Raw genomic sequence first — 65,093 nt, 5'->3', positions numbered from 1 at the left:
TTTCTGGTCAAAATGGTATCGTTCTTTATCTGGGAAATTTAGAGTAAAGACAAATTTGTAAAAATTACTGTTTTTAATAGTGTTATAAAAACGCAGAAACTACCATTCAGTGGATACGATTCGATAGCATAAAAGAATAATGTACCATAATAAGAGAAGCTAATTATAAAACTTAACACAGTAAGTGAATAGCGATTAAACAAACTGACTTTATTAAGTAGTCAATGGAAAGACAGTTTGTTTAATTTGTGTTATACATCTTTACAGTTTTAATGAATCTAAGTTGATTTAACTCACTGTGTTATACTGAGTTGTATAATATGTCAATTATCGTAAAGAAAATGTCTAGATTTTTCTTATATAGTCTGATCACGTGTGTTTGGAATGGAAAGTCAGTAGGTTTCGTGATATATCGTCTCACAATGTAAATATGTTGGAAAACCTAATTGATTTCCCGTTATATAACTATATAGTTGTTGTTATTACACAACTGTACTATTTGTCTACTAGTAAGGAGCTCAAATAATACAACAGGCGTCATTTTTCTTTGCTAATTATCTGTTTAACGTGTAAAGAAAAATGTATATATACAGTTGTCAAATTGTAAAGGTTGTTATCAATGTTTAATATGAAAATATATTATAAGTGTAAGAAATTTCATATTTATTCAATTGAAATTTTAATATGTTAATGAAGATTATTGTTGAACTTAAAGAATTATACACATTACTATTATTGTTAACTTACATTTGAAGTTTTATTTTTCTGTTTTACGTGACCGGTGGAGTACGTAAACTGATTTTAAATACGACTCTCTGTCTTAAGATCGAATTGAAGTGGTTTCGAAGGCTACGCTTCACTTGGCGTCAAAATTTACAGTTCCAAGATGTGCTTGGCGGACAGCACTCATTATGATGTGTCTTACTGCTTTGTGGTAAGTTACGACTGCAAGTTTTAACTGTGACGCATTATCCATAGCTTATTTAATTACAATATGTATTTTAATGGACTTGAAACACGTGATTCTTATTTATTTATTTTCTGTAATGATCATGCAGCGTTCTTTGTTTTTTCTACACCTGGAAATCTAAACCTCGGGAAGAACGGAATGTTTTGAAAAACCGTGTCGAACACAAACAGCTTGGTGATGTAAAGATAACCACTGATGAATTGGATATTTTGGAGGCTATGCCACTGATCCCTGAATGTGAGAAGAAGGTCTCTGCAAAGAATGTTAAGAAGACAAAACTAATATACTAAGAAAGCAAAAGTGACCAAACGAACAACCCTGGAGACGATATATGAAAATGACCTAGAAGAAAGGAATACTTTGGTTCGAAATTCAATTAAGTTCTTATTCATCTTACGTTATAATTAATATTTAATGCAAGTAAATTCACATTTTTATAGTTAAAAAAAAGATGCGTTCAGAGAATCTTTAATGTTCAGAGTCGTTTGAATGCGTGCATTTTTTTTTCTCCAAAATAGACTTATACATGTTTGATACCATTGAGGTCTAATAAGTCTATATGCTAGTTAAACTGATGAATCACCTCTTCTTCAATCTTAGTACATGTTGGAAGACAATTACCATCCATTAAACTGAACACAGAGCCAATCATAACAATATATGATTGTGTAAGAAGTTCGCATTACCTTTACTGATGTCCATAGCATTAATAACATCTGGAAAACATAAAGATCAAAATGCCCTTTCGTAATTTTTCATTCACATACATACTACCACTACTGATAATAAAAGCGAATTAGTTTGTACATTAGTGGCACCATAATATATCATTTCCGCTCATATTGCTCACTTTATTTCGTTTTTTAACTGTATGTACAATGAAATGACGTCATGTTGGAGCTTTGAACATCTGATTCAGATATTATCAGGTTACACATAATCGGTATATAACGGCAACTTGCTTTAAAGGTGGATTGGGACCTTCTTAGCCAAGTACCAGTGTATTTGTGCCATTTTGTTGCAAGTGGTTCAACTATATCTTGTTGATGACGCTTTCAGACATTTTACAACAGTTTTTTTTCTTCTTTTGACTGTCAGCCAACTTTCATTGGTCTGAAAGACATTTAGTGAAATATCCAGTTCTCTTCTTTTGGACTTTACTAAGATTATTGATTGTTTTAAAACGCTATAGGGTGCGTGATTTATTCCAAAGTTGCAAAAAAATAAGACAGTTTGAATACCATTTCTCTCTGTAACATAAAGTAAATAACCAGTTGTTTGAAGTTCAGATCACATAACTTTTCATGTTTAATTTATATAACAACAAATTGAGTAGAACACTTAACATTTAATTATAAACGTACTTTCATCTTGTCTAGTTATATAACAATAAATTGAGTAGAACACTTGGCATTTAATTGTTACCGTACTTTCATGTTGTCTAGACAATAATATAAACAATCTAGTTATCCTTTGTGAACGTGTAAAATATAAATGGAAAACAGTATTTTAGCTATTGTCTGCTGTATATCATTCTTTATTCACTGCGTTAAGCAATGTTTGAAATAGTTTTTCTAGTTTCTAGAAAACATTTATGAGATAACTGAAACCAATTTCATAATTTATTATTTTTATAGAAACATTTATTTGGTTTTATGCATGTTATAGTAAAATTATTGCTGAAATTTTGAGTGTTGCACCACTAAACATAACTATATTCTACATCTTCAGAGAGAAACACCAGCGTCAAAACAAGGAAAAGCTATTAAAGAATATATCCAGCGACCTCTGTTTCCTAGAAATGTGAACAATTACGATGAACTTATTATCGTTAAACCAAATAGTAAACAAGGACATCGAAAAAAAAAGGTTGTTATTCTCATTGAAAATTCTGACAGCCAAGATACGTTTATCATTGGAAAAGTTCGGAAACAAACCTGATTTTTCTTCAAAACTGAGAAATAGAATTAATAAACGAATTTATAAAACAGCCATTGTTAATATGTTCACTCTAGAGTTAAGAGAAATCAAGATGGCTTTTATCTCCACACTATACAATTACACTAATGGGATTGATACTCACAAAATTTTTAAATTCACCATCATTGATATAATTGGTTTAGCAGAAACTTACATAGTAATTTAACTATTTACATTTATGTACAAGCAAATTAAATATAAACTCTAAAAACTTAGTCTTAACATTTTATCGGAACATTCATAACTATTATTGAAATTTAAGAGACTGTGGCTTTAGTTCAACAATTCACAAGCGTTTTTTTCATGTTTTTTTTATTATTTCCTTTATTGCAGCATTTACTTATTACAATATATAATGTTAAACCTTGTGTGAAATATTAAATCAAAAGTAACGAAATGTTTGTATACATATTTTTCGTCCATTTAAATGTAACAGCTATTATACATTAAATGCTCATTTCGGTAATAATTGTGTGTTTGTTTATATTGTTTGTAATATAGCTCTAAGTATATTTACTGTCATAATATAGTCCAGCAATTCACAGTTGTTACACTGAGATTTACATGCGACATTTTTTACTGAAACGTATGATCTACATGAACTTCTTCAATTTCTACGTTTAATGTGTTTGACATAGTTGATTACTTCGCTTAAGCCACGTATTGATTCTTCAGTTATTACACATTGATAATTTTATTGTGCTTTGTCTACATGTTGGATTACGTATTAATTATACAACATTTTCAGTAGAATTGTTGTGATATGCCTATGACATATTCTGTTCTTATCTTACAGTTTATATTTATCGTTTTCAAATGGTACTCAGTGATTAACGTGTAACACTGTTAAGATATAATTTACATGCACCATTTTCGGTTATTAAAGTATTATTGACATGTGTCATCTTTTAGAGTGACGTGTAGCTGTTAGAGGTTCCGTCACACTGATTGTTACAGTTTACGCTTGAGATCAATAAACTAAAAGTTGAAATACATTTTTACTTTGTGTCTATCAGATGTGCTAGAACTCTAAATAAAGATAGCTTAACTGTCTGTCGACCATAGTTAACTAGTTCACGTGTTTCACGTGCATGTATAGCGTGTCCTCTGCGTAAGGAACAAGACTCTTTCCATCATCTGATAATGAATGAATGAATGTCGTCGGTGTTTGGGTACATACCCTGGAGGGTCAGGTTCTCTAAGACTTCTTCCTCCAACATCTAATAACATGGAGACATGTTTTGTTTTGAAAAGGACGCCAGTCTTCCATTAGAAGGTCGTGTTTTCAAAATCAAAGTTTCCGTTAGATTATTGTTGATTTGGCGCATCTTAAAAGTCGATCAAAATGTAAACAGGCAACTATGCTTTCAATCTGTTTTACAACTGAGCAACATTCTTGGAGTGTAAGTTAATAATCAACTAGAATTTTCTTATCATCAGTTTTACTATCATCAAATTCAATACACGTGCTCTGCCTGTAACTTTGTTGTTGCTCTAGTGGCCGGAGTCGAAGATATTTTAATTTCGTGGTTGTTTGATCTTAATTAATTCGTCCTGACAGAAAATGTCGGACAAAAACTTAATACAATTCATCACACGATAAAACGAATATTTTATTAGTTTAAGAAAGAAATGTTAAAACTAAACCGTCCTTTTAAATCCGATGCAGAATATCCACAATCAGGAAAACTTCAGATTTTTACTCTCTCATGAACTACATTTTCAGGAAAACAATTTTCAACTAATAGCAGTACTGATACATAGTGCAGAATAATTCTAATATTTTAACTACCAAAAACTGCTATCGTGCTATTAATCATAGGAGGATAGATTCAGAAAATCAGATGCTTCATTATAAAGTGGTTATTTCTAATAATTTTCATATTTGATTAAATATTAATTTCATTATTTTTAAGAGAATTGTCAGGAATATTGGACAAATCTAATAACTGCAAAAGAAGGAGCTTCTATTTTATTGATCAACTGCCTGATCAGAAAATGTCAGTTGATAAATAATTTTTTGTTTGAATTTCGCGCTAAGCTATACGAGGGCTATTTCCGCTAGCCGTCCTTAATATAGCAGTTAAAGACCCACCGACGATTGTAGGACTACTATTTTAAAAAATAAATAGTGGTAGTTAACATGACTTTATAACTTCCCCTACCGACGAAAGGGCGAGTATGGAACGAGCGTCCGAACCACCAAGCCAATTAATAAATTATGAAAATTTTGAAAAATATCGCCCAATTTGATAATACAAAAATATATTATTATATTTACAATAAAATTAAGTAATCCACTTTCGTAGAAACGTTTATCATTTATACTTAAATAATTAGGTTGCTCCCTTACCTTCAGTCAAAACATAATCATATTCAAATAATTGCGTATTCCACTTACCTTGAACAAAATTATCTTCCTATTATGCTTCAAAATTTGAATTGTATTTTATTTATTGTATTTTTGACTTGTACAGTTATCAAAATTAAATTCAATAAAGCTTCTTTGTTTTGTATTTCATATGATTATTTTTCTTTTATATTTTATTTTGCACGTCTAGTTATATCAAAGACTATTGACGAAGAATAACGTTAATAAGTTTCAGATATTTCAAGTACTAATTTATTCTAATACTCGAGTCATCATTCAAAAGTATCATCTAAACTATTAAGTACAGACTATAAATACATCTAGGTATTTATGTACACTATACAATATATTGTAGAAAAATATCATTTTTCATAATGAAAATAACAAATCAAACAAGAAAATCTTAGAAATGAAGTATTCTCCCATTTTATTTTCCTTTACCTTAGGTACTTTTCTCATTTCTCCACAACTGTATAATTCACAGTAGACAAACAAATCAAGCTTAACAGAATGTTCTCGCGCTTTCGTAAAGTACATTTTTTTAGTTCATTAACACAAAATCGGAGTTTGATTATTTAATTTATCGTTTCTTTATTCACTGAGAGAGCACGTCCTGGTGTTAGCGTACCTGGAGGGTTTATTATTCGCATCCCGCTGTTAAAAAATTTCTCTCACACTTTAGGAAAATGGATTCGCTACAAGAGGGACAGTAAAATTCCAATATTTGTAAAACAGTTGACAATGAATACCTTTTTGCAGCTGTCTTTTCTCTAGTTCAAAATACAAAACTGCTGAGCTCACAAAGTACTTGCTCAGCTTTACGCTAAAATTATGAAACAAACAAAATACCTTCACTTCGTTTTATGAGCCTAAAAACACACACCTAAGATTATTTATTATACTTTTCGTGATGACACCTTTGTATTTTATGTTTCATCAATCACTTCAAAAAGAAACATTCGAGGTTATTTCACCTGATTTATAAGAGAGCTTCTCTTTTCATTAAGGACATTTTTCATAAACTAAATTATGACGGTGTTATAATTTAGAGTGTCTTTGAGATCTTATGAACAAGATAATCCATGTTAAAAACTGTGTCTAACAATCGATTCTGCACATTAAGCTCTAATCTAACTGTAATTAATATACTCACAAACGTAAATAACAATAAATATCTATTTTCCTTAACTCCTTCAGCACCTTTATTTTGTACATTGTGTAAGCAAAGTTAATCGTTTTTCTATCATCTTAATGACGAGAAAAACCACATGTAGATAAAATATATACGCTGCTAGCCAAAATCTTAAGGCCAATGAACATAAAGAAAAAATATGCATTTTGCGTTGTTAGACTCAACCACTTATTTCAGTAGAGCTTCGAAAGATGGAAATAAGAAAAGGAAAAAAAAACAACATTTTTAGCATTTAATAGGGAAAATGTGAACACTATGAAATAAGCCTAAATACTAGCTGGTCAAATGTTTAAGACCATACCAAAAAGAAGTCCCAAACAGGATAGGAAATGCCCAACAAGAGGTCTCAGTAGTGAGTGTCACGGCTGTCATTGCGAATAACTTCAAACATTCGCTTTGGCATGATTGACAGAAACGTTTGCAGAAGGCTGACTGGAATGTTATTCCAAGTGGTGAAGATGACTTTACGAAAATCATGCACTGTTTGAAATTGACGTTCATTTCTATAGACTTCCTTTGCCATCCACCCCAAACATTTTCATTGGGGTTCAGTTTGGACGAACACGCTGAATGGTCCAAAAGAAACGCGTTATTCGCCATGAAAAAAGTCCTTTGTCCTGCGGGTATTGTGGATTTCAACGTTGTCCTGCTGAAAGATCCAGTCATTTTCACACAAGCAAGGGTATTCAGTCAATAATGATGACTGCCAATATCGCCAGCTGCTGTTTGACACCCCTGTATAACCTGAAGCCTCCATTGTTTCATGGAAGAAGAAAGCACCCCAGATCATGATGGAAGCTCCTTCACTGTGTTGTGTAGAAAATGTCTTCGGTGGGATATCCTTGTCGTGCCAATAACGTTTAAAGCCATCTGGACCACCTAGATTAAATTTTTTTCTCATTAGAGAACGAAACATTTGTCCACTTTTCTACGTCTTATGTTTGGTGCTTCTCAGCAAAGTTTAAAAGAGTTGCTTTGTGGTGTGGAAGGAGGCGTGGCCTTTTAACACGTTTACGTTTTCTAAAGCCTTTCTCTTGTAAGTGCCGTCTTATTGTTTTTGAGCTGCATTCTGCGTCCGATAGGGTCTTAATCTGGTTCTACGATTGGCTGGTGTTGTCTTGCCGGATAAACCGTCGAATCCCAGTGCTCAACGTAAGCGAATTTTTTTTTGGTCGAACACTTGAAATTCTCGTTCCGGTCAAGGTCTTTTAAGATATTTGCAACAGTAGTTTTACTACGTTCAATCACACCAGCAATGGCACGTTGAGAGAGACTTTGCTTTAGCAGCTTGACAATTCTGCCACTTTCACACTATGTCAAGTTTTCAGCCTTTGCCATATATTTTCCTCAATGTAACACAGGAGATGTCAGTGGGAGATGTTGAGAACGCTAATGCTTGAACACAAATAATTAAATTTCGTTACGAGTTTACCTATTAACGCTTCGTTTGAGTATGGTAATAAAGTTGTGTTTTTTATTTTCCCTTTTATTATTTTCATCTTTCGAAGCTCTTCTCAAATGAGTGGTTGAGTCTAAAAACAGAACACAAAAAATCACCTTCACACGTTTTCGAACACTTCAAATTAAATAAAAACAATATAACCATAAAAAACACTCAATTACTAAATAAAGAAACCAACATAAACAAACTCAAAATCAAAGAAGCATTACTTATACAGCAACTCAAGCCCAAAATAAACATCAAACATCTAAGCACGCCCTCTACATTCCTTCTCTCAATTACACAACTCTCTTCACACATGTGGTCAGCTATCAGTCACTTACCTCTTTCTTTCTTTGTGAACTTGACGACGATCGAAGAAGGTCGAAACGTTGTTCGCTTCTCTTCTTATAAGTTTTCTTAACACATACAAGCAGTTTTTAAATATATACATTTGTGTATCAGATCTCTGGATTCTATCAGAACATGACGTGTATAAAATTCAACTTGGTACGTATTATTCTTTATCCTTGACGAGTCTCCTCTTTATTACGTTACTTACTTTACGTATTACTGATTCAAATCAGTACAAATATGAATTTGAAAATAGAAGATAAATAAATGTTAATACGTATTAAATTTATGATATTTTGTAACAAGTTTGAAAGAAACAATGTTCTTTTTTAAGACAAATAAATTTTAATACAAAAATTATAACTTATGAAAACCGTTATCACTAAGAGTTATTACAAATGCTGGATTATATACAACAGTTTTATAAACTTGTAGACGTTAATAGTGCTACTCCTCGTTTAAGCTATTTAGTTTGATAGGCTGCACATCCTTACAAGCTGAATTTTTCCGCCGAATATATTTAACATTTTCGAAGTAATAATAATGTAAAGTTGATTAACTGAAGTTAAACTGTTTGTAATGTTAAAAATCTATAAATGCTGCTAGCCAAATTGTGTAGTTTTCCGATTAGTTAGGGCTAATCACAGTTCTAATATTGCATTCTGATGGTAAGTGACTAACAACATTCTTCACGTAATACTGTCTCTCGGTTTTTATATGAATCAAGCGCGTCGTTCGAAGTTTCAAGAATGTTCTAGTGCGATTTCGTAAAAGAAATTTTGTGTACTACTCTCAAGAAATTTCTACAAATTTCTGGGAAAGGCTGATTTAAAGAAAAATACAAATACCAATCAAATTAAAGTATTTTTGCTTTTAAATTTCTTCTTTCCCACTATTTTATGATTGGTTATGTTAAAATAGTTTTAAAATATAGATTAAGTTTCTATTTTTGCTACAATTACGACCAAAATAAATAAGATCATAGATGTTTTTTTTAAGAATGACTCCACTGACACAGTTTTATGAACATATAATTTTATGTGTATCTTTTTGTTCTATCTAATACAAAGTTAGTTTTCAGCTATAAGTGAAATGTGGGTGTACTGTTAGAATTCCATTACCATTTGACCTTCCTTCAAGCCTTCTTTTGTTAATCATTTCATCTGTGATTATTAAAAACTTTAGTAACAATTATTTGGTGCTTGTTAAAAACAAAACAGATCTGATTATCCGTTACACAGATATTTGTGTGTTCAACGTGTTTTATATGTTTTTACAGTAGTTTCTTAACTTTATATTTGTGATTAAGATTAGAAAAAAAGGATTGGTACAGTTTTCCATGATGATAATCGCTTCCTGTAGGCGAACTGTTGGTGTGACGTTTAAACTTAACAACATTTACGAGTTTAAAAACACCTGATAGCAACAAATATTTTTAAATCTTCCATATAAAAAAAAGTTGTATCCATCTTAATACAAAAAAACTGTTTTCCTTCCTTGTTATAACCACGGCAGCCTGAGTCACCTAGCAGGAAACATACAGAGCAATGGACTAATAAAATGGACAATTTTGTCAAAGAGTTGACATTGATGGTGTCTGTTTGCAATATAACACATTCACACAGCTGAACAGGGCAGATATCCATTGGCATCTAATGGGTTTATCTTTACTATTTTCGAAAGAGCTGGTATCCTACAAAGCTATGTGTAGCAAGAGATGTAAGACCTGTGGGCATCAAATAATATTACTGTTTCCGGAGGTGTTCAGATTCGTATGCTGGAGTCATGTATATATTTGTATGGCTCTTATAATTGTGGTAAACTTTATATCCACAACTCATAAAACCCCCACAGATAAAGTATTTATACATCTTTGTAAAACAGATACGATCCGTCAGACACCTAGAGATTTTTGGAAGAAAACAGTAGCGTATTTTGGAAAGCACTTAGTTTTCTATTGAATTTTTTTTTTAATTTCGCTCAAACTACTTAATTGTTATCTGCGATAGATGTCCCTAATTTTGCAGTGTAAGACTAGAAGGAAGGCAGCTAGTCATCACCACTCGCCGCCAACTCTTGGGTTACTCTTTTACCAACATTTTACCAAGATTGACCGTCATATTATAACGGTGGTACGGCTGAAAGGTTGAGCATGTTTGGTGTAACCGGGATTCGAACCTCAGATTACGAGTCGAACACCTTATCCCACCTGGCCATGCTGGACCTTTTCTATTGAAGACTAATGACTACTTTAAAAATTTAGTGGAGCTTTTACGTTACTTTGTGTTTTCAGCCTTTTACAGGTTTTCTTTCATTTTCTTCAATAGTGTGATTAAGTTTTCTCTTACATATCCTCTAATTAAATTTAAATCAGTTTTATCTTTACTAACTGTAATTGTCCTGTACTCTTTATTTTTATAATTTTAATCACCAAAGTATAAGTTTCTATAATTGTATCTCTTCTTGCTGTAGTGTACATTAGAATTTTGTCTCTATCATCTCACTGACAAGGACTCGAATACACTTTTATCTTTTCACCAAAAAACACTAACATCTGTACAGTTTATCAAAGTACATGTTTTGTCTTTATTGATGGTAAAAACATTGCATATATTCACTTCTTTATTGATGAATTACTGTTTCTTACTTCTCATCCGACTTATATTCCTGATGATAAAAAAATAATGGTAATTTAAATTACGATGATTTTCAAAACCAAGTGTAGATGTTTGTCGAGTCCGTTAATAGTGTAGTGTCACATATTTTACTGTACACATTATTAACAACACATTGACTATATATATAGTTTGAATCGAATTTTAGCATAAAAGACAACTGTATTTTTTATCTGCACATTTTGTTTTTCATATTTTAACTGTCTGAAAGAAGGCACATGCCAGTAGTTACATAGTAAGACTGAGCTTTGTTTGTAACTATTATTTACTAAAATTTTGTGTGAAGATTTATCAAGTATTTATCGTAAGTGAATAAAATGATAAAAAATACATTGCTTTAGATTTAATATACAAGAAACTGAAAGAAAAAAACACTTTTTTGTTTCTCATTTTATTGAACAGCAGTGTTATTTATAGTACTTACCTAAATGCTTCATTAAAGTTTGGTTTGTGTGCCCAAACTGCTGTTAGAAATATCTTTCTTCATGTGAGATACTATATTCATGTACCTTCTTTCATACGAGATATTATGTTGATACATCTGATTTCAGGCGAGGTATTAATTTAAGACCTTCGACTATTTATGAGGTACTATTTTGATACATCCGCCTTCATGTGAGATACTATATTTGATGGTGTGAAATAATGAAATATTATGACTGAATACACTTAGCTAAGGAATTGTGGCAATTATTTATTGCTTAAGCATGAGAGTACTGTTAAACTTATATCTGTAGGTAGATTCAGTTTAAATAAATAAAGGCGCAACCCAATATCTCTAACTTATGTAATAACGTCAGAGAAAGACCTCGACAGAGAATAAAGAGAGAAACTTATATTCTGTTAAAGGAAAAATGTTAGGCTCGGTGTGATTTAATGATTAGGATGTTATATTTTGTATCAGAGGGTCTATGTTGGTATCTGATGACAAACAAGCAAACAATTTGTTACACATCACATTTAAGAGCTACGAGTGTATTATTGTGTGTGATTCTTTTTTTCTTTCTTTTTAATTTCCCGTAAAAGTACATGGGGACTATCTGTGCTAGTCGTCCCAAATATAGTAGTATACCACTACAGGGAAGGCAGCTACTCATCACCTCCCACCGCCAACACTTGTGCCAACGAATAGTTGGCCACATATTATAACGCTTCAAGATTGAAAGGGTAAGCATGTTTGGTGGGACGGGGATTACGATTCGATCGCCTTAACCACCTAGTCAGGCCAGGACCACTTGAGATACCCCAATTGATAGTGGAGGAAGCTATATACTGACTGTCTGCCTTCCCTCGTGGAAAGTTTCAGTTTTAAGATAACGTAAATTAAACACTAATTCCTGCAATCTAATCTTTATTGATATATATATTTGACTCTTGAACTACTCTTGTTTGACTGTCACTCTTATAGCATGCCAACACAGCACCAAAGTGCAAGGCATTATTTCGTTTAGTAGTAACTGGACTTAACCAAGAACCCTCAGTCCCATAGTCTGGATTACTGGTAGTTCGCTTAAAGAAGTGAGCAATAGGCCGCAAATGCTTTTATTGTTTAAGCCCGTATTCCTCGCATTCGTGGGTTAAGTTTGTTTTTTTCTGCATGATTCTCACTGTTTTCGTATGAATGACACACAGGTTGGTTCTTCGAAGAGTCCCACCAAAATGGCCTCACTATCCTGTTGAAAGCTATGACGTGGAGCTCTGGAATCGCAGGTCAGTCTTGAAGTCCTGAGCTATGGGTACTTCACTCCCTAGGTTTTCTTGCATTTTGTTTTATACAGTATGACGTCTTCGGTATGAAGGGTCTGTAAGGAAGCGATATAATCCATATCGGGTAGTAAGACCTCAGAGATTGATTGGTTGTTTTTAATTTAGCGATGACTATCTGTGTCACCAGTCCCTGACTTTGAAGTGATAGATTAGAGGGAAAACAACTTATCAACACCAAACATCACCAACATTTGGGCTATTCGTAACGAACAAAATGTTAGATTCTCACGTTCTTATGATCATGTTCTTATTTAATTTGGGTCTTGTGTTTGAGAAGTGGTACTACTGACCATGCTTCGTTCTTTCAGCTGTATGTGCGTCATAATAGTAACAGCCAATCCCACTTTTTCTTTAAGAAAAACTCTTCAGACGGTAAATGGTGTGGACTGATTACCTTACCAATGTTTTTTGGTTCAAAATTACGGTCTGTTAAGCCTAAATCACTGGGTATCTCCGACATGGCAACTTATCGCATTATGCGCATAATGTATCAATTAATTGTACAAAGAAATTTATTCAAACTAAGAAGTTTGAAGTTTTGTTGTCTTCTTTATTTTAATAAAAGTTTTAATACCCACACTAGCAGTATTGAAATACATTGTTACATCAAGTAGATTTCTCGTGATCACGAAGTACATTATGTTGAAGACTCGAGAGAAAAAAACTTAAATTTACATAACAGTCTGATGGCAGTAGTAGTAGCTTGGCCAAATTGTTGCTTTATGAAGTTTGTAGTGATTAGAGGTGTTGGATATCTAACAACCAAACTCTCATTCGAAGTGATGCTTCTTTCCTCAAACAGATAATTAAAGTAAAACAATACATAAGTTATGTGGATGTCACTCTACGAACCCAAAACACATTTCAAAGACGAAGAGAAGTATCTATGATGATATTTATTAAATTAAACATTTATAGAAATATGAAAGAACGTTTCAAAAACTGAAATGTTACAGTAGCAAAAAGTACATTAACGAAAGCTGACATTACTTATATTACTAGTTTGTTAAATGATTTATGCTTAAGTTTTGGATGCTTTTGTTCTCGGTTCATTGGTAATTTAACTGAGAAATGGACATGTTAAGATGCTGGGTGCAAAAGTACCTTAACTTCAAATAAAGAGATAGACATGCGTAAAGTCGGAACATGTAGTCGGTTTAGGTTTGAATTTCCGTCACACCAAACATGCTAGCCCTTTCAGAGATGGTGGAGTTATAATGTGACGTGCAATATAACTATTCGTTAGCAAGTTGGTGCTGGGAGGTTATGACGAACTACCTTCCCTCCACTCTTATACTGTTGAAGAAAGGACGGCTATCGCAGGTAGCCCTTGTGTAACTTTACGAAAAGCTGAAAACAAAACAAACATATCACGATATACTTATCCAGTGTAACTTTTTTATATAATTTTTTATACTTTTTTATATAATTGTTTAATTATGCTGATGGTATGAGTATCCTAGCCCTCAAAGTATGAGGTGCTAAAGTCTTGGATAAAAAGATTTCTCTATGTTCTATATTGATATTAAGATCCACACTCATGTAATAACTACAGAGTAAATGTTGAAAATGTAACAATGCAGCGTATGACCGGACAAACAGAATTAGGAAACTAAAATAACTACACGTCTTTTTTTTATACAGATGTGTATTTTTTGTAATAAGGATTTAAAACGTGAATGACTATGATAACTAATTAATTTTTAACCATTATTTTTTACTTTGTAACATAGATTTCTGAGATAAGTACAATTCGATACAGTGGGCATTCAGCGCTATGCCCTTGGCGAGAATACAGTTGAGAACAGCTCTTTAGGTAATGAAATCCAGCTATTATTACATACTAACATATTAACAGTAAATAGTATCAGTAAGATTAAAACACTAGTGTGATTAACAGCAATAACAACTTTTTTTATATTAACAAATCGCATCAACTGCTATATACCAATAATAATAAGAGACAAAATATTTCCCAAAACGCCATTTGTATGTCCAGCCTGATACTATATGCAGTTTACGTGATTTTTATCATAAAATATATATAGCATGGGTATTAATGCAGAGGTTAGTGAAGCAAAGAAGGTTTTCCGATAATAAAAGAGTTGAAGAACCACTTCAAACGAAGATATCCTTTGCCCTTATTCCTCTCTAAATGATTTTACACTTCTCATGATTTAGTGTCTGAATTGGACTAAATACGACAAAAAAACCGGTAGTTAAAAGGTATTTGAATTAAAACTTTTAATTATAATCTCATTTATAAAAACAACACATGATCGACCATATCATTACAGACGAGGCCTATCGTTATCACCAGAGATCGTAAAGACAACAAGATTCGTAATGTTGTTTATGAATACAGATAACAGTACATAAAGCTATATATATATATATATACGAGAAATGGCCTGTCATGGCCAGGTGGGTTAAGGCGTTCGATTCATAATCCGAGGGTCGCGGGTTTGAATCCCCGTCGCACTAAACATGTTTGCCCTTTCAGCCGTGGGGTCGTTATAATATGACGGTCAATTCCACTATTCGTTGGTAAAAGAGTAGCCCAAAAGTTGGCGGTGGGTGGTGATGACTAGCTTCCTTCCCTCTAGTCTTACACTGCTAAATTAGGAACTGCTACCGAGCTGAAAGGGTTAGTATGTTTGGTGCTACATGGATTCGAACCCGCGAATTGCGGGTCGAACGTCTTAACCCACCTGGCCATTCCGGGCATACTAGCTTCTAATATTCATGATTTGGGATATATATTGTATAGAAATTATACATAGTATTGCATTCTTTCGCTGAATACAGTGGTAAGTCTACGGATTTACAACTCAAAAATCAGGGGCTCGATTCCTCTCCGTGTATTCAGCATATAACCCGACGCAGCTTTCCTATAAGAAAAAAACACACACACATGAGGTACAGTGAAGAAGTGGTCGATTTATTTGTTTAGAATTAAGCAGAAACCCACACAATGTGATATCTGTGTTATCCCTACCATGAGTATTGAAACGCGATTAATGATTTACATGTTATAATTTAAGAGTCCCATCTTCAAGTTGTAATACACACAACAATATTTAATAAAAGTTTTAAGTATAGATATAAAAGTGTTTTACTTTGCATAGGTTTAGAGTGGTTTTACTCTTGCATTAGAAGGAATTATTAGGTTTATTGTTTTATGATGTTGAATTTCCTCTTTTGTAAGTAAATGTTACGAATGATATACTTACCTGAGGTGCAATTTAAAAAAAAAAAATTTTTCAGAGTAATGGTGTTGCTTCCCCGACTTAAAATACATGAGACTTACTATCATGTAATTTATATACGACATTAGTATTGTGTTTGCTTTCTATTTTTTTACCAGAATGAAATTATTTTGTTGTTAATTCTTTTTTTGGATTAGGGTTATTCACAGGGTGATTATCGCGTTGTTGACTGAGGTTTCTCCCTTCACTAGTTACTTCAAATATCCTTCCCAGTCGCTCTATAACCTAAAAATGTTGAATATTATTTGAATCTCGTAATAAAAAATTTTAAGTAACTCATTTCAGAATGTTTCCTAAACTAATTATCTTCAAGTGCGTTTCTCAACAAAATAAACGCACGAAATAGACTGCTTACAATTGTGTTAAAAATACTCACAATATAAATCCACGTGAGCAGTATCATTTTTATATAACATTGAGGCTTCATTTCCAAATAATCTAAAGTGAACAATTTATTACTTTCGAAAGAACATGAAATCAGATTCTCATAATTTTTATGGGAGGACTTGTCCATGTGGAAATATGATTGGTAAACATATCTACCTCTAATTCCTATGAATATTACCATAAATCCCACGCATTCTAAAGACAAACCATTGGAACATTTGTACGTCTATACACTGATCCAATTAATCACGACTCCAGTCTTATAAGTGATATCGCCAAATTCAACATGCTAAGTAGATCGATACAATCATTGAATATGTTTATAGTAACACCAATAGGATACTCTTGGAACATTAATCTTATTTTATTAATTGATACTAAAGATCTGCTTTATCTGCTAGTATAAATGAGCTGCAAGGGATATTTCAGGGAAATGATGAAGAAGAACTCGTGATATTATTGGTATTGTATCAGTGCCAGGCTGCCTTTGAAATTTAGAGTTATCATACTCTTCAGTTTATAGGAATGAATAAACCACACCAAAACATTTTGAATATGCAAACTGGCAACTAATGTGACAATCAATGAGATATGAAGTCGAAGTACAACAGAATTTATCAGAACTTCTTTATGACATAGCTTAGCATTTCGTAGATATCTTGTTGTAACCAAAGATTGCTCGCTTTTGGAAAAGGTATATAATAGGCCTTTGTAATGTAAATGTTTATATGTTCAAATATTAATTTAAATTTTCTAAACAAACTTGGTTCGCTAGAACAATTCGGAAAAAGTTCTGCAACATTTCGAAGAAACACAAATGTCAGAGACGCTGAAGCAACGAAAAAATATCTGGAAACTAGGTCAACCGCGTATGGATTACTTATTTATTATTTATTTCTGACTTAGTAGTAGTTTAGGTTTTAAAGTCCTTAAAGGAGACCCTGAAGGCAAACCTGGGGCGCTCAGAAACTTTTGTTTCTCTTCAGCCCCACACGCGTATAAGGTAAGTTGTGTCGTGAGGAGAAAGGTAGAAAAAACGAATTGAATGATGTATTACAGAAAATAACGATAATATAGGAAAGTTGAGGAGCGGGAGAGCTGGACTGGTACACTTTGGACGGAAATCATCATGATCACGAGCAGGGAGACCAAGCTGCAGCAGGTCACAAATTCTAAAAGGAACCAGTGACATAAGGAGGGACAGAGAAAGGGAGAGAGAGAGAGAGAAAGAAAGAGAATAAAATATGGAGAGAGAGATAGGAAAGAGAATAGTGTGGAGAGTGAGAGGAAGAGAGACAGAAGGTCCTTTCAGAGCTAGGGTGCGGTGGATCTATAAATCAAATGGCAAGAAATTAAATGTGAGGGAAACCGGAAGTACCCGGAGAAAACCACTTTCACTGGGTGGGCGCGGAAAAACAATACCAACCCATTGCCCAACCTGGAATGTAAAACATTAATGACATATAAATGGGTAACACAGCATTGTCTGTTTTATCGGTAATGGTTAGTACTGGTCCCTGTGGTTAGTAGTCCAGTTTAATGGTGAAGTATACTTTGAGGTGTGTCTGCCAGTCGGAATAATTGGCGAGTTTGGGAGTTTCTGTCAGTAGCTTTAGTGTAGTATCGTTTCGTAAGTTTGATGAATCGATCCTGAATTGGTAATAGTTGAGTTAGGAAGTAGAGGTATGTTGCGGGAGTATAGTTGGGGAGGCGGTAAGCGGTTTTAATGGTGAGGTTTTGCAGGTTTTGTAACACTGAGTATTGTCCTTCAGTCATGTTACATGTGGCTGCACAACCATATTCGAAAAGGGGTCTAATGAATACTTTGTATATTGCGAGAATAATTTTGGGAGAACAGCCTTTGTTGGGGCCACTAATACGTTTAAGAAAGAAAATTCTATTACTTGCTCGGGTAGCGATTTTCTGAAAGTGTGGTGTCCAAGATAGGTTGTGAGTCATGGTAAGGCCTAGAAAAGTGATGGACTTTGTGAAGGTGATGTTAGTTTTATTGAGGTTAAGTTTAATGTTTTTGAACTTTTTTTCTGAAAAGTTATGTCATTAATATATATATTATAAAGTACTGGGCTGAGTACAAACCCTTGGTGCACGTCTGCATTTAAACTGAATGGGTGTGTGACCGAGGTATTTATCTTATCACTTGCCTTACGAATGGTAGGTGTATGGATGAAACAATATCAGACATTCATTTGTATCTTATACTCAGCAAGCAACTGATAAATTCCATGTAATTTTGAAAGACTAGACTGTTGCCTGCAGTAGTTTTTAAATATATGCTCTTGATAACTTTAATTAGTTTGTGATTTTTCGAGAAAATCAATTCTATAATTGTAAATTTTTATCCCATTTTCATGCCAAACCACTTTGTAAGTTTATACAGTATGTATTTCATTTGAACTATCAGTTTTTCTTAGAAAGGAAACATGAATTTGTAAAGACCACCTTTATAAATTTTTGTTAATTCTTCAATTTCTAACTTTTATTGTAGGAAGTATTAATTTAATTACATGGGATTTGGAAATCGTCAAAAAAACCAGGGTAATAAATGAATGAGACTTTCTGTTGGCTCATCAAACCGTAACTTTCTTGAATCAATACAAATAGGCTATGGAGGAATTATGGAGTTTATTGGTTAATGATAATAAGAAATATGACACTCACAGTCTGCCTGAAGATGGCGCTGGTTTATTCAAAAATGGCTCCTGTTTAGTAGACTTGATCGATTGTGATCAACGCATGCGTGATAAATAATAACTACCTGAGAAAATGAATTAGTCGCCTATTTAGCTAATGTTTCACTTAGATAAAAAAAGTCTATACTGAACATTTTTAGCAGATAACAACGAAAAAGGTTTAGAAGTTAGTGTTAACCATTGTGAGCTGTAAAGTGCAATGGTAGAGTCATCGTGGATCATTATAAAGTGTAAATACTAGCAATGTATTTCTCAGAGATGAAGTTATTGTTGACTAAGTTGAGGTGTGAATGTCAGTTGATGAAACTGTTACAGATTGTTTGTTTCTTTTTCTTATTCTTACCTTATATTTATTTTTCAATTCATTATTTTCTTCTTTACTTTGGAAATCAGTCACCTTCCCACAACTCCCTGCAGGCAGTGAAGGGTGATATGGATGTGGGACGTTGTGAGCTTGAGCACCCACATCTTGCTCGCCCAATTTCTATTTTCTATTTCTATATCTATTGCTATTCCTTTATTTTCTTTCTTTATGTGAGACTGGCTAATGGAGGTTAAGACGGTGTATCCCCACCATAGTGTGGGGCCTACTTCTTCAGTTACCTCCAAAATCTAGGGTAAATTTTATATCCCACATTATAGCTTGTAATCTGGGATCTTTTCATTTAGTGCAGCGTTTTTTATTTTGTTTGTTATTTTTATAATTTATTTTTGTTTTCGGCTTGTTTATAGGCTAAAACAAACTAATATAATTAGTCAAAGATTTGGATTTGCTGTTTTCAACGCAATCATTCCTTGTAATTTTGTTTACTTAACTTTATCAATATTAATTTTCTCTACATTGCACCAAACTAGGGTTACTAGCAAATGATAGGAATCATGCAAAATAAATTGTTAAGGCATTCACAATGCTTTTCATAAAGAAGATATGATTACTAAAAATGTTCACATAATTAGGATAAAATATCGTTAACTTTACAAACATAAACATATATTAATAAATTAAAGTGTTTTAACTCATATATGTATTGCCTTTTTTTTTGTTTTTCGAGGTGATAAAACTGTCCATAATTCTTTACTATATTTTCTTTTATTATTTTGTCCCTCTGGTGGGACGGCTTCAATCTTACTGACCTTCAACACTAAAATCCAAGGTTCGATTCCCGGTGGTAGATACAACAGATAGCCTAAATTGGCTTTGCTCTAAACATTACCAAGCAAACAAAACTTCCACACAAAGGTAAAAGGTTATTTCTGTCAGAATACCGTAAATAATTTGATGATTTAATGTACACGTCACACTGTCAGTCAAGATCGCCTGAGTAATATGATTATATAATGTTGAATATCAGATCATTCTATTACATTACTGCCACCATGGGCATATTATTCTGAAATAAAGTTATATCTTCTTTTATCTTAGCAATCACATGAGACAGTTTAGGTCTCATAATGCTTTCGATTACATTTCTCTAATATAATTTAGAAATACGAGTCAAACCTTCTTATATTATTTCTTTCATTCGCACCTTGGGAATCTCTTACCAGAATTAATTTGTTCTAAGACGATTCTTTATGTAATACACCTATTTCATTGCAATGATAACTTGTGAAACTGCACGGTGAATTTCGAATTGGATTGAAATTAACAAGTAAACCTTTAACATTATGGATTCGTGCCTACTGGTTGTGTGGAAATCCTAAAGGATAACATCTTAAGCCTCATAAATCTGTTCATAATCCAGTGTTGTAACCACATTCTACACTCCATCACCGAGCACTATGTGTTAACTTTATTCTACGCTCTCTTACCTAGTATTGTGTATTAACTTCATTCTACACCCTCTTATCTAGTATTGTGTACTAAGTTCATACTACACCCCCTTACCATACTTCGTTCTATACATCTTTTTACCTAGCATTGTGCATTAACTTTGTTCTATACATCTCTTTAACTAGTATTGTGTATTAACTTCGTTCTATACATCTCTTTACCTAGTATTGTGTATTAACTTCGTTCTATACATCTCTTTACCTAGTATTGTGTATTAACTTCATTCTATACATCTCTTTACCTAGTATTGTGTATTAACTTCGTTCTATACATCTAGTATTGTGTATTAACCTTTACCTAGTATTGTGTATTAACTTCGTTCTATACAACTATACATCTCTTTACCTAGTATTGTGTATTAACGTTCTATGCATCTCTTTACCTGGTATTGTGTATTAACTTCATTCTATACATCTCTTTAACTTGTATTGTGCAATTGCTTGCTTGAAACAAGACGTTGTAGATATTGGCCAAGAATAATGAAGTCATGATGTGCACATGGTTTTTCAAACAATACGTTTTTAAAGGTCCTGTTACTAAGGGCTTTCATGCTATGTTTTAAACAATATCACAAAGAATCGTGTATTTGTACTACTGAACAGTTCCCGGATGATAACACGTGAATATGTATAGGTAACATAGCTGAATCACAACATAACTCCCTATAGCGTAACTACATTTAACAGAATATTTACAATTCACATTAGATTTCACAACACTTGAACTATAAATATATGGCTATAATTTAGAATAAAATGAAATATATTTTGTGATTGGAATTCTTAAACCAATTGATGAATCGTCTCTACAAACAAACATCAATGATTTACTGTAACCAATGTAAATATTCAGTTAAGGTCTGCGAACATTTTATCATTTTGTTTCTCTTGCGTGTTACGAGAGGTTATAAACTCAAGGAATATTGTACACTATGTTTAAACAGTTTCTGTCTACTTATTAGAGATCAATCGATCGATTTAGAGGTTACACGTGGAAGAGCGAAATGTCTAAACTGGTATACGAGGTTCGATTCTCCGCATATAGCCCAACGTAGTTTTCTCTGAAAAAACAACATGAGTTACGGTTGAATGATTTTTATAACTCTAATTATAATGAAACATTTTAAATCGAATATTACACAACTGAAATAAAACGTATATAAAATATATATTCACTAAATCTTGTTTATTGTTATATTTTATCTGTTTCAGCGACATCTCAGAAAGTGTCTTAAAAAATTAGTGTTAAATTTCAGAACTAAATCGATTGAGAATGTTAACAAATTAAACTTTACTGGATGTTCAAGATTTGTGCACTCGTACTGCTAACTTTTATACCAGTTTTATCATTATGTATTTCATTTCTTCATCATGTGCTACTATATCTGTCTCAAACTTTAAACAGTATATTTTATACCAGTTTTACCATCATGTATTTCATTTCTTCATCATGTGCTACTATATCTGTCTCAAACTTTAAACAATATATTTTATACCAGTTTTATCATCATGTATTTCATTTCTTCATCATGTGTCACTATATCTGTCTCAAACTTTAAACAATATATTTTATACCAGTTTTATCATCATGTATTTCATTTCTTCATCATGTGTCACAATATCTTAATGATTATCTTAGCATCCAAACATCTTATATCTGTCAAGGTTTACTGTATTTACTCTTTCTCTGTGTATCGTCTTCAATATTTTCCCGTTAATTTCCATATTCTGTATTTTGAAAAACAGTTTTTTTTCTGCCTGTAATATCAAATGGTGGCTAACAGTAACAACTTGTTTTTCTAGGCATTAGAAACAAACATATTATTCCTTGTTTCATATATAATCTACATGATTGTCTGTAATGTTATATGATTGTCTGTAATGTTATGTGATTGTCTGTAATGTTACATGATTGTTTGTAATGTTACATGATTGTCTGTAATGTTATATAATTGTCTAATGTTATATGATTGTTTGTAATGATATATAATTGTCTGTAATGTTATGTGATTGTCTGTAATGTTACATGATTGTTTGTAATGTTACATGATTGTCTGTAATGTTATATAATTCTCTAATGTTATATGATTGTTTGTTATGATATATATTTGTCTGTAATGTTATATAATTGTTTGTAATGTTATATGATGGTTTGTAATGTTATATGATTGTCTGTAATGTTACATGATTGTCTGTAATGTTATATGATTGTCTAATGTTATATGATTGTCTAATGTTATATGATTGTTTGTAATGTTATATAATTGTTTGTAATGTTATATGATGGTTTGTAATGCTATATGATTGTCTGTAATGTTCTCTTATTTTTATAGCTATATTCTTAGAATTTCACCCCTCAGTGGAACTGCGGAATGTCTACGGACTTATAGCGCTAGAAACCGGATTTCGATACCCGTGGTGAACAGGTTGCAGAAAGCTTTATCTCAAACAAAGAAAGAAAGAAAGCTTAATTTTTCACCCATTATACGTCTTTCACTTCCATCCAATATGCTCACTACATTATTTATATATGTGATTTTAAATTTACATCCAATGTATTCACTACGTTATTTATTTATAATATTTTAAACATACATTCAATGTATTCACTACGTTATTTATATACAATATTGTAAACTTACATCCAATGTATTCACTACGTTATTTATATATAATATTTTGGACTTACATCCAACGAGTTCACTAAGGCTATTTATATATAATATTTTAGCCTTACGTCCAATGTGTCCACTAAGGCTGTTTATCTATATTATTTTGGACTTACATCCAATGAGTTCACTAATGCTATTTATATATAATATTTTACACTAACATCCAATATGTTCACTAGGGCTATTTATTTATATTAATTTAGACATACATCCATACCAGCATCATGTAGCATTGCGCGAAATTCCAAACAAACCAAAAATCCTTAGATGGCCATTTTTTGATAAATCCTATAATATATCGTAACATTTCAAAACAAAATTCTGCTTTTCATCAGCGACCATGTAGGACATTTTCTCTTAAATACATTAAACTTTCTATCCTTTCGTAGTTGTATAACAATAGGTGAACATTGCTTAAAATTCTTGTTGGTTTTCTACAGATAGAAATAACAGTTCTTGTTTTGCTTTAGCTGTAAACATGTCTAAATATATTGACAAGGTACTGGTTCACTTTTAAAGTTAATATAATACTATGCTTTACTAATCTTTTGAGAAGACATAAAAATTATTTCTGAATTCCAGTTGAATAAAATACATGAACGTGTCCAAACTTATTTCATATAAACATCTAGTTATATAGTAGAGACTTTAACTTCAGCCCCTCACTCGCTAGTACAACGGTAAGTCTACGGATTTACAACGCTTAAATCAGGAGTTCAATTCCTCTCAGATGGCTTAATAGATATCTCGATGTGACTTTGTTAAAAGAAAACAGGTATCCCGATGTGGCTTTGGTAAAAAAAAAACAGATATCCCGATGTGACTCTGTTAAAAGAAAACAGATATCCCGATGTGGCTTTGTTAAAACAAAACAGGTATCCTGATGTGACTCTGTTAAAACAAAACACACACACACTTTAACTTCACATTATTACTTAGTCTTGACTTTATTGTAATTTGTTCTTTTTGTATTCTGCCTCCATTTTATCAGTTTCAAAAACTAATTATTTTCGTTCGTCACTTTAAAAAAAAATATGTTTATAACTTCTTCTTGTAGCCGTGGCTACACTAAGTGTGACAGCCATATACATCAACGCCATACATTGGCGTTGATGTATATGACTGAGTGGCCACTCAAGAGTTGACGACGAGTTCTGTTAGCTTACTGCCTTTTCAATGTTCTTTAATGTTCTGAGCGAAATGAACTTTCTGAAAAGACAAGGGTTTTAAAAACAATGATTTTGTTTTTCATTGAGGTTCAACTTTATTTATAATTTATCAATAGTATATATGTATGTAAAACATTTAATAGATTCTGATATGGTTCCCACCGTCAGCCTTAGTTGTTATGTTATTACACTTGTTTACTTCACATATTGTTCATGTTTTGTATTGTTTCTTGATGTACTTCCTCAAGTTATTATAAATGAATTATTCTAAAAATAACACATATTTTGTATAGACACATGTACTTACCACATTTAACAATCAATGTGTTAGTTAATCCATCATATATCAGCATAATAGAGTTTGAGTAAAATGGTTGAGATACTTTTTAACTTACGGACGATCACAACATGTACGGTGTGAAGGTCTGTTAACTGTGTTAATATTTGGTGACATAACGGAAAGACAAATACTCTAAATTAATTTACTGAATTCATGCTATCGTAACTTAAAAATTCTAGCTTTTATCGGTCCGTGTTATTGGAGAAGATATGTGTGAACTTGCACAATTCTGGATACGGAAAACACCAGCTTACGATATTATAAGTGGCAGACACTGTTAGGGTGTCAAAAGCACAAAAACTATTATTGTCACAAATGAGGCCGGACTTCCCTTTTATGTTGTCGTTCTTTCGTGTTTCATCCCTCTGGAAAATAACCAAAATGGACATCAAAAACGAGATCTATATGCAATAGCCTGCGATTTTATCGTCTGGCGAGCCTAGATCATAAACCCGGAAAGCAGCTAGCTGGCTCGGAATACGAACTGAAGCTACTCACAATCCAAATGTACCAGCAGAAGCTAATACCATCAACCGACAAACCGAATTCACCTTACTATGAAACCATGAATCCCCTGTCATAATATTTCTCTGTTGTGTGTGTTTAAATAATTCTTGCTTATATAGTTCAGTTAGTAATGAAATTACTCGGCGAATTTCTGCTTTGCAAGTCGAACAAAATGTGTAATTAAACAACGTAACATATGAAATGTTCCTGTCAGCTCTAGTCATTCTATTTTAGTTTACAATTTTAGATAAAATCTATGTATATATTGTATTTCTACTGTAAAAACTCAAATAAAAAATAAAATGTTTACAGTGTTTTACGTCTATTTTTATCGGAAATGTTGGGTTGTTTTAATAGCTGAACTTAGTTTAATTGACACATAAGGTCAGTCGAACTAAATCTAAGAATAGGTAATACGTATATAAAAATAAAACAAAAAAACGTTATTTTTCTTTGTCCCTAAAATTAGGTTTTTTTTCAACATTAAACATAAAATTCTGGAATATCTTTGTTTTCAAGTTTTCCGAAAACAACTTAGTGAGTAATACAGTATAACATATTTTTAATATCTGTTTTAACAGATATCACGTTAACGTGATAAACTTCTTCAAACAACGTGATTTATTGAACCTAACGGCCCGGTATGGCCAAGCGTGTTAAGGCGTTCGGCTCGTAGTCCGAGGGTCGCAGGTTCGAATAGCGGTCGCATCAAACGTTAACGTAACTTCGGTCATTAGGTTCATAAAACCAACATAACATGTAAACAATCAGGCATGTGTCTAAGCTTTTGAGAAATGTACAGTTAAAGGGAATCTTTGTGGCTAACGTTTGTACTTGTAAAACAGAAAAGCATGGAAGCTGTAAGTTTTGTATGTTTGTGCATAGCACGTGTAATTGTTTAATTAAATGTCTGTTAAAATTAACTTACTTTCCTTCCAACACTGATAGCATTAAAATATTAATATTCTAAGGTTTTCATATTTAGATAAAAATACATATCTAACTGAACTTTTGTATCATGCATTTATTCAGATTTTTTTACTTTATGATATTCTGTATCCTGACACGATAAAAAAGATAATTTTTTTTTCAAACTAGATAGGATGGAAACTTTTAATGTAATTATGAATGATGTAGCATTTGTAACAACAAATAAAAACTAGTTTATCATTTATTGTAAGAAAAAGAGCGATTTTTAGTGTTAATTATTAACAGTAACAAACGAAAGGATAAGAAACCCATTCCCTTTTAGTCCTTCATATTTTGTTCCTGTAATCTGCCTTCAGTGACTCTATCGTATAAAAGGGAAAAGGCTTTTATCCATTCCCTTTTAGTGTCACACCCTTTGTTTTTCTAGTCTGTTTTCAGTAGTCCTATATGTCTGTGGACTCAAACCGATAACAAAACGGCTTTTGTGATGACAAGAAACCCACTTGTAGTTAAAATGTAAGAAAGTCGAAACGTTGTTCACCGCTTTATTTTGGTAAAAGTGTTAACACCACACCAGCCGTCCTTAAACCGGTTTTCGATACCCGTGATGGGCAGAGCATAAGCAAACGGTAGTCCGATCATGTAAAAGTAATATGTTGTGAAACATTTCAATACACATCCTGAAGAAAATGACGTTAGATAAGTAAATATTTATTTTTTCTTACTGAATACATTCAAAGTAAACTTTTAGATTTTCTTTTATCCTTCCTTGAGGTTAATTATCTTTATAATTAAGCAGAAATCACAAACTCAGAGTTAAAAGTTTCCAGAATCTAAATGTAAATAATAATACATGATATGTGTTATATGATATTGTTTATTCTCTAAGTGTCAGGATATAAGTGTCTTTTCTAATCTAGCAATGTGTGAATTCAATTAAACACACTCTTCATAAAAGATGTAATATTAAATGTACGTTAGTCCTAACACAACCGCCTTGCGACTAATATATTTAATTAAACTCATGCTTTGCTGGCTTAGAAAAAGCGTTCAAAATTAAACTGTCCTGTAGAGATAATATAATAAATATAAAAGTAGATAATTATGCTGTCCTTATAACTGACTTAGAATAAAATAATTAAAATCTCCAAAGTTGTTGAGATACAACGAGGTTAGTTAATCATATTTTTTATTAAATTATTTACAACGTTGTTTAAAAACATTTATATTAATTAGTTCACGAATAAATAATCTTTTCGAAGTGTATCTTTATTGAAAGGTTTTAAGTAATTCATGTTTACTTTAAAATCTAATAAAAAACACCTAAGTGGGTAAAAAAGGTGTGGCTAAAAATGGATTGAGCGTGCGAATTAAAGATATCAAATCAAATTTGGAGGCCAAACTTGTAGCTACATTTATGCCATTGGTAATAATTTTACAGCTGATATTCATTCATTAGTCAGTTTGGCCGCGTGTTATATTTTATGTATTTTGTTTTACTCACCATCACGCCCAAAGCTGAACGAAAATCGCAGAATGGCTGACTAATGAATGTATATTGGCTGTAAAATTGTTACTAATGTTTATTACAAGTTAATCCGCCATTGGTGACTCATTAGTTACCAATTATGTTACCAAATAATTATTTTTTAGGCCCAGCATGGCGAAGCGCGTTAAGGCGTGCGACTTGTAATCTGAGGGTCGCGGGTTCGCATCCCCGTCGTACCAAACAATCTCGTCCTTTCAGCCGTGGGGGCGTTATAATGTAATGGTGAATCCCCCTATTCGTTGGTAAAAGAGTAGCCCAAGAAATGGCAGTGGGTGGTGATGACTAGCTGTCTTCTCTCTAGTCTTACACTGTTAAAGTAGGGACGGCTAGCACAGATTAGCTCGAGGAGCCTTGTGCGAAATTCAAAAAACAAGCAAACAAACCCTGGGTTTAGTTCACATAGTTTCGTTTGTAACGGCATTTCATTAACATATACTTATTTTAATATGAACGTTTGTTTTAGTTAAATATATATTAATATTTAGAAATTCACGCCACTTCTTGTGTTAAATATGTATTGTGAAATTCTCATCTATTATATAAATTTGTAGAAGATTCTAGAGTAAAGAATCATCAATTGGAGATATGTGTATTTAAGTTCTAGTGACTGCCAGTATTGTTGCCAACTGAAATTTCTAGAACCTTGTCTAATGATCATAAAAGGTACACATCAAACTCGCTGAGAAATAGCATATATTATTAGTTTGCAACAGTTAGTATACTATAAACCTCAGAATTGGTAACTGTGATAAACGTTTATAAATCGAATAAAACTACCAAAATTTGACCAAGAACGTTCACAGATGTCGAACACTACAAACCATTTAACTTTAGACGACAGTATCTTTAAGAGGACATCAGATATTTTCCGCGGTGAAAAGTCAGCTTGTAAACTGCGTGAGTCCAGCGAACAATAGAGTTAGCTAGCTTACTCGTTAAGTGAACTGCTTCTATATCAAATTGAAAGTTATTCTCATGCCAGATAGAGGACTTAATATTGTTTGTGTGTATGAATCTTGTTGGCAATTATTATAAATTTGATACACATTCACATTCAATTAACTTTAAATTAAAAGTTCCGGCTATTTGAACTTGTACTACATCGCAAAGAAATAAAGAAATAAACGCCCTCCAGTAGCTGAACGGTTTGTCTGCGGACTTAAAACGCTAAAAACCGGGTTTCGATACTCGTTGTGGGCAGAGCACAGACAGCCCATTGTAGCTTTGTACTGAAACCAAAATAACAACGCAAAATAAATCAGAGGCTCGTCAGGTATACATTATAATACGTACGTATAATTTTGTACGTAAATATATTGAAGTGAACCAATGCTGTTAACTTTTTCTCGCTGCTTTCATTCATATAAGAAAAACTTTTACCTTTTTACTGGACATTTGGCTACTCATTATTATGATTTTGCTATGTCTTTTAAAACTTCTATTATTTTACATTTTGATAATGGCTGCTATGACACATAACCTGGAACCAGGACTGGAAAGGCCAACTTCAGGTGACTGACGGTGGTTCTTGAACTTACCTGTTAGTCAGGTTATGATCATTACCATTTTGCTAGAGTGAGTACTTTACAACTTCTTTTACTCTGCTTTCTCTCTTAACATTGTAGACTAGGTGTCAGCATTGGTTTTATGCTTTTTCTGTTTTTCAATGATGTTTTGTTTTACCTTCATTTTTTTTATGAATTTTACTACATTTATTTTATTTTTACCTTTTTACCGAACGTTTGTCACAGATAACCTATTTGCTTTGTGCCATAAAACACTAAATCAACTAACCAACTTGCCTTTGTTACGACTCTCAAAGACAGCACCATTTTAAACATGTTCTGTTCCAAGGTTTGTCCATGATGTTAGACATTGTTAATGTTGAGGGGGATAATGGGCGGATTAGGTGATACGTTAGTTTGCGAGACCGGTTTTTGTGGAAAAATGACTGCTAACATGAGGTTTTTTATGCATATGTTACTTGGTTTGTTCAACAAACCAGGTTTGGAAATCCATGACATGTATTTAAAAAATATAATATTGTAACTTGCTCTAAATTTTATCTTGGCACAGACTGATGTTGTTAATAATAAAATATTCCAGGTAATCTAATGACAAAACTTTGCAAGTCTTGTATGTGTTATGAACCTGAGTTTCTATAATGTTTTATATTTATCATTGTTACAGTAAAAGTGTGGATATCTATTGATATATATACATTTGCAGTCTAAATACTAGATTTAGGCTTAGATCTAAAATGAACATTAGCATTCTTATGTGTAGCCTAGTAAGAAAAACATTGCTGTTACAGCAACACTTCTTTAAATGGATATATTGGTATTTACAAATTCCATCACAAGTGTTAAGATCTGTTATTTAGGACAGTAAGATGTGCAGTTACTTATAATACTTAACTACTATTTTATATATATATCAAGAAGAAGGTAAACACTAAAGTATAGCAAGAATCATGGTATTACTGGAATAATCCCTGTATTTGTTTTTTGTCTCCTGTGATACATACAACATTAAAGTTGGATATCTGAGCCATATGAAGCTTTGTTTGGTATCACTGTAATATTGAAAATGTAGATTCTTTTTGATTGTTTTTCACAGAAATTTGCAATCCAAAAGCTGGATTTTGGCTGAGACAAAATGAATCAATACATTCCCATATGTGGCCTTAATTTGATTTTTACATACACTACTCTCATTAGTCATTACTCACAGGAACAATTTCTGTATTTTAGATGCTTGTCCTTTTTTTCTGCTCCCTCAGTGGGGCAGTGATACATCTACATGCCTCATAATGCTAGAAATCAGGTTTTGATACCCCAGTGGGCAGAGCACAGATACTCCATCATGTAGCTTTGTGCTTGAATTTAAACATATCCTTTCTTCTTAAGTTATTTTTACTTAAACTTTAAATTTGGTAAAATAATATACAGCATTAGATTTTGATGGGGACAGTGGAGATGAGTTATTTGAAACCAAAAGCATGTAAACAAAATTCAGCAGTACTGAAATAAATTTTGTATGTCTTACCTCTGGTAGATGTGACGTAATACTTCAGTATTAGGTTGTGCTTCTCAAGGATTAAAAACAAAGCTGTTGACTGGACAGCTGCACATATATCGTAAAGTTGCATTTGATACAATATTTAAACATCTATTGCATATGATCACAAAACTTCATTCAGATTTAATGTGAAATAAACTTTTGTCTTTACAAGACAAATCATAGCTGGTTAATTTAGAAATGTGTAACTAGAGGACTTACAAACATAATTGGATATGTTGTTTCGAATACTTTACAAGGTTTATGTGATTGTCAGATTGATTCATGTGGTAAAATGACAAGTAAGTGATTTGATTTTTGTTTACAAAGCCTATTTCATACTGAAAGTTGTCCAGGATAGCTCAATATGCATCTAAAAATATGTACAACCCCATAGCTTTGGGGGAAGAGGGCTAGGTGGCTTTTAAAACTCCAGCTAATATATATATTTCAGTGAAATGTTCACTGAAAACTCACCCATGTTTATCCTCGGTTTATTTTTCCAAAACTGTTCTTTTATAAGCTTTTGTGTGTACATGGAAACTACATGGTACAATTTATAAAATGTAAATCATACTCAACATACCGTACTAGCCCAAACATAAGTTGTTTTTTTCTGAAAGCATATAAGAACTGAACTTTCCTTAATTGTTGTCTGCTGTCTGAGGCACCTTTTGAGCACATGATCAATGGGCTCTTGTTAGGTCTTTAACGTTATTTTTCATGTTAAAACATGCTCATGTTACTGTTGGTCTTAGTTGCAGAGAAATGCATTACATTGTTTGTGATGTCTATGTTTAAGATTGTATTGATTAAAATTGATCATGGAGGAACCATCCATTAGGTTTGTGATATCCATAGTTTGTGGTTTCCATGTATTTGTAGGTGTGAAAGAAGTTTTCATAGTTAACTATAGTTCAACTTAAATACAGTTATCAATAGATGTTTATAAAATCCAGATTTAATCATAGGTTGTGAACCCAAGTCACTAACTGAAAGTGATCTGATTGTTTTATATGCAACTGAAAATGTTCAACATTTTAAATTAGAAGTCTCATTAGTTATTGTATTCACTATATTTTACTTGATAAGAAACATTTCAGTGTTTGTTCCTTTCATTTTTTCAGGGAATATTTTGGAGTAAAGATAGTCCTGTACTTTGCTTGACTTGGATTTTACACCCGTATGTTGATTCCAGCTTCAGTAGTAGGAGTGTTGTGTTTTCTGTATGGGTGCTTCACCTTGTTGGGTGATGCTAACAGGTATGAATAAGGGGGAGAAAATGATAGTTATCAATGTCTACTAGTGTTACTGTCATGAATGCCACCCAGTTGATGTATGTAGCATTTGTTAAAAAATATTGTACATTAATGCGTGATCCACCTAAGATTATTACACATGTTACCTTTATCACTGATGGAGTTATTTCTTCCCACTGGGAGCGCAAACATGAATATTTTCCTCAGAGTGAATAAACGAACATCTTTACAGCTGACTCGCCACATCTCACTTTTGACTAAAATTGTGCAACACATTTGAAAGTCAGGTCTACCTGTATTGTGGTGTAGTATCGTTCATATATCAGTTGGAACTTACCATCCACCTCTCTGATAGTTTCTCGTAAAGACAGAGGAGCTGTAGAGTAACCCTATTAATAAAAGTGATGAAAAACTGCCAAGATATTCACTGAAATTAATAAAGATGGCATTCTTACTTATAAAAACAATTTGAATATTATGCCATTAGGTATCAGCCATAATTTTCTATGGTTTACCTAATATTTATAAAGAAGGAGTTTCATTACGACCTATTGTTTTCTACAATGGAGCTTTCAGCCATACTTTACTGGGCTTTAGTTGAATATTTAAAATGTTCACTATCATTGAATTTATATAAATAAATGTCAGTATGTGTCTGTTTCTCATACGTCTCCACGTTTCTTGCTCAATTAACACCAAAGCTAACACGGTGATATAGCTCTGTTTGTTATTCGTCTACAAACCATTAACTAGATAATCAGACCAACTCTTGCAATTTCATCTTTCACAAATACTAATGGTTATCTTTTGTGTTTTACACTACATTATTTATACCCAATAGAAAATTAAAGTTTCAATCTGTCAAGCGATCTGGTTTGTTGTTTTCTTTATGCAGTTTTGTCTATTTTATCATTTGGTTTCAAATTTTTTTGATGGAAATTACTGATTACACAGGTGAGCTTAGCTGATTGCCTTAAAGTATATTATCACATTTATAGAACAGTGTTTTCTGTGTATTATTATTCTCTGTTCTTAGTTGTACTATTTAATTACATAAAAACATTATTAATTGTAATAATTTCGTAAATAGAAAAGTGAGCTTAAGTTTCATAGCAGTTGACAGCAAAAAAGAGAAGACCCAGGTGAATATTATATTCTTTATTTTTCATATGTGTGTTTTATTTATTATTTATATCACTGAGTAAAATGTACAAAATGTAACTTATGAGATAAGGTAAAGTAATTATTTATAATATGGTATGCTTTTGAGCAGCTCATGGGTTATTTAATTTTTGGGTTTTGGTTTCAGTTTCGGATCTCTTGTAAAAAACAATCTTGTGAGGGATGTCAACATATTTAACTTGATTATTATTTTTAGTTTCATGTACAATAAGATTATGTTCGCTTTGGCAACATTTTAATTGACACATGGGTGTTAGTTTCGGAGCTCTCCCAGTAATAAATTTGTTTCGGTTTCAGCATTTTCAATAACAATAAAAACGTGTCTCTGGTGATGTTCTGGTTTACTGCCAAGTCTTACAGTGATAATTTTATCAGCATTGTAGACAAGTCTAGTAGAGGGAGGCCTGATGTTGCTTGACATATCCCTCTGGATACATTCATCGTCTTTTATTTCTTTTGAAGCTGGTGTTTCTGCCTGAAGATTTCATCATAATTAGTGATTAATCATCAATCGAAAAAAATGTTTTAATAACAACAATCAGTTAATAAACATTTTAAAAATATATAATTTATTCTTTATGTAACAATCATTTTACTATAATATGAGTAAAACCAAATAAGTGTTTATATGAAAATTGTAAATTATGAAATTGGTTTAAAATGTCTGATAAACGTTTTCTCAAAACTACGAAATATATCTCAAGCATTGTCCCAAATAGTGAGGAAGGTAATATACAGCAGATATAGCTTTAGATAATGTTTAACATTTATATTGTTTGTTCACAAATATTAACTTGCTAAAACAAGATAAAACTACTGTTATAAATAAATGTCAATTGTTCTCCTCATTTCATTGTTATATAAATTAAACATGAAAAGTTATGTAATCTGAACTACAAAGGACTATAAAGAGGAAGAATTTTCAAACTGTCTTATCATAGTTGTTACACTGAAGTAAATCATACAGTTTATAGTACTTTAAAATAATCAATAATCTTAGTGAAGTCCAAAAGAAGACAACTGGATATTTCACTAAATGTCTGTCAGACCAATGAAAGTTGACTGACTATAAAAACAAACACTGATGCAAAATGTCTGAAAGTGTTATTAACAAGATATGGTGGAATCACTTGTAACACAATGGTACAAATACACTGGAACTGGACTGAAAAGAATAAAGTCCACATTTAAGTAAGTTACCGTTATCTAACGATTCGCTACAATTATGGGATAATTGTTAAAAACAGAATCAGATGTTCGTAGCTCCAACCGAACGTCATTTCAGTGTATGTACGGTTAAAAACACAAGAGGTTTAGTAATACTACTGAGACAAGGTATATTTTAGTTATAGTAAGACACAAAATAACTCACTTTAATATCAGTAGTGGAAGTATGTGTGATAATGAAAAATCACGAATGGACACTCTGACCTTTATGTTTTCCAGATGTCATTAAGACGATACATAATACGCTGTCATATATGTTAACGTTTGGTTCTGACTTCAGCTGAATGGATGATAATTGTCTTCCCACGTGTAATAATATTGAAGAAGAGATGATTGATCAGCTTAACTAGGGTACAGAATTATCAGACCTCAATAGTATCGAACATGTATCGGTCTCTTTTGGAAGAATTACATGTATTCAAATGACTCTGAACATTAAGGATTCTCTGAATGCATCTTTTTCAGTAGTTGTGGATGCCTCAGGATCTTAACAACACTAATTGTAAGCATGCAACATCGATATGATATTGGTCACACAGTATACATTGCATTAAAGTGAATTGTTTTTAACTCTAAAAATGTGAATTCATTTCTACTAAATATTAATCGTAAACGTAAGATAAATGAAAAATTAATTGAATTTTGAACCAGATACAGATAATAAGATGTCAGATATTCACAGAAATTAAATATGAGAATGGTTGTAATTATTTTATAACAGTAATTTAACATTAATAATGTGCTATTAATTCCATTATATTTCAGTTGCTCAGTGCAATATATATATATATATATGTAGGTATAAATAAACTTGTATGAAGTGAAAGTTTAAAAAAGAGCAGATTCTTGTTTTTAATTTTACACTGATGGTGTATAATACTGAGTACTATAAAGAAAAAGAATTTTAAATCTACAAACCGTTGTCAGTAAATCAGAGTTTAATGTCTCTTTAGGTTTGTCATCATTCACGATTATCCTAGCGCATTTCTTTCGTTTAGTTTTATCAGAACCTGAAGCAGGCTTGCTCACGTTTTCCGCTCTTTCCGTTTTCCTTTCTATTGTGTACTTTTCATTTATTGTATGGGTGTTTGTGTTTTTATAGCAAAGCCACATCAGGCTATCTGCTTAGCCCACTGAGGAGAATCGAACCCCTAATTTTACCTTTGTAAATCCGTAGACTTACCGCTGTACTAGCGGGGTCATTTTTTGTCTGCAAGATGGTTGGTTGTGTCAGTTTTTGCTTTAACATCATATTATTTTCTCTTTTATTAAACTTATTTGTCGGGGCCTTCTCACATTCATGGATCATTGAAACAGCTTCTAAAATATCTAATTCACTAGGGTGATCTTTTCAGTTACAAGCGCCTGGTCTTCTAGCATTGTATAGGCAAAAACTCCACAAGACCCGAGGACGCGGTTTTTCAGGGCTTTCCATTCGCCCCGGGCTTTTTCATTTCAGTATCTCTGATTGGTGGAGAAAATCGTCGAGAATGGAAAAGACATTCGGGATAGTTTTATGGACTGTCAGAATCAGTTGTGGGGATTTCTCGGAACTTATCTCTTAATTCTTTAAAATAAGGTGGTCTGTAAGCTCTATATTTCTTAAATGGTTTTTCTTTTTTTTTGTTTCTTCCTAAAAACATCAAGAATCATGATAAGTTGATTTTAAATACCATTATATAGAAAATTTATACAGGGCAAAAACTTATAACTGGTTTATATCAATTTAATGGATATCAGCTAAAATAATACGTCTTCAATCAACATTTCTATTTAAATATCCAAATTTTAAACAAACTAATTGGCTCCATGATTGATTTTTAATGAGTAAAATGGGGGAATGTTTATCTTATATATAGCAAAATATTTACAACTTTAATGATTTGGGGGATAGTATGTGGAAAATATCACATTCCTCTTGTACTAATGAGAACAAAATGTAAACAATTATTTATAAGTGATATTAAAAATATGAGAATGTCAAAAGCAATAAAGAACAGAAGAAATTGAAATGAAAAAGGATTTCGGTATTTACAGCTTTACGTTTGAGGATGTTAAATTGCGTGATGCATATTTAAGTTAGCTTATTGTAAATATCGAGAAAATTGTGGGGCAATAAGTTTCCTCCATATTTATTTGTTTGTTTTTTATCAGAAAGCTACAAAATGGGCTATCTGTGTGTACTCGCCACAAGTATTAAAAGCAGTCTTAGAGTAATGAGCACTCGGTCTTACTACTGAGTTCCAATAGTGGTTCTTAATCTATGACTGCTTTTTCATTTCAATATTTTAACATTCAAGGTTTGTCTGGAAGCCGTTTAGCTTCGAGATGGCGCTGCAACATTTATCAACATCGAGAATATAGATTTGAATTAAAACGCAAGAGGAAGAAGAACACGACAATAATGAAGCTTCATAAAAAATGAAATGAAACATTTTTAAACTTTCTGTGGACCGTAAAAGAATCCAATACTTTCTAGCTAACATAAATGTAAATTCGTTAACCCAAAATAAACCAATATAAAGGAACGCCATTATACCTATATTAATATAATATAATAAAATTATATATTGAGACATATAACACCGTCCTCTACATTCCGACACTCAGTTACACAACCCTTTCTAAACATGTGGTCAGCTTCCGGTCAGTTACCTCTTTCTTTGTGAAACTGACGATGACCGAAGAAGGTCGAAACGTTGTTCGCTCTTCTATGTAAAATATTTTCTCAACCCAAACGAGCCGTTTTTTGCATATATATATCTTTCCAAATGTTAAAACAGTAGAAAATGAGTAATTTTTCCACTTTTGTTGTCTATACATTTCATTATATACTTTCAGTTTATAGACAAACAACAATATCAGGTTATAACATTTGTTGTTAAGAGACATGACACAAAGTGATCGTTGTTATACAGGGAAGCTGTACACCAAACTTGGTTAAGATTCATCCGTAGCTGTGTAACTTGTGCATATACTGTGGAAACGCATGACGCATAAACAGGGTCAAGTGAGTATACAAATTTCATGCATGTTTGGAAATGGCTGCAGAGATAAAGAAGAAACCTGTATTTTATATAGATATATACAACATTTCCAGAAGGTAGTTATCATTAGGTGTCCATTCAAACCGTCTACAATTTCCATCCAAAAAAGTGATACCGTGCCATCAAATTGAAACTTTATTTTAAGGTGGAAGATTAGAGAGTAAAGTTTATAACCTTAACACATTATATTTATATCGGAGTCTAAACTTCACGAAGAACACAAGCATAAAATGTATAGAAAGTAAGTTAACATACATGATTGAAGATATATTACATTATTCTTATGTCTGTTTATTTGAAATTAAGCATAGTGATCTATCTGTGCTTTACCCACCATGGCTAACGACACCCGGTTTCTAGCGTTATAAGTCCTCAGACCTACCGCTTTGCCACTACAAGGCTCTTGCTGGGAAAGAGAATAATATGATGACATTTTCTATCATTACATTACTTACTTGAGGAAGTTGAACATACCGCACTTTCCTTGGTCTATTTTTCATAATATTGTGTGGTTTTCTATTGTATTTTAAATGTTTATTTGATTTTACTATTGAGTTTTGTGGTTTTAATGTATTTTTCTCGACGATCACCTCATCTTTTTTCCCCCTTTCTGACTGGCAGCACCATTTCAAACTTATAAGACTACAGAAGAAAACCACCAATAAATAACATAAGTGATTTAATTTAACTGTAATTTATACATCAGTGTTATTTCAATTAAAAATGGAATCTAATTATAATCTAGAAATAATAATATTTAGCAACTAGAGGCACAGGGGCTTCCTCAACATGTTGAATGACAGTAATTAAACAGAAATAAAATGTTATAACATAACAGGGATAATTTAATAAATATTATACTTGCTAATAAATTCCACTTTTAATTAAATATCGTATTAAAATAAATTGGAAATCATTAATTAAAAAATAACTTCTTTGAATGAAAATGCCTTTTGTATTTATCTCAAGTGTTTTCCAAGTACTCTAATTGTAAAAGTTTAGGTTGCCAATATTTAACACCTTTCAACTTCAAGTATTTGTAATAACACACAGTACCTTATTGTATTTACATATAAAACTGGTTAAACAATAACATACTTACAAGAACTTGTAATATTGAAAAAATTGCTCCACAATTTAAGTTTTAAATGATGATCCACACATAAATTACAGTTTATTATAAACTAATGATGCTAATTTCACCTTATTATTTCTTTTTACTGCAAGTGTTTGTAACCATTATTTATTATTCCAGTTAATGAACATTTTGGATTTCTCAGCCACTTGAAATTTATCATCAAGAATGTACACAAATGGATCAAATATTATTATCTTAGAAATTATATTAAGATCTATTCAACTAAACATAAGAAAATAATATTTTTTCTTGCCTTAAACAAGTTATCAAAAGTATTATTCCTGCTGCACCAATCATGAGGGGAATGGGATGATCTAATATTGATGTTACTGAAATGGAAAAATACAAGTTAAAAGAAAATGAATTTAGAGCAGTTTGTTTTTGTTCTGTGATAACATTGAAGGAGATTATGTTTCATATTTTATACCTACGGTTAAGTGAACCATATAATGACAGCGTTCTGAGTTACTAGAATCAAATTTCCATTCAGTATTCAAACAGAGATACACATACACATCGATAAAACAGTACAGGTAACGAAGTGTGAAGTATCAGTATGGCTTTACTTCTCCAGTGATAATACCAGTAAATATATTTATTTATCACATTTTAAAATTTATTTTATCTCTTGTTTTTGTACTTTATAATAACCAAATATACTGACTGTGTTTTCACATTAAAATAGTATGATAATTTTATGTAACATGTGACTAAACATCTTTATTTCAGATATATTTATAACAAGACAAAAGACAAGAGTAACGATTTCTCAGACTTTCAAAGATGCATGATTGTCGATACTGACTTGCTTACAATTTGTAAACTGAATACTGTTTATCTGATAGACTACTCATAGAAATCTATAATTAGTGTTTACAAGAACTAAAAACGAAAAAAAAAACACCTTGAAAAACTATCGGAAACAATTCAAAGTGAATAAACGTTTTTTTTTAAAGTTGCTACGGGTGGTGAAATGGTAAGAGATGTATTCTTCATAACAGAAAATAATGACCAGTAACATTTTTCCGTCACGACATCTTGTCACTAGCCTTTCTAAACATACTGTCTCATGTTGAAAATAAGCGTTGAATAACATCATTTGTATAGTAACTTACTTTTGTTTGGAGAATGACTGAATGATGAGACATTCACTTCTGGTTCACATGGATCTAAAAAACGTCCGTATATGTAAATAGTGTTAACTTTGACAATTAATAATAAAATGCAGGATGAAATATATAATTAATAATTGACTGCTTAGTTTGTTCAAAACAGTGTTTCCTTTTACGATTTATTTTAAAATTAGAAGTCACAAATACTGGTCACAACACAGATTAAATCTCATCGCGTATCCATCAGGACATTCGTCGAAGTCTTTGTCAGGTTGTTCGAATGCTAAAATAAAGAATAATATAATTCATAGTTCAAGTATTGTTGACATCAGGAAAACTACTTTGTACTGTTTGTTTGGAATTTAACATAAACCTAAACAATGAGCTATCTGTGCTCTGCCCACCACACATATCGAGACCCGGTTTTTAGCCCTGGAAGTCTACCGACATATCGCTGTACCACGGGAGTATGTTTTGAACTGATATAACATTAATGTTATTATACCAAACTTCTACAAGTCGATAAACTACGTTTTATTAAATAGATAAAGAGCAAGATAAACTATCAACTACATTTGTTAAACTTTGTTTATTCCTAACAGAATTTTCGATTTATGAGCTTTCCTGAAGAAAAGTAGTTAATAATTTATTATGGCCCTAAACTATATTTTTGGTATTGTAAGTCACCATAGGTTTCAACTCAATATATTTTCATTATTAACGATATGTAAGGATTTACAGTGCTAAAATCAAGGGTTCGATCTCCTTTCGGGGTAGACACGAGGATTTCCCGTTGTTGCTTTCCTATAAGAAAAACACACATTTTCATAATAAGAAAAAAACATAACGTGACTGCAAATCTTGGAAAGACGATATTCCAAAATATTAAAATTATTTACGAACTCCTGAGTTTATTATCTTTTACAGAAGAGAGAGTAAACAGGTCCCGGCATGGCCAGGTGTTTAAACTTGTTTAGCAAAATTTTAAATGTTTTCACGCTTGAGAAGGGTAAACAATCTTCTAGAGGTTTTCTTTTCCTTTCTGTTTTCAGTCACTTCCTTATCAATTGATGTACATTGTAATATATACACAAATTTTGTTCAGTATTCTTTTTTTTTTTTTGCAAATAGTTCAGGATAGCCAGGTGTTTAAGGCGCTCGACTCGTAATCTGATGGTCACGGGTTCGATTCCTCGTCACACCAAACATTCTCGCCCTTTCAGTCGCGGGGTCGTTATAATGTAAATGCGGTGGGTGATGATGACTACCTGCCTTCCTTCTAGCCATACATTGCTAAATTAGGGACGGCTAGCGCAGATGGGCCACGTGTAGCTTTGTACGAAATTCAAAACAAACAAATGTAAGTGAACCAACTACAGAATACATTCAAAACATACAGATCCAGATATAAATGCTTATTTTTACAACAAAGTAACAAATTATACACTAAACAACAAAGAACAATTAGAACCAATTGTCCCAACAAGTATATCTGAAACAAATACAAGACTCATCACAAATTACAAAGACACGATCCTAACGAAAGAAATATCCATACATGAACTTCTTGAAGCAATAAAAAGCAAATCTCCGTGTGAAGATGAGATACAAGCCATCCTTCTAAAAAAGGGCACTACAAAATTGTTTGACCACCTAAAAGCACTTTTTAACTTATCACTATCCTCAGAACACATACCAGTTTCTCGGAAGCATGCTAATATATTAATGTTCCATAAGGAATAACAGCCAGCAAATAAACCTAATAAATCTTTAACAAAACCAGTGCACTGCTTTCTTGGCATTGAGAAAGCATGTGACACTGTATGGTACAATGGTCTACAGTTCCACATGAATGAACCGCGTGGAATTATTCGCTGTAATCTAACGTTTTCGAAACTAGAAAGTGTAGAATAAATGTAGAGGGAACCTTTTCTGAGTACTTTACTCCAGAAGCTGGCGTCCCTCAGGAAGAGGTGATTAGCCTATACTCTTCACCATGTATGTAAACAATTTGCCATTGAAGGGTCCTAATCATATTTTCTCCTCACAGTTCACTGATGGTGTGGCCGTCTGGAAAAGTGCCACAACAACAACAATAGCAGTCACAAACATATAACCACAACTAAACAAAATAAATAAAATATGGAGAGAGCGATAGGAAAGAGGATAGTGTGGAGAGTGAGAGGAAGAGAGACAGAAGGTCCTTTCAGAGCTAGGGTGCGGTGGATCTATAAATCAAATGGCAAGAAATTAAATGTGGGGGAAACCGGAGTACCCGGAGAAAACCACTTTCACTGGGTGGGCGCGGAAAAACAATACCAACCCAGTACCCAACCTGGAATGTAAAAACATTAATGACATATAAATAGGTAACACAGCATTGTCTGTTTTATCGGTAATGGTTAGTACTGGTCCCTGTGGTTAGTAGTCCAGTTTAATGGTGAAGTATACTTTGAGGTGTGTCTGCCAGTCGGAATAATTGGCGAGTTTGGGAGTTTCTGTCAGTAGCTTTAGTGTAGTATCGTTTGGTAAGTTTGATGAATCGATCCTTAATTGGTAATAGTTGAGTTAGGAAGTTGAGGTATGTTGCGGGAGTATAGTTGGGGAGGCGGTAATCGGTTTTAATGGTGCGGTTTTGCAGGTTTTGTAACACTGAGTATTGTCTTTCAGTCATGTTACATGTGGCTGCACTACCATATTCGAAAAGGGGTCTAATGAATGCTTTGTATATTGCGAGAATAATTTTGGGAGAACAGCCTTTGTTGGGGCCACTAATACGTTTAAGAAAGAAAATTCTATTACTTGCTCGGGTAGCGATTTTCTGAAAGTGTGGTGTCCAAGATAGGTTGTGAGTCATGGTAAGGCCTAGAAAAGTGATAGACTTTGTGAAGATGATGTTAGTTTTATTGAGGTTAAGTTTAATGTTTTTGATTTTTTTCTGAAAAGTTATGTCATTAATATATATATTATAAAGTACTGGGCTGAGTACAGTCCCTTGGGGCACGCCTGCATTTAAACTGAATGGGTGTGTGACCGAGGTATTTATCTTAACACTTGCCTTACGAATGGTAAGGGTATGGATGAAACAATATAAGACTTTCATTTATATCTTATACACAAGCAACTGGGGAATAAAACAGATATGTGTGTTATTTTACTCATAGACACACCGGTCACGTTACTGATGCAGCAACTATATGTGATTATATACCATCATCTTCGTATACTAGATGGATTAACAAAAACCTCTATAGAGGAGTGGTAAGCCTTCAAAGCTTTTTTGATATTATGCACTCAGCTTCTGTATATTCAAGCGAAATCTTACGAACTGGAAAGATACAAACCATATTTACGAAGTGGATTTTTATTAGCGTAATCTGAATAATCAGTAACTTAAAATTACGGCAAAAGATGTTCCCCATATTACGTATTCAAGTCGATTCAAGGTAGAAATCTTGATTTATCCACAACTTTGTCACACAAAAATTTTACAAGTGAAACACCAAAGGAAATAAAACGTACCTCAAGGTATAACATAATTGATAAAGAGAAGAACTGTGAGTGCTTTCATAAAATTCCAAGTTTCTGTGATTAGTTTAATGAGTTGACTCAGTTACTCAGCATATAAAGAAATAAAAGTCTGCTGTTAAGAAACCGTTTTGAAGAACGAGTTTATTTTTCTCACGAATCTCGCAATGTGTAAAACTTTCTATTCCTATCGGTGACAGTAAATGAGCTAAAGAAGATTTAACTTTCTGTTGTTTTCTTCAGTGTATGTTCCAGCAGAAAACCTCACTTGCACTCGAGGATACCGAAGAGATGCTGACAGGTGTTGTAAGTATATATTACACACAATAACGTTAATAGTTTCCATTAAACACAAAAAGATTACAGACTTTTAATATAATGTAGTTTTGATACACTAAATTTGTTTTTTGATAATAAACTCGTTGATAGAACTATAAAAATTAACACTGAGTGAATAAATGCGTAGCTATGTACTTTTAACGGCTTTATATCCATGTCCTCCTGGTCACTATGACAATGGATTACAAACTTACTGCCTGCCGTGCCCAGAAGGGACTTATATGGCACATTTTGCTTCTGACGCCTGTATACCTTGTCCTGGTGATGAAATTACTGATGAAGAAGGAGCTGATAATAAAGATCTTTGTAGAAGTAATGGTTTTCTTTTATTGTTTCTTTGAAAGTTAAAATATGTTTATTTTTGTTAAAACAGGTGGCAACAGTTGTTGTAACGATTTAGTATGTAATATTTTTTGTCAAAATCTTATATTTACATAAAAACATATATATGACAAAGTGGTATTGTTTAGGTAAAATAGTTAACAATTCCATATACATATATATATATATATTTACTTTTACGAATTATTTCCCCTCTACTTTGAATGATTATATCACGTAGACATTCTATGTACCTAATATTATAACTAAAGTAAAAGTTCTTATTGAAACATATGTAAACAGAGCTGGTTTGTTTTTTTAATTTAGCGTAAAGCTACAAGAGGGCTATTTGCTCTAGCCGTTCCTAATTTAGCAGTGTAAGATTAGAGGAAAGGCACCTACCGCCAACTCTTGGGCTACCCTTTTACTAACGAAAAGTGGGATTGACCGTCAAATAATAACGACCCCACGACTGAAAGAGCGAGCATATTTGGTGCAACGGGAAGTCGAACCCGCGTCTCTCGGATTACAAGTCGAGTGTCTCGACCACCTGGCTATGCCGGGCCACCATACTATTAGAAAAATCACTTAAAGATTTTCCTCACGATGGAATTTCTTTATAAATACTTTCGTCTCTGACCAGATCATTCATGGACTACATAGCTATAGAACAATGGGACAGCTGTCCGTCCCTACCATGCCTTGTGTTGAGTAAATCATTGTAGTACGCTTTTAAAAATAGAGATGGACAGCTGTCCCATTGTTCTATAGCCTCTCTTTTCTTCTAGTAGAGATCAGGGATTCGATTCCCCTCGGTGGGCTCAACAGATAGCCCGATGTGGCTTTGCTATAAGAAAACACACACACACACACACTCTAGTGGAGATTGAGAGTCCTTTTTAAAGACATTCGATTTCCAAGTTGGTGGGGAGGTGGACTGCTGAGGCGCATAAATCGCAGTACAGAGTCTAATGGAACAATCACACCTGAAAAGCATGATTTAATTATTTAGAAATTCCATATAGAAATATCATTCACTACAGAGTAGGGTGGTGGTGTTCTGCTGGAAGGCATGATAACCTCTACATTAAAACATACAAAAACCAACGAAGTAAGACGTCAAATTTCAATTGACCCCTTAATGTGGGATCCCTCATTCTATCCACAATGCCAGTGGTTAAGTTTTGGATTTAAAGTAAAATCAACCAACATGAGTCCTCACGCGTGTATTACAGATGTCGATCTTCCAACCTCAATTATGTTTTCCTTCTGTGTCGTGGGTCGTAGTGGAGGTGCTTAGGAATGTTACAGTTTCTTATATTCCGCTCTCCATCGATGTATCTTATTCCAAGGATGTTGCTGCACCTGGGTTGGTTTTGGTCAGTTTCACTCTGGAGAGACAGTTAATTTATCTGTGATAGACATTTTATGAAGACTGGATATTGGATTCCGAGATTGATATATCATTTTACATATTAAAATGTGCCCTATTCTGAAGTCGGGGGGTGGTTTGAGATCCTCTCGGTCTTTTGAACTTCACGTGAAGACAACATGATCATCATCCTTCCACAACATAGATGTCGGCTCCCAGAAGCATTGGTTTTGGATATTGTTCGCTTTGCTTAGTGCGGTCTGTCACACTCTACACCCACCTGGATTATATTCTCTGATTTGCCTACCGCTCGTATCTACCACACCTTTCTTGGATGGATTTAGAGTATACCTGATTCAGACGTGGTACTGTCTTCCACATCAGTACTTCGAATTTGGCTCGTGTCTCCAGATATGATCTTTGGATGATTTTGACGAAATTTTATTTTCTTCTTTCACACTGGTTCCTCCACCTGTTCATTGTGGGATTCTAGCTATTCATGATGTGCTAAAAATACGTAGGGCCAAGAAATCTTGATAAAACTGAAATAGAAATTCTTATTCTTCAAGGATTTCAGCTATTTTTGTGATAGGATGCAATATATTGTGTCAGATGTAAGTTGTAATTTTCCTAAAATGAAAATGTATTTCCGATTGGTTCTTATCTCATTACGCACTTCCTACATTTCCTCTTCAGTAAAATCTGATGCTTCCAAATTATAGCAGAACTCAAAGTGATATCAGGTAGAATTAAACAGAAAAAGACATAAACGTTGTGACAACACCTAGCACTTTCACTGGTGGAAGGTTGTCGCATGACAATTTTAATGAGTAATTTGCAATGGAGGGGAGGCAGAAAGCTTGTGACATGCGTGAAAATAAGTATTGCATATAGAGGGCAAAACTGAATGAGTGAAAGGAGATAAGTACTTGTCGGAAATACATTTTCAGTACAGAAAACTATAGCTTCCATAACAATATCATATAACATTTGATGCAGAGGAAAAATATATATTCAGATTAACCAGTTTGTAAAATGGTATCCCTGATGTATTGAAAATATTATTTAAAATCACAAAATATTGAAATGTTGAATACTAGAAACATCTTGACCTTTTCTAACCTACGAAGGAATGAAAAAGGTGGAGGTTACATCAACAAAAGTTTATATTCAAGAATAATTATTTCAGTGCCAATAAAAGTAGTTGCATAACCAGAAAGAGTTAGAAATGTGAAACTAAATAATTGTACATTTTAATTTAAGGTGAGAATTGACAGTTTATGAAGAATAAAATGACAGTGCAGAAATACATTATTTCCAGGGAACTTTCAAAATGTGATCACAGTAATGGTTACAAGGTTTATAGATCAAAATAATTCATAGTGTTATTAATATTGTAAGGCTTAAAAGCATACATTTACTAAAATGGATTAATTTATGCATATAATCTTGGCGGAACTGTTGTATTAATGATTCAAAACTAGCATCGTTTTATAAGGACATTGTGAATGTAACGGCTAAACACACTTCCAAAAGGTTATTAATGCAATTTAAAGGAATGGTCTTACTTGTGTGAATATAATGTACCATTTATTTTTATCAGTATTTTATTGTAGAATTTGCATTATTAAAAATTGTAATTGTCCACAATTTTTAACTGCTGTATAGTAAACTTACAAGAAAAATATACAGTTTTATCACCTCACAAAAATATAAGACAATAAACATGATAATCCGTTACCTTTTAAAAGGTACAATAATTTTACCAGTTGCATGTGGTAATATGTTCACGTACTAGCACATTACAAATTTTAATGATACCACTATGTAACACAAATTTTGTTCCTGGATAGTATGTGTTACTTCTTAATTGCTTATGTTGTAAAAGTACAGAAAATGGCCATTATTTGCTTCAAACCTTGCTTTTGTTACGTGGATAATGAAATTTCAAAATTAACATAATTTCTTTGTTAAAACAGGAAAATTTGCACATTTTCATTTACAAAAGGTCTGAATGAAACAACACATGAATCAAAATCTACATGTATTTTTGTAAAAGTTACACAAAAATGTATAGAAATGAGTAGTTTTTCGAGACTTGCGACTGTAATGTAAATCACTTATACGTATCAACCCACAAATATAGTCTCGGCATTAGACTTTGTTAGACCAAGGCCTCTGATCAAGTCATCGAGGTCTCTTTGGTTGGCGTAGTGTGGGTTTCTCTCACCAGCTGCACCTCTGAAATTGTAATCTGGATCTTCAACGTCGACCTCCTCTTCTGATTTGCTGCTCTCTTTTGAAGATGGCTACTTTCTTTCTGGCAAATTGGGTACGCTGAGGCGATGGATGATGGAAGGTTCGAATACATGATAGCAAATGCATTCTTATCAACCCGACATTTGGAAAGGACAACCACGCAGAAGTAGCAGTTGGTTGAGTGGTCAGTAAGTTCACGCCAAATTCTTGAAATAGTGAACTCCATGTACTCTGTACCATCCTGAAAAAAGAGCAAAATAAAATGATTATGAAGAATAAATTTATCTCATCTACAACTAATGTGTAAGAGGTTCATGCAAAATATTTTATATGTGATACTTTTCTATAATATTGGAATTAAAAAAAATAAATTAAAATATATTTAAATTTTAAAAGATCTAAAATTTTATATTATAAAATCTTGCTATTCAAACAAGCAAAAATTGTCCATCTTACCTTCTAAAGTTTTTTACAATGTTCACAGGTAAAATGAGGTGCTCAGGGTTTGTTTTGATCCCTGCCAGACATGCCGAAAAATTAATGTAACCAAGCAACCCAGAAAAGAAATTATCATTACCGAACTTTTAATAATGCAGAAATATAAACCAACAAATATAGTCAACTACGTGGATAACTTTCTTGATGGTGATGAACTCTGGGTTAGTGTTGTTAGTGTGACGTATATGTTAATTCTCTTATATTTCTAATCTTACCTGTTATAGAGTGTAGGTTAACGTATTGTTTTTATTTAATTAAGTGGTCAATTTTAAGCAACTCTACAAGTTTAGGAATATTTTTACATATCACTCTCAGAGGTCTGCTTTGTTTAAATTATAATTATAAATAATACGCAATAATTTTAGTGTGGGAGGATGCAGCCACATTTGCTTTTGACACAATAACTTTATATTTCCATTCTCAGCTTCTACCAGTATGTTATCTCTTATGAGCATCTGTAGTTTTTTTAATATGCTTGATTCATCTTCCTGGTATGTTTTACACACAATGTTTTATACGTGGTTATTGAAATTATTTTATTCAAGAAAGGTTGAGTGTGTTAAATTATTAGCAGCTTATACAATACACTCAAATGTAGCATTATCTACAAAACTGTAAACATTGTTTAGTGTGTAATACAATAAATATAAAATTAGTAAATTTTCAGTCTCTCACACAAAATACAATCCAATGTAATCTTTTATAAATGTTGGGAAACAGATTACAGTATTAATTACCAATATATAAAATGAGTGTACTTCAAAAAACGAAAAACATCTTTTGACGTAGAAAAATAAAAGTTAGAAATTGAATAATTAACAAAAATGTGTAAAAGTGGTCTTTACAAATTCACGTTTCCTTTCAAAGAAAAACTGATAGTTCAAATGAAATACATACTGTATAAACTTACAAAATGGTTTGGCATGAAAATGGGTTAAAAATTTACAATTATAGAATTGATTTTCTCGAAAAATCACAAACTACTTAAAGTTATCAAAAGCATATATTTAAAAACTACTGCAGGCAACAGTCTAGTCTTTCAAAATTACATGGAAACATGAAAAATCTACTGTGTATGTTGTGCAAGTAATATTATGCTGAGCATTATTTATCTATAGTAATAAAATGGTGTGTATCTGTGTATGTGTGTGGCCACCATAGCTCTAAAAGGAAAGAACCTTGAAATGTGACATTTTGCACCCTTGCTAAGTGGATCTGGACGGTATGCATCTGAGTATTAGTACTTATACACCTGTGTATGTATTCTTTTTATGTGGAAAGGTAGCAAAAGAAAAGAAGTGGTACCTTGTATAACAACTTCACGAATATAAAATAGTCAATAAATTTTCGTGTAGATGTTTTCTAATAATGAGTTTTATGTCATGTTCCTAAGCAAGAAAACTATATAGGTTGTAGTTTTATGCTGAAATAGGCTCAGAATATCTACAATCACATAGTCATGTAGCAGAGGTGGTCTGGGTCCCTTTTGGGGGGCATGCCATTTTATTATGAGATGGGGCTCATACCATCCCACCAGTAATCAGAGTCATATGTGATCTGTGAATTTCATACAAGGAACCCCGTGTCCACCTCGATCACACAAAATATATCGACCTAAAAACAAGACAGTTGCTCGGTACATTCGTTCATATAACATATAATACATAGAAAAACCAATGTGTCTTGGTAATCGTACTTTCCTGAAGTGGCTTTTGTCATGTTACTTAGCAATAAAAGTATTGCTTAATATCGTACTGTAAATATAAAACGAAATATTTTTTATAGAACTTCATTTTTCATTAAAAACATTGGTGACATAACAGCAAATACCTTAGTTCAAAAATAATTTAAGTTTAAAATTACCCAGAGGTAGTTACTCAAGGTTGTGGGTGTCAACCTACAAAGCCCACATTTTATTCATGGCCAGCTTTATACTGGATGTTGCGGTTTGTAAGATCCTTTACCTCTTGGCAACAGATGTTAAAACAACTAATATATCAACCAAATAACATGATGAAAGTAATTCTGGTATTTTATTAATGTACAGAAACTTTGATATTTTTTGTTTTAATTAATTTTTATGTTGTTATCTCCAACTATCACAAGAAATACATATGTATATATAAAATATTGAACACAACAAGCACACTGATTTAACTTTTAAATAAATTAATATTTCATTTAGATACTCCAGGCAATACAATATTTTCGTCTCAACAACATAGTTCATAGAGATATTAAAAGTTACAACATTTTACTTGGGAAAGATTGGACCATAAAATTAGATAAGTGCTTAAACATATAATGACTTAGTGAACACAAGCATTTCTAAGTATTTTAGCTTGTCTGTAATAATTTGATGTTAACATAGATTACTTGACAACATATATATATTATTAATATGTTGACTAGCAGTTATTTACAAGTTATTTATGTTTTCTTTTTCTCTCACATGGTCACTTTATTTTTGTTTCTTTCCATCATATAGCTGTTTCTGAAAAAGTGCTCAGCTCTCCCCAAAACAAAATAAGCGAACATCATTGGTTGGAACTCGTCGCTGGATGGCTCCAGAATTAGTAAAAAAGATAGAGTATGGACCTGAGGTTGAAATTTGGTCCCTTGGTATAACAGCCATTGAAATGGTCAATGGTCAACCTCCTTATCATTAGGAAAATAGTGACATGGTAAATATTGATAACTAGTAATTACAGCCAATATCCAAGTTCTTAAAAGCTACATATTTATACTTTAAAACACAATCGTACGCTTTGTCGAGAATGTCTTTCACCAACTACAGGGAATGGCTATAATAAAGACAAAAACAAGACTTCACATTATTCAAACATGAAGATGTATTCAAGATAATGATGAACAGTTGAACGATCAAGCAACAATGAACAGTTGAGAAAACTGTATACAGTAACAAACAATTAATTATTGAATGTACATGTTATATTATTATATTTCAACTTCTTAAACTATAGTATTTTCTGCAATAGTATCACTACCATTTTGTTAACCCTCCTATAAATAAACACTAACACACTAGATAATTCACCCGTGTTATTTAACTAGTATAAAGGTATACCTCTAGTAATATTTAGACATTATTAGGAAAGATTATCCAAATATTTGTACACACTGTTAAGTTAGGTTATTGATTTAGTCATCAAGTCGCACTCTTTTTCAGGTATTTGATTTGATATCAAAAAGTGGAAAACCAAACATTGAGAATAAAGATAACTTGTCTCCAGTGTTTCGAGACTTCCTGGACAGGTGTCTAGAAGTGGACATAAATAAACGATACACTGCTTCTGAACTCTTAGAGGTGTGGTATAAATTGCTGTTATTTTACTAAGCTATTTTTGTTTGATTGACACTAGAGAAATGGTATATTATAACACCCATCAAGCATTTGGAAACATCAGTTGAGTAACGTTTGTCATAATTAGAACGACGAAGAAAATCGTTAGAATGAATGGAAATGAATGTGAGTTTTTTACCCCATTTTGAAGAGTATGGTTTGTTTAACGTGTAAAAATTGCAAGTAACCCCTGTACTTTGCACTATAAAACCCCTACTATGCGGGTTCGCGTCCGCATTGCGCTAAACATTCTCGCCCTCCCAGCCGTGGGGGCGTTATAGTGTAACGGTTAATCCCAATATTCGTTGGTAAGAGAGTAGCCCAAGAGTTGGCAGTGTGTGGTGATGGTTAGCTGCCTTCTCTCTAGTCTTACATTACTAAATTATGGACGGCTCGGTGCAGTGGGCTAACAACCTACTCACTTAAATACCTTTTGAGAATTTTGTTCCTTGATGGAATCGAGTGGTGAATGAATGATGAATGATATACGATATATAGTTGTCACTTACACAGACGGACTCTTGTATTATTCTAGATATAACAGACATATCAGATGCGTAAGGTAGTGTTTCGACATATAAAATAATAGAAACATAATTAGAGTTATACCAATAAAACGGCCTGGTGCGTTGGCCAAGTGGTTAGGGCACTCAACTTGTAATCTGACGATCGCGGGTTCGAATTTCCGCCACACCAAAAATGCTCGCCCTTTCAGCCGTGTGAGCGTCATAATGTGACGGGCAATCCCACTGTTCGTTGGTAAAAAAGTAGCCCAAGAGTTGGCGGTGGGTGGTGACGACAAGCTGCCTTCCCTCTAGTCTTACACTGCTAAATTAGAGACGACTAGCACAAATAGCCTTCGAGTAGCTTTGTGCGAAATTCAAAAACAAAAACAAACTATTGAAATCTTATTAGTTTTGAAGAACAGAATATTTGATACAGTTAATTGTAGTTATTAATCCCTATATAACACCATGGAATGCAGTATTTGTCACATAAGTTATATATTCGAATATTCTTTAACTGATTTTTTTTAATTTAAATATGGTTACAATGTTTATACATTTATAACTACTCAATTATAATTTATATGTGTCATGAGAGATCTGTTAGCAGTCTTATTGTGGTTGATATCATAAATACCGACAAGACTTGTATTGTCAAAAGAAATTGCAAAGCAAAACTTCGAATAAATTTTATTTGCTTTAACTAAATTTCAAATTGAAATCTTAGGCAGGTGTTGTTATTGTTTATTAAATCTAAATTACTTGAGTTATTACTGCATAACATACACATGATTATAATTTCTCAGTTCAACCAATAACAGAAAACAATACACTTTGCAATCACCAATCATTATTGTTAGTAAAACTTTTTTTCACCTAACAATGCCACTTCAGTTCATGACGTCATTCAAACAAGAATTCTTTGTGAGCATAGTAACACTGATATTTCACTTAGAAACAATACAGAAAGTGATTTACAAAGCGTACAGTGCAGAGAGAATTCAATGGCTAATTACACTCAATTATTTTATATTTTCGGTAGTTTCCTGCTTGTTTCAGGTTTTAAATTCGTCTACGAAACTGAACGTGGTTCTACTCTTACATTAATATGTTCAAACCAAGCTTATAAAAGAGGGAGAAAAGAACCAGTTATTTGGTACTCAAATCGCAATGAACTAGTTATTAATAATGAGAGAACGCAAATAAAATACGGTGGCAAATTAGTGCTAACCGACGTGCAATTTGAAGACGCGGGAATTTACACATGCAAAAATCGTGAAGGTGATTACAAACATGATGTCAGAGGTAAATTCAAAGTTTTTTTTGTAGACCATATTTTTATTTATTAAACGATAGTAATTTAACAGAAATAACATCTAAATCTGAATCGTCCATCTTGCTTTTAAATTTCTTTCAGCCATAACCTTTTCGTTTGATATTTCACCATGTGTATTGATTATAAAAATAATTGCCTGTGTATATGTAAGATTACACTATGTAACAAAATTTTTACTGTTTCTTGTTCTTGGGGACAAAATGTTATTTCCTAATTGCTTATGCCTAAAGTAAATGGTAAAGGCCTAATGTCTTCAAACTTTGCTTTTGTGACTTGGGAGCGTGTACAACGAAAACATGATGGGGGAAATATATTTGGGGGCTGATACTTGAAAGGGATTTATATATTTCAGTCGCAAATCGCGAAAAAGTACTTCTAAACATCTTTGTATAACTTTAGTATAAATACATGTAAATCTTGATTCATATGTTGTTTTATTCAGACATTATGTAAATATGCCCGTTTCTACACGTGTATTGACTACAAAATTATTTATATTGCCCATGTATACGTAAGATTATGATGACAATAGTATCACTTTTAACTTAATTATTTCACAATAAAAATTTCATATTATGTGTTACTTATTTGTAAACAACCAAGCGGAATGTTCATAGGAAGAAAAAAGAAAATTAATTCTGTCATTAATTATCGTTTGTAAAGCATTTGAAATTAGTTTATTAAAAATTCGATAACCAATATTTTATCAATCTTACTATATGTTTGTGATATTTATTTGTATTCATTGGTTAGAGCTATGGAATTCCTGATTTTTCTCTTACAGAGCTTGGTAGTTAACGAAGCTAAAAGTAAACAAGATACTCTCTGACAAATCAACCTTAGGAATTCAAAGATTTGGTTAAAATTTTGTAACTGTAAAGATATCCTACTGATCACTACACTTTCAATCTATTTAAAGTTTCTCTATAGTAGTTTCAAACTGTTAATACCACCGCCGTTCAATTCTCTTTCTTTTTTTGCTAGCTAAGCTCTGCTCCCCACTAGTACAGAGGTAAGTCTACGGATTTACAACGCTAAAATCACAGGTTCGAATTCCTTCGGTGAGCTCAGCAGATAGCCCGACGTGGCTTTGCCAAAAGAAGTTTGTTTTTTGAAATTCGCACAAAGCTACTCGAGGGCTATCTGTGCTAACCGTCCCTAATTTAGCAGTGTAAGACTAGAGGGAAGGCAGCTAGTCATCACCACCCACCGCCAATTCTTGGGCTACTCTTTTACCAACGAATAGTGGGATTGACCGTCACATTATAACGCCCCACGGTTGAAAAGACGAGCATGCTGGCCCTACTAAAGGAAAAAAAACACACAAACATAAACAACTTAGCTCTACATTTATTTTTACGTATACAAATTAAATATTTTCGTTCTTACCGTGAATGGATGTTTCTTTAATAGTAAAACGTTTTGATGGAGAGTGCAGATGTTAGTGAATCCTAATAATTATGTTTAACGCCACATTTGCTCGCAAATATTTCTGCCTCATTTTTATCAATTTGCTCATTACCGATTTTAAGTCAGTGGTGTGCGAAAATCTCGTTTTAGATGATTACTTTAATGCTAGAACCCGTTAGTAGGTCTCATCTATAGCAATAAAAAATATTTTTTCTTTATGCGTTGTAAAATATGTACAGGATGGGTAGAAAATGTTTAAGTTGGCGAAGCAATGATATTACACTTCCGATGATTTAATGTTTAAACTGGAATAAATGTGACTGAATAATTTCTTTGGTTAAAAGGAATTTTAATTAAAACTTCATTTGTTAAAACTGGTGTTTTCTTTTAAATTGATCCTCTTATTCTTGTGATTCAGTATTTTCAAATGACTTGCAAATACGTTGTTTTTTCACATTCTTTATGAATAGATTTAAATCCAAGTCGTATAAGTATGTGTTTAGTTTAAGTAGAGTGCATATTTACAGAGAAAAATAGAAACAAAAACTCACAGCTTTAAAATGTGTAATATAATCTATTGAACCATTTAATCATTAATTAAAAAACGTTACGATTATAGTCTTATAATCGAACTGATAAGCAACCAGTTTTGGACTGACAACAGATAAAATCAGTTAACACTTAACATTAAATAACTATGTTCATGGAGTTATTGTTTTAATGAAATAGTCTCCCGATGGAACAGCGGTAAGTCAATGGATTTACAACGCTAAGATCAGGAGTTCGATTGCCCTCGGTGGACACAGTAAATAGCCCGATGTGGTTTTGTTATAAGAAAAACTATGTGTGCTTGATCATTCGAAAAGCTTTTCATTCTCTACAGTTAATTAGAAAGTAAAGTTCTTGCTTTCTACTCCAAGTTAGCTATCAAATATATTAGACAAAAGTGAAAGATTACCTCATACTTACAGTTTGTGGTCCCTGTATATAGTTATCAGATTTTCATGTATTACACGTGGACTGATATTATGATATTAATACAGCTACAATAAGTACATTTCTGTGTAACTTGTCTAAACATTTTCAAGGTATCTCTAATTGTAGCTGTATTAATGTCAGTTCACATGTAATAAATGAAAATCTGATAACTATGTGTAGGGACCACAAACTGCAAGTGTGAGATGATCTTTCGCTTTTGTTTAATAGATTTGATAGCTTACTTGGAGGAGAAAGCAAGAACTTAACTTTCTATTTGCGGTCACATTCAGTGCTTGTACTAACTGAGCTAACTCCGATCTACTGTTTTCCACTGTAAAAGCGAACTACTGTCAGTTATTCTGAATTTTGTCATTGAAAACTAACAACTCAGCTCTTGTTTTATATATTTCATTTTGTTTTTTTTCTGATATGTGTTGATATATTAGTGATACTTACCAATGATCTGAATACTTTTCCAATCATGGTTTTCAGTTGGTTGAGTCAAATAATTCATATTATTCGTTTGTTCACCTAAAGAGTAAATAATTTCTTTATGGATTTGTCTCTGCTGATCAAACTGTTGTTACTGCACCAGATAGGAATTTTAAAATACTCTCATCTACGTTAATTAAACTGTGTTTTTATCGATTTCGTTCATAAAACGATACGTTTTCTTTTATGTCATTTAATTATAATGAAAATTGAACTGTCATATTTTCATATGATAGTTTTTAACAACCTTCGTGTAATTTCCTATTAATACTATCTGCATTACTCTTAGTACTCTCAGAATATTTTGTAAATTATAAAATATTGTAAATTAAAAGTATCATCTTCAAATTATAATACATCGAACAAGATTTATTAAATCTTATTAATACAGATATCAAAGTGTGTTTTTATATTGGTTTAATGTGTGTTTGCTCTTGTATTACAAGGAATTATTTGTTTTTCGTCTAGTGATGTTGGATTCTCTGTTTCGCATTTAAATGTTACATGTAGTATATTTATTTGAGTTGCAGTGTTAAATTTAAAAACGTGACATTCTATTTTTTTTTGTGTTACATGAATGTTGTTTTGAGTTTCGGGCTTGTTTCTCTGACGTGGAAGTTGCCATAAAATATTTTATAAATGACATTAGTATTGTATTTGCTTTATATTTTTACAAGAATTTAAGTATTTTGTTTATTGTATTTGGGGTTATTGACTGGGTGAGTATCGTGTTGCTGACTGAGGTTTCTCTGTGTCACCATTATCTCAAATCTCCTTCCTAATCGCTTTATAACCTAGAAACATCGAATTATATATGAATTCTGTAATAAAAAAGTTTTAAATTACCCATTGTAGAATGTCTGCAATATTTATTAGCTTCAAGTGGGTTCCTCAGAAATATAAATGCATAAAATAGATTATTACAACATTGTTAAAAGTACTTACAAGGAATTATTACTTTAGAGATAACATGAAATCAGTTTTTCTTAATTTTAATGAGAGGAAATGTCGATGTTGAAGTGTGGTATGAATAAGTATTGGTAAACATATCCACATATAATTACTTTAAATGTTACCATCAATACTACACTCTTTGTTCGTCCATATACTGATCCATCTAATCAGGACTCCAGTAATGGCTGATATTGCCCAACTCCAAGGTGCTAAGTGGGTCAAAAGATTATTTGAAGATGTTGATATTGACAGCTATAATATACTTATGAAAGATGCATCACATTCCATCAGTTGATATTAAAGGTGCCCTGAAAAGAGCTATTTCAGGGCAGTGATAAAGACGAACCCGTAATCTTATCGGTACTCCTGAAATAAACATGCAGTATTAGTCAGAGTCTGCCACTAATGTTCACAGCAATAATACTTTATAGTTTATAAGGATTAGTAAGCCATGCCAAAACAATATTGAATATGCAACCTGGCATATAATGTGACTCAATCTGATATAAAGTCACGATAGAACAGAATTTATCAGAACAACTTCATGACATTGCTTAACATTTCGTAAATGGTGTGATGTAATCGAAAATTGGTTGCTTTTGGGAAAGGTTTGTAACAGACCTTTTCAATGTAAATTTTTTATATGCCCAAATATGAAAATATATTCAAATGAGAATTTAAATTTTTCGAAACAAAGATATTTATTGTATTTAAGAGCATCGAAAAAATAATTTTGGTTCGCCAAAATAATTTATGAACAATTCATAAAAAGACGTGCAACAAGTCGTACGAACACAAATGTCAGGATAAAAAACGCTGAAGTGTCCCAGGCGACAGTACGTAAAAAAATATCTCAGTCTTCTAACCGCTGAGTAATTAGATAGATATGCATGTTATTGTACACACACACACACACTTACCAGTCACGTCACTGATGTAGTAATTATAGATTTCTATGTGATCAGAGACCAGATGGATTATGGTAAACCTGTAGAGAGAAGTGATGAGGCTCCAAAGTTATTTTGATATAATGAACTCAACTTATGAATGTTGAATCAAAATCTTATGAACTGTAAAGATACAAATCATATCTACGAAGTTTTTTAAGAACGTATTTTGAATAAACAATACTTTAAATTTACAGTGAAAGGTGTTAGATCGCAATATTATTTATCTTGATAAATCCACAAAAAATTAAGTATTTGATTTTATATTAACTTTAAATGAAAAATTTTCTCGGAATGCATTTCATCCAATTTCTGCATTACTCGGATATTATTTGATATTTTGTTGTTTGCAAGACACAATCATATACTGATACATTTTACCAACGTAATATTCCCAAAATAACCTGTATTTTCATAACTGACATTAACATAAACAGTGACAACGGTTTCACGTTTAACTGTGACAAATAAAAATTTTACAAGGGAAACACCAACAAGGGAAAAATCAAATGTACCAATAAAAAAAAGATCGTGTGTAATTTCATAAATTTCCAAGTTTGTGTGATTAGTTTCATTAGTTAACTCCATTAGGAAGTACATAAAGAAACAAAAGTCTACTGTTAAGAAACTGTTTTGACACGTTTTATTTTTCTCACGAAAAGTAACATTTATGTTGTTATTTTACAGAGTGAGTCATACTTAATATTATAACTAGTGCGTCGTGCTCATTGTGAAAAACCTTAAAATTCCAACGGTGACACAAAACGTGCTAATAAAAATATTAACTCTCTGTTGTTTTCTCCAGTGTATATTCCAGCCGAGAATCTCAACTGTACTCGTGGATACCAAAGAGATGTTAACAGGTGTTGTAAGTATATATGATACTCAATTACTTTAAACTGTTCACATTAAACACAAATAGATGAAAGACTTTTAAAAATATGGAATTTTAGTTAAACAAATACGTTTTTTGATACTAAAGACGTTGTTAGAACAATAAAATTAACACTGTGGGTAAATCAATGCTTAACTATGTACTTTTAACGCTTTTAGATCCATGTCCTCCTGGACACTATGATAACGGATCCCAAACTCACTGCCTGCCGTGTCCAGGAGGAACTTACATGACATCATTTGCTGCTGACGCCTGTATACCTTGTCCTGGAGATAAAATTACTGATGAAGAAGGAGCTGATAATAAAGATCTTTGTAGAAGTAATGGAACAAAAGGGTTTTAAAGTTTTCTTTTATTGTTTCCTTAACATTTTAAAGATGTTTATTTTGTTCAGGCAGATTGTTATAATACGATACTTCTTCATAACTTTCATGGTTTTTAATGCATTAAAAGCTTTGCTTTTACTGAGAAATCATACTACTCTTTTTAAAGATGAGCTCAAACATTTACGACAAATAGTATTGAATAGCTGTCTTACCTCCAGTGTATCATTTCAAAATTAGGAACGGCTAACGCTGAAAGTCCTCGTTCAGGTATCCGCGAAATTGAAAAACAAATATTACGGTGTCTCGATAGCACATCTGTGTGCGTCACATTATTACTAAAAAGACCAAAGATATTTAACTAAAACAGTGTATGTCCCAAAACATAACTTGTTACCAAGATATTTAACTAAAACAGTGTATGTCCCAAAACATAACTTTTATCTTAGAAAGAATTGTTACCAAGATATTTAACTAAAACAGTGTATGTCCCAAAACATAACTTATATCTTAGAAAGAATTGTTACCAAGATATTTAACTAAAACAGTGTATGTCCCAAAACATAACTTTTATCTTAGAAAGAATTGTTACCAAGATATTTAACTAAAACAGTGTATGTCCCAAAACATAACTTATATCTATGTTTAATATGTTTATTTTGTGTACATAATGTCGTTTTTGTGATAAAATAAAGTAATTTGTCAAAATACTAAACAAATGTTTTAATATGAGGTAATAATAACATTGGATTATCAAAACGTTAGCACCATCTCATAAGTTCTGAATAAAACTATTGGAAAGAATTGTTACCAAGTAAGCGAAAAAACTTCATCAGTAGTGACGTACGACGTTCAGTGTTTCTGGTCAAAATGGTATCGTTCTTTATCTGGGAAATTTAGAGTAAAGACAAATTTGTAAAAATTACTGTTTTAATAGTGTTATAAAAACGCAGAAACTACCATTCAGTGCATACGATTCGATAGCATAAAAGAATAATGTACCAAAATAAGAGAAGCTAATTATAAAACTTAACACAGTAAGTGAATAGCGATTAAACAAACTGACTTTATTAAGTAGTCAATGGAAAGACAGTTTGTTTAATTTGTGTTATACATCTTTACAGTTTTAATGAATCTAAGTTGATTTAACTCACTGTGTTATACTGAGTTGTATAATATGTAAATTATCGTAAAGAAAATGTCTAGATTTTTCTTATATAGTCTGATCACGTGTGTTTGGAATGGAAAGTCAGTAGGTTTCGTGATATATCGTCTCACAATGTAAATATGTTGGAAAACCTAATTGATTTCCCGTTATATAACTATATAGTTGTTGTTATTACACAACTGTACTATTTGTCTACTAGTAAGGAGCTCAAATAATACAACAGGCGTCATTTTTCTTTGCTAATTATCTGTTTAACGTGTAAAGAAAAAATGTATATTTACAGTTGGCAAATTGTAAAGGTTGTTATCAATGTTTAATATGAAAATATATTATAATGTAAGAAATTTCATATTTATTCAATTGAAATTTTAATATGTTAATGAAGATTATTGTTGAACTTAAAGAATTATACACATTACTATTATTGTTAACTTACATTTGAAGTTTTATTTTTCTGTTTTACGTGACCGGTGGAGTACGTAAACTGATTTTAAATACGACTCTCTGTCTTAAGATCGAATTGAAGTGGTTTCGAAGGCTACGCTTCACTTGGCGTCAAAATTTACAGTTCCAAGATGTGCTTGGCGGACAGCACTCATTATGATGTGTCTTACTGCTTTGTGGTAAGTTACGACTGCAAGTTTTAACTGTGACGCATTATCCATAGCTTATTTAATTACAATATGTATTTTAATGGACTTGAAACACGTGATTCTTATTTATTTATTTTCTGTAATGATCATGCAGCGTTCTTTGTTTTTTCTACACCTGGAAATCTAAACCTCGGGAAGAACGGAATGTTTTGAAAAACCGTGTCGAACACAAACAGCTTGGTGATGTAAAGATAACCACTGATGAATTGGATATTTTGGAGGCTATGCCACTGATCCCTGAATGTGAGAAGAAGGTCTCTGCAAAGAATGTTAAGAAGACAAAAACTAATATACTAAGAAAGCAAAAAGTGACCAAACGAACAACCCTGGAGACGATATATGAAAATGACCTAGAAGAAAGGAATACTTTGGTTCGAAATTCAATTAAGTTCTTATTCATCTTACGTTATAATTAATATTTAATGCAAGTAAATTCACATTTTTACAGTTAAAAAAAAGATGCGTTCAGAGAATCTTTAATGTTCAGAGTCGTTTGAATGCGTGCAATTTTTTTTTCTCCAAAATAGACTTATACATGTTTGATACCATTGAGGTCTAATAAGTCTATATGCTAGTTAAACTGATGAATCACCTCTTCTTCAATCTTAGTACATGTTGGAAGACAATTACCATCCATTAAACTAAAGCCAGAGCCAATCGTAACAATATATGATTGTGTAAGAAGTTCGCATTACCTTTACTGATGTCCATAGCATTAATAACATCTGGAAAACATAAAGATCAAAATGCCCTTTCGTAATTTTTCATTCACATACATACTACCACTACTGATAATAAAAGCGAATTAGTTTGTACATTAGTGGCACCATAATATATCATTTCCGCTCATATTGCTCACTTTATTTCGTTTTTTAACTGTATGTACAATGAAATGACGTCATGTTGGAGCTTTGAACATCTGATTCAGATATTATCAGGTTACACATAATCGGTATATAACGGCAACTTGCTTTAAAGGTGGATTGGGACCTTCTTAGCCAAGTACCAGTGTATTTGTGCCATTTTGTTGCAAGTGGTTCAACTATATCTTGTTGATGACGCTTTCAGACATTTTACAACAGTTTTTTTTCTTCTTTTGACTGTCAGCCAACTTTCATTGGTCTGAAAGACATTTAGTGAAATATCCAGTTCTCTTCTTTTGGACTTTACTAAGATTATTGATTGTTTTAAAACGCTATAGGGTGCGTGATTTATTCCAAAGTTGCAAAAAAATAAGACAGTTTGAATACCATTTCTCTCTGTAACATAAAGTAAATAACCAGTTGTTTGAAGTTCAGATCACATAACTTTTCATGTTTAATTTATATAACAACAAATTGAGTAGAACACTTAACATTTAATTATAAACGTACTTTCATCTTGTCTAGTTATATAACAATAAATTGAGTAGAACACTTGACATTTAATTGTTACCGTACTTTCATCTTGTCTAGACAATAATATAAACAATCTAGTTATCCTTTGTGAACGTGTAAAATATAAATGGAAAACAGTATTTAAGCTATTGTCTGCTGTATATCATTCTTTATTCACTGCGTTAAGCAATGTTTGAAATAGTTTTTCTAGTTTCCAGAAAACATTTATGAGATAACTGAAACCAATTTCATATTTTATTATTTTTATAGAAACATTTATTTGGTTTTATGCATGTTATAGTAAAATTATTACTCAAATTTTGAGTGTTGCACCACTAAACATAACTATATTCTACATCTTCAGAGAGAAACACCAGCGTCAAAACAAGGAAAAGCTATTAAAGAATATATCCAGCGACCTCTGTTTCCTAGAAATGTGAACAATTACGATGAACTTATTATCGTTAAACCAAATAGTAAACAAGGACATCGAAAAAAAAAAGGTTGTTATTCTCATTGAAAATTCTGACAGCCAAGATACGTTTATCATTGGAAAAGCTCGGAAACAAACCTGATTTTTCTTCAAAACTGAGAAATAGAATTAATAAACGAATTTATAAAACAGCCATTGTTAATATGTTCACTCTAGAGTTAAGAGAAATCAAGATGGCTTTTATCTCCACACTATACAATTACACTAATGGGATTGATACTCACAAAATTTTTAAATTCACCATCATTGATATAATTGGTTTAGCAGAAACTTACATAGTAATTTAACTATTTACATTTATGTACAAGCAAATTAAATATAAACTCTAAAAACTTAGTCTTAACATTTTATCGGAACATTCATAACTATTATTGAAATTTAAGAGACTGTGGCTTTAGTTCAACAATTCACAAGCGTTTTTTTCATGTTTTTTATTATTTCCTTTATTGCAGTGTATATTTATTACAATATATAATGTTAAACCTTATGTGAAATATTAAATCAAAAGTAACGAAATTTTTGTATACATATTTTTCGTCCATTTAAATGTAACAGCTATTATACATTAAATGCTCATTTCGGTAATAATTGTGTGTTTGTTTATATTGTTTGTAATATAGCTCTAAGTATATTTACTGTCATAATATAGTCCAGCAATTCACAGTTGTTACACTGAGATTTACATGCGACATTTTTTTACTGAAACGTATGATCTACATGAACTTCTTCAATTTCTACGTTTAATGTGTTTGACATAGTTGATTACTTCGCTTAAGCCACGTATTGATTCTTCAGTTATTACACATTGATAATTTTATTGTGCTTTGTCTACATGTTGGATTACGTATTAATTATACAACATTTTCAGTAGAATTGTTGTGATATGCCTATGACATATTCTGTTCTTATCTTACAGTTTATATTTATCGTTTTCAAATGGTACTCAGTGATTAACGTGTAACACTGTTAAGATATAATTTACATGCACCATTTTCGGTTATTAAAGTATTATTGACATGTGTCATCTTTCAGAGTGACGTGTAGCTGTTAGAGGTTCCGTCACACTGATTGTTACAGTTTATGCTTGAGATCAATAAACTAAAAGTTGAAATACATTTTTACTTTGTGTCTATCAGATGTGCTAGAACTCTAAATAAAGATAGCTTAACTGTCTGTCGACCATAGTTAACTAGTTCACGTGTTTCACGTGCATGTATAGCGTGTCCTCTGCATAAGGAACAAGACTCTTTCCATCATCTGATAATGAATGAATGAATGTCGTCGGTGTTTGGGTACATACCCTGGAGGGTCAGCTTCTCTAAGACTTCTTCTTCCAACATCTGATAACATGGAGACATGTTTTGTTTTTTGAAAAGGACGCCAGTCTCCCATTGGAAGGTCGTGTTTTCAAAATCAAAGTTTCCATTAGATTACTGTTGATTTGGCGCATCTTAAAATTCCATCAAAATGTAAACAGGCAACTATGCTTTCAATCTTTATATGCAAACCTGACGATGACCGAAGAAGGTCGAAACGTTGTTCGCTCTTCTATGTAAAAGTGTTTTCTCAGCCCAAGCGAGCCGTTTTTGCATATAAATTTCTCGTCATCACTGATTATGCTTTCAATCTGTTTTACAACTGAGCAGCATTCTTGGAGTGTAAGTTAATAATCAACTAGAATTTTCTTATCATCAGTTATACTATCATCAAATTCAATACACGTGCTCTGCCTGTAACTT

At 32.3% G+C, this 65,093-nt stretch overlaps 1 protein-coding gene and 2 long non-coding RNA genes across 4 annotated transcripts; all 3 read left to right on the top strand.

Moving 5' to 3' along the window:
- Positions 1–8,211: 8,211 nt before the first annotated feature.
- Positions 8,212–35,507, top strand: LOC143226271 (uncharacterized). The gene is made up of 4 exons (XR_013014529.1): positions 8,212–8,464; positions 23,284–23,368; positions 32,305–32,439; positions 33,916–35,507. It is a non-coding gene; the product is annotated as an uncharacterized LOC143226271 (long non-coding RNA).
- A 12,441-nt stretch (positions 35,508–47,948) lies between these two features.
- On the top strand, positions 47,949–51,782 carry LOC143227244 (uncharacterized). 2 transcript variants are annotated; one of them, XR_013014958.1, is made up of 4 exons: positions 47,949–48,145; positions 48,446–48,620; positions 50,948–51,143; positions 51,650–51,782. It is a non-coding gene; the product is annotated as an uncharacterized LOC143227244 (long non-coding RNA). The 2 variants fall into 2 exon arrangements; XR_013014959.1 differs by having other exon boundaries at positions 47,949–48,149.
- A 151-nt stretch (positions 51,783–51,933) lies between these two features.
- Positions 51,934–63,381, top strand: LOC143227480 (uncharacterized). Its single transcript, XM_076458922.1, has 7 exons — positions 51,934–51,949; positions 53,389–53,634; positions 59,252–59,314; positions 59,500–59,661; positions 61,347–61,455; positions 61,580–61,856; positions 63,226–63,381. The coding sequence occupies exons 1-7, from the start codon at positions 51,934–51,936 to the stop codon at positions 63,379–63,381; spliced, it is 1,029 nt and encodes a 342-aa protein (XP_076315037.1).
- Positions 63,382–65,093: the final 1,712 nt, after the last annotated feature.

The sequence above is a fragment of the Tachypleus tridentatus genome, chromosome 9 (genome assembly GCF_004210375.1).
Source record: "Tachypleus tridentatus isolate NWPU-2018 chromosome 9, ASM421037v1, whole genome shotgun sequence".
Taxonomy (NCBI): Eukaryota; Metazoa; Arthropoda; class Merostomata; order Xiphosura; family Limulidae; genus Tachypleus; species Tachypleus tridentatus.
The sequence above is the reverse complement of the archived record's forward strand: the minus strand, read 5'-3'. Positions and strand labels throughout refer to the sequence as shown.

What these genes read in the sequence shown, in the direction of transcription:
- LOC143227480 (XM_076458922.1), top strand. An exon ending in TTACAAACATGATGTCAGAG is followed by an intron (nt 53,635 to 59,251) that starts GTAAATTCAAAG and finishes TGTTTTCTCCAG; the next exon opens with TGTATATTCCAGCCGAGAAT. An exon ending in TAATAAAGATCTTTGTAGAA is followed by an intron (nt 59,662 to 61,346) that starts GTAATGGAACAA and finishes CTCTGTCTTAAG; the next exon opens with ATCGAATTGAAGTGGTTTCG.